Here is a 72,089-nt window from a genome sequence, read left to right on the forward strand (position 1 = left end):
TATCATTTTCACCCCTGGCCTCGGTGTTTTCGCCATGTTGCATATCGAATCCGCTGGGCTGAACCTTTCCTATGATTATATTTAAGACACGATACATGTCAAGACCAAAGCGGATACTATTATTGTTAGACGAATTTTTTACTGTTTTCGGCATCTGATCCAGGTGGCTTCGAGTAGAAGCCAATAGTCTTAAATCATCCATATACAATAGATAATTAAGCTTTGCCACAACAGTAGTATTATTTTTGATGCTAAAACCTGTATCAGTTGAGTTCAGCAGCTGGAATAGGGGATTCATCGCTAGACAAAACCAGAGTGGACTTACCGAATCTCCTTGGAATAAGCCCCGGTTGATTGCAATATTTTTAGTTTCGATATTAGTTTCACCGGTTATTTGGAGGTGAATTTTTGTCTTCCAATTTGACATTATATGTTCCAAAAAGATCACTATGTTATCATTGACATTGGTCCCTACTTCACAACCGACACCAGACGTGCCCTGGTGATCCCCAGGCAGCGATCCTAAACATAAATTATAATTCACCATTTTTATGTGGTTGCATTTTATACCCACTGCCAGGTGTCAGTTTTTGTCACAGCAAGTATCCCTGCTACTCTCTAGGTATCGGTGCTTTGAATACCTAGAAAGCATCCCCCATTCGCAGGGGACCGCGCCTGATAAAAGAACTGACAAAAACTCTCACGGTATTATTATTATAATTATATAATTATATTATCCAGATTTAGCCATACGGCTCATACTCCCTCTAAGGGAAAAGTTCACTCATCACAGATACCTATGGTATCAAAAAGATTGAGCTCTGGTGTGACTCTTTCCGTGTTATCGAGCTCTAGGCGACTTGGTATGCTGGAGTGTCTCCCAAAAGTTTTTGTACACATTTAGACGTCACGAGTAGTACATCTTTTTGGTGGCTTTTTATAGATCTTCGTTTAGACCCAGTTATTTTATGTTCTCTAGGAGGTTTTTGGAAATTACACCAGTAGTAAATAGAATAATAGATACTGTCTGGGTACTTTCCAATCTCCATTGTCTCCTAATTTGTATTTCTAGATCTCTGTACTTGTCGATTTTTTCGTTGTGTTTAACACGCAAATTATTGGTGTTAGATATCGCCACATCAAGTGTTGTTTGCCTAGCAAGTTTATTAACTAGTACGAGATCCGGTCTATTATGTTCCAGCAGCCGTCTCAGCCTGTACCTAAATATAAGTTCTTAAATTAGCAATCTGTTTATCCAATTGCTCAGCTATGTCCATAAGTCCTCTTCTCCTTTAATATCGCGGTAATGTTCTCTCTACTGCACTACGTGGATGGTGATTTTGCGCCTTTGTGAGAAGTGTCTTGACTTACTTTCAGCTGAAGAATCTCAATATCCGTTTTTGACTACTTTATAATACCAAATGAGTAGTGCATCGCGGAACAGGCGTATGTACTTAATGCCTTAAACGAATTTTTACGTTTAAGATATGGCCGATTTAGTTGTCTTTCTCTTTAGTTCAGTTTTAATATGTTTATGGTCAATTTTCCGTACTTGCGTTACTCCGAGATATTTGTACTTATCATTTTCACCCATTGCCTCGAAGGTTTGGCCATCTTGCATATCGAAACCTCCGGACTGAACCTTTCCTCTGACTATATTTAGTATACGGCACTTATCTAGTCCAAAATGCATACTGATATCATTTGAGAAAGTTTCTACAGTTTTTAGCATCTGATCTAGGTGGTTCCGAGTGGAAGCCATTAATTTCAAATCATCCATATACAACAGATGATTAAGCTTCGCCACAATAGTATTGTTATTTTTGATGTTAAATCCGGAAATCTACTTTCAGCAGCTGAGATGGAGGGTTCATCGCTAGGCAGAACCAAAGTGGCCTTAACGAGTCCTCCTGGAAAAGGCCCCGGTTAATAGGGATATCATCAGTTTCGATATTGGTTTTACCAGGTATTTGAAGGTTAATTTTAGTCTTCCACTCTGCCATTATATGCTTCAAGAAGTTGACGAGATTATCATCGACATTATATATTTTCAATATATGTATAAGCTATTCATGCGGCTCTGAATCAAAGGCCTTCTTGTAGTCAATAAAGACATTAAAAAGTTCCTTTTTTGGTGTTTGCCTGGTTGGAAACAACTGAGTCGATAATAATATTACATCCAGGTTTAGCCATACGGCTCACACTCCCTCTAACGGGAAAATTCACTCATCCCAGATACCTACAGTATTAAAAGTATTGAGCTCTGGTGGGACCCTTTCCGTGTTATCAAGCCCTAGGTGACTTGGTATGCTGGTGTATCTCCCAAAAATTTTCGTACACATCTGAACGTCGCGAGTAGTACAGCTTTCTACATGACATTATAAAGATGTTCATTAAGACCTAGCTGTTTTATGTTTCCTAGGAGGTTTTTGGGAATAACATCAGTGGTAGATAAAATAATAGGTACTGTCTGGGTAGTTTCCATTCTCCATTGTCTCCTTATTTGTATTTCTAGATCTCTGTACTTGTCGATCTTTTCGTTGTACTTGACACGCAAATTATTGGTGTTAGGTATCGCCACATCAATTGGCAATAGGAGCATAGTTCTGTCCCAGTATAGCTTGTAGTTGTCATTTTCAAGAATTCTGTCAGGGACTGATAGTAAGGAAGATGGTCGGTTTGGAGAAGTCCCAGTTTGTTAGCTAGTTGAAAAACAACCATGGATACTCCAAAACTTCTTTAGCCAGAAGTTCTGAACTACTTCTGGTCCAGGAGATTTCTAGTTATGAAGCTCTTTGATAGTATTTGAGACTTCTTGAATAGTAAAGGGTTCGTAAGGATTATTATTGTAATGGTGACAGTTGTTCGTTGTGTCCCCAATTCATCCAGAATTTCTGTGAGTCGCTGGCGTTGATAGTTGATTTCCCCAAAACTCGTGAATTTCTTCTTGGGTTGGATATGATTTATTTTCATTTTCCACAGTGGAATTAATTTTCCTATAAAACTTCTCTAAGAGTGTAATAAACAGAGAGTTTTTGTTTTAATGTGTCCAGGCATTGTTGAGTTGTGTTGTTTACTGGATCATCTCGTGAGTCCATTAGAGTGTTAAACAATATTTCTTCAGGTCTTTTGATGATTTTTCTACTTTTTACTCCTCATATGAATTCCGTTATTGACCTGCTGTGTATTATCAGGTTGAGTTTCTTGTATGAGAAGCTCAAGAATCTGCTCATTAGCAATTTCATTAGGGACTTGATCTACAACTTGCTCTTGGTTATGAATCTGCCGTTGGATTTCGCGTCTGATTATGTCGCGTCTAGTCTCTGGGATAAGATTGTTTCTTATAATTACCCGGTATTGATCTGCTACTCTTTGTTCAGATATTTGGATTTTTGGGTACTCCTTGCAAAATTTGGTATACAGTTGTTGTCGATAGCCGATCGTTTCTTGAGTCGATCATAAGTTGTTCTTTGCAACCCATGGATCCCTTAGCACATCCTTTCTGTTGAGGCTGTATGTTATTGTTTAGATCATAGTGTTGGTAGATACGCCGGGCTACACAGGATGTGACCAATTTGTACAAAGTTGGAAACAAGTAATTGGGCGGTACTTGGCTAAGTCTTGGGTGTTATTTTGCCTTCGTTATTAGATAAGTGGTTCCTTGAGTAAGAAATGATAGTATTTCCTGTAAATTATAAATAATATGATTAATTAATACTGTTAAAAAATCATGCATATTCCAAAACTTCATTGACCAGAGCTCCGTCTGGTTTAGGAGATTTAAAGTTATAAAGCTCTTTGATAATGTTTGAGACTTCTTCAGTGGTGAAAGGTTCATAATGAGTATTCTTGTAGTGTTGGCAGCTGTTCGTCGTGTCTTTAATCCATCCAGCATTGTTGTTATGAGTAGCTGGTGTCGAAAATTGGTTTCCCCAAAAAATCATGAATTTCTTCTTGGCTTGGGTAGGATTTATGTACATTTTCTACAGTGGAATTCTACATTTTCTACAGCTGAGAAATTAACTCCGAAGGCGGAAGAGCTAAATTAGTCAACGGCATTAAGATGTGGAAAGTCACGGGATCACTACCACATTAAAGATTTGCATGGATATCCTTGGTAAAAGTCATCATGGACCCACTAGTCGATAATTTACTTAATGATCATGGAGCTTGGAATCCAAGATCCGGTAGAGGAGCAAAATCAGATTAAGAAGACAGGGCCTCTCAGGTCGTCATCAAGGTAAATCTCTGTCAAACAAATAAGAATAACTCTATAGCCTTGAAAATTTGTACATGGAATATAAGAAGTTTATACCAATCTGGAAAACTAGATAACACTGTTTTGGAAATATGCAGAATGAAGATTAACATACTGAAGCTTAGTGATATACAATTGCCTAAATCAGGAAAATGTAACACCAGAAATAGAACAATGTATTATTCCGGTAACAACAACTTCAATCACAGGCAGGGAGTTGGCATAATAGTTCATAAGAATTCCCAAAAAGCTGTTTGTTACTTTGTTCCCTACTCTAATCGAGTATTAATGCTGTCTCTCAACTCTCCTTTATGACGTTAAATAAATAAATCCAAGTATATGCACCCACTGCAGACAAGGACGAAGACACCATAGAGAACTTCTATGAACAAATTGGCAATGTCTTAAAGCTTACTAAAAGACATGATATAATTATTATTTTGACAGATTTAAACGCTAAAGTGGGTCGAGGAGAAGTGGAGGATTGTGTGAGGTGATATAGACTCGGGGAGATGAATAAACGTGGAGATGGGCTGGTTGATTTCTATATAAATGAGAAACTCATAATTGCAAATACCTTGTTCAAACTTCCTAAAGGTAGATTATATAAATGGAGGTCACCAGCTGACAATAACAACAAATTAGTCAGAAATCAAATTAACAGAAGATATAGAAATTCTATAATATCATCCAAAACTTATCCAGAAGAAACGTATTCTCTTATTACAATCCGGTTGTTTTGTCGATAAGAGTGAATCTTTAGAATGTAAGGCACCCTAACTCCAAGAAAATCATGGATACAAGGCGGCTTAAACAAAGTAACACATATGCGGAAACGAAATTTAAAATAAACGAAAACTTAGGGAAAGTTAAAGAACATAATGCAGAAACTATTGACCAAAAATGGGTGAAAATTCAACGTGCTCTTGTGTCAGTTGGAGAAGAAACCCTCAAACCACCCTCAAAAAAACAAAACCTTGGATGACAGTATAAATTCTTGAATTTATAGAAAGACGAAGAAAATATTAAACAAAAGACCTGAATAAATAAAAAGAAATTAAGAAAAACATCAGACAGAAAATTCGAGAGGCAAAAGAGATGTGGCTCTGCGATAGATGCAAGGAACTAGAAGATCTGGACAAAACGTATGATAGCTTTAATTTACACAAAAAAATCAAAAAAATGACAGATTCTAGAAAAAGCACACGAACAAATATCCTTAAAAATAAAAAGTAGATATTATTACTTATATGGAGGAAATATGGTTTCACTGGACCCATTACATCCAAAAGATATTTATTGATGAAAGAAAAGAACTATCAGTAAAAACCACAGAGGATACCGGACCACCAATATTACGGAAAGAAGTCATCTACGCCATCAAAAACACAAAATAGGGCAAAGCTACCGAACCAGATGATGTGCCCATCGAATTATTAAAACTCATTAATGAAGATGTTATTGATGTAATAATTGAACTCTTTAATCTAATATATCAGTCTTCCACAATCCTCAGACAATGGCTGCAAAGGACCTTTGTGGCAACATCCAAAAAGTCAAGTGCAATATCCTGCTCAGATCACAGAAAAATAGCTTTATTGAGTCACACACTTAAAACATTTTTGAAAATAATACATAGCAGAATTGTTAAAACAACTCTTGAATATGAAACTATTGACGCACAATTTGGCTTTAGCAATGGTATGGGCACAAGAGATGCTTTGTTCGGCTTGAATGGGCTGGCCTAGAGATGCATGGATATGAATCAGAACATGTACTTGTTGTTTGTAGATGTTTGTAGAGTTTGTTTTCATGTTTTGTAGATTTTGAAAAGGCATTTGATAAGCTTAAACATAAAAAGCTTGTATAAATATTAAAAAGCAAAAATATTGACAGTCGTGATATGAAAATTATATCTAATCTATATTGGAATCAAACTACCAAGGTAATAGTTGACAACCAGAACACACGAGATATCAAAATACAGAGAGGAGTCCGCCAGGGTTGCATGCTGTCACCACCATTCTTCAATGTCTACAATGAAGCGGTATTTAAAGAAGCTCTCTCAGATTCAATAGAAGGTATATCATCAATGGAGAAGCTTTTAATAATTTGCGTTTTGCAGACGATACAGAAATAATGACGGATAACAACAATTATTTTCAGAACCTAATGCAACGACTTATTAAATGCTGTCGTGAATACGGACTAAGAATGAATTTGAAAAAAAACTAAATGCATGATCATGACTAAATCAGCAAATGCAAACATCCAATTGATTGTTGAGGATACTGTAATTGAGAGTGTGGATGCCTACAAATACTTAAAAACATGGATAACATCAAATGTAGACCAAACCAAAGAAATTAAGGCACGTATTGAAATAGCACGTGCGTCATTAGTTAAACTTAAAAAGTTTCTTTGTTGTCGGGATATAAGATTAGGACTACGCCTAAAAATTGTTCTGTGCTACGTATTCACTACTCTCCTATGGCTATGGAAGCATGGACATTAAAATAAGTACATCTAAAAAAGTTAGCCGCCTTTGAATTTTGGTGTTACAGAAAAATCCTACGAATATCATGGACTCAAAAAATATCAAACGCAGAAGTTACTAGAAGAATAGGAAATAAAGCTGAAATAATAGTGACTATCAAAAGAAAGAAACTTGACTACTTAGGCCATGCTATGAGAGGGCAAAGATACTCATTATTGCAGCTTATTTGGTAAGACAAAATTTGAGGAAAGCGAAATGTGGGAAGACTAAGAATATCGTGGCTTAAGAAAGGGAATGGTTTGAATGCAGTAGTGCAGAACTATTTAAAGCGGCAATCAACAGGGTCCGCATAGCCATGCTGATTTCCAACCTTCGATAGAATATGGAACTTAAAAAAGACGAAGAAGAAGAAGACAGTGGAATTCAGTTTTCTATAGAAAGCCTTCTCTAAAGACTAAAAAAGGTTAATTGTCGCATTTCCAGTTGTTACTAACATTGTATCTCCTTAGGCGACCTGAATAAACAAAGAGTTTTTATTTTGTTTAGACAGTGTTAATCGTGTTATTTTTCTGATTTTTCTTTTCCATACTGCTCTATCTTATGCTAAATGTCTGATATCGTTCCACTGTATTCGTTGTTCTTCTACTTCTTGTCCAAATTGCTGAACGCGGTCGGTCAACATTGTCTTTTCTCTGTGCACTGCCTTTCATTTATAGTTTTTTCTACTGATTTCACTTTGTTATAAATTTGCTATTACCGTCTTTTAAATTTTTCTTTTTATGTTGCTTGTTAGTACCGACGACTCATTTCTTAAAAGTAGTGGGACTGGTGGTCATTTTCTCATCTAGATATTGTATGGTTTTAAGTTTATCCAATGCTTTTGTAATTTTGTTCATCACTATTGGTTCTAGTTCCTTATCAATATCGTAACTTTGTTTGTCTTATAGTTCTTCTTGAATTCTGTTTTTCGTGTTGTTTTTATCTACATATCATTTCTTTTTCTATAGTCATGACGTGACCTCCTTTGTGTTGAATGTTTTTCAGTCTTGTTGGTTTCTTTTTTTAAAGCTATTTCAGTGTGACCTAAAAGAGATTTTGAGAATTGAGATATTGTGAGTTTGTATTAATCGTGTTCGAATTTCAGCCATCTCTTTTACGTTTTTAATTTTAATAGATTGGGCCATTCATGATATCAAAGTTTTTGTGGCAAAAGATTACAATGTTCTGTATACAGGAAAAATCACTTCAAAAAAAATAATAAATATCGCTATCTTCTTGTTTCCGTTTTGCACAAGAATTTATAAATGCAGATCAGTATTTACTTCACCATAATTTATTGACACAACCTGTATATTTTATTGATGATTCTCTTCATTGAATATTTAATTTAGGTGTGGTTTTAATATTAAAAAACCTAAACTTTAATCTAGCAAAATCATGTCTAATAAAAAAGCCATGTTAATAAATTAATCAGTAAATTCTTTAAGATGCTAATGTGAATCTGGGCAATAAATTATTTGATAAATTTAGAAAATCTCGACTTGTTTTGATAGCTACCTACTTAATAATAAGTGGATTTGTGGATTGCGACTCTATCTTTTTGACATTCTTGGATTCTCCTTCCCATTTGATAACGTGACTATTTTTTATATATTTCTGCCTACAAATTTCGTATTTTTTTTTTACTTATCTGTATTTGCTTTTTAAGTCGATAGGCAAATAAAGTAAATATATCATTTATGTATAATGAATTATACTGCTCGAAGCTTCATAACATACATTTTTAAATAAATATATTTATTGCTTCTTCAGATGCCTAGAAATGTTAACTATACAACTTAATTCTGATGGAAGGAAATAAAAGTAAGCTGAGAAATCCTGAATTCACGGTACACCTCGAATTGGTGTTTTGAAGATAATATTTCTGTCCTTGTTAGTTGTTTTTTCTTATTTTATGCTCCTGGCAAACAAATGCAGATACGATTTCTATTCAGAACTGAAGTTTCGTACCACGATAGAATTTTTTTCACATTAGTCGACACAGACCGAGTGATAGAATAATGTCAGTGAGATTTGTATTTGATCAAGAAATGTTGAATATTGTATATGTGCATTAAAGCAATTCGTGAAATGCTTTAAAACTAGAAATTAACTTTTTGGAAAAAAGAAAGTCAACTTCTCACATACAAAATCACTACAAAAGGACTACAAGATAACACCCTGTAACACTGTAAGCCAAAAACAAAGTGATTGTGCTGAACAGTAAAGTAAAAAGCAGAGCGAAACCAAAATATCGAAGAGGACAACATAAAGTCAAATGATGAATGTCAACAAATGAGAGCAAAGGTATTGTTAGGAATTTATTAATTGTTATGTCTTTAATTTATAATGTCTTTACTAATTTATTATATTGTTCCTACTTTAATTTATTAAAAGGCACGATAGTTTATATAAGTTTATTTATCACTAAATATACAATAATTTATTAGTAGGCGAGCGTAACAATAATAATATCGCGAGCGCGAATCTTCTTTATTAACTGTCCCTTCCAAATAAAGTTCCGTTATTATATACCAGTGCCGTTATCTCGAATAGTCTAAAACCTTCGATGGCGAAACGGTAAAGGCAAACTGGATTTCCCTCATATCGGTTCTGGAAGGTCGCTCAGGTAAATCGAGGCCTCTCGTAAACTCTACAACATATTAGATTAAAAACATGTTTTAAAGGTTAAAACTATGACTCATATTTTTACGTAACATTGCCCCCCTCTCAAAAGATGGTTCCTCCTGGAACCTTGTTGGGACTAGAACTGGAACGGTATGCTGGTATCGGCAACTGGACCCTCTTTTACAACTTCCAGTTGTATAAAAATGACAAGGGACGGTTTTCTCTCCGCACCAGTAACTATGCGGATTGCAACAGACTAACACCTGGACTTCGGTGTCTTTAAAGATCTCCTCCACCATATTTCGGATAACCCTCCAATCTAATTGGCGGCACTCCAACTTTGGCATGGCTAACTTTTGCACGTCGGACTCTAGTACGTGCCCTCTCAATTGAAGTAAGGCTTCCCATACATCTCGGTAGGTAGGTTGGTCACGGGCAGTGTCTTTTGTTACCAGGTAGAAAAGGTAACGTGATGCATCTTGGAGTTTCAAGGTTTTACCGGGAGCTGGCACTTGGCATTGAAGTTCTGCAACTCGACCAAACTTCCTTCGAAAGACGGATGCCAACCCTGGTGCGTCTTTGATACTGGCCGGGATGGTAAGGGCCAGCGAGTAGTCATCGGGGAGCTCGAGTAGATCTTGCTTTTCTTCAGTGGTAACACCATGTCTCGCTTTACCGGTACCTCCATAGGCACCCATGAATTCCTCAAACGTGAGGTCAGACACATCGTGGATTTGGTTTACTTCCACTTCTTCATCTACGTTGTGGTCACCTTCGAAAGACGCCAACCGGTTATGGTGTACTATCATCGGCTTTCCCCTCGGAATCTTGCTTATTCGGTAGATGACATCGTTGATCTTCTCCATAATGAGGTATGGACCTTCCCAAAACTGCTGCAATTTGGGAGAACAACCTTTTCGCTTCTTGGGATTATACAGCCATACTTTGTCGTTCTTCTTAAAGCAACCCTTTTCGGCTTGTGTATCGTACCGTTTCTTCATTCTGTCGCTAGCGATCTGAAGGTGGGAACGGACCAACTCATGTACATCGTCCATTCTTCTTCGTAATTCGATCACATAATCTTCACCTGCTACATCTTCTCCAGGTTTACATCCAAACTCGAGATCACAAGGTAGTCGCATTTCGCGTCCGAATAGGACTTTGGCTGGTGTCTGGCCTGTTGATTCGTTAACAGCAGATCTGTAGGCCATGGTGAAGAACGGAAGGTATTGGTCCCAGTCTCGCTGATGATCGGACACCATCTTTGTCAAATACTTGCCAACTGTCCTATTCATTCGTTCTACCATACCATCCGATTGCGGATGATACGCGGTAGTTCTTGTTTTCTTCATGCCTAGTCTATCACATATTCCTTGGAATAGATCGCTTTCGAAGTTCCTGCCTTGGTCACTATGTATCTCCAAAGGCACTCCAAATCGGCTGATATATTCTTGGATCAACTTATCTGCAACGGTGGCGGCCTTCTGGTCGGGAAGTGCGTAAATCTCGACCCACTTAGTAAAGTAATCCATTACTACCAGCATGTACTTGCCTCCATTTTCACTTTCTGGAAATGGCCCAGCGATGTCCAAAGCTATTCTTTCAAACGGGCTTCCAACATTATATTGTCTCATAGGAGCTCTCCTTTTTCGGTGAGGCCCGTTACTCGTAGCACAAATAGTACATTTCTTACACCAGTCTTTTACGTCGTCGGAACTGTTCATCCAATAAAACCGTTCCCGAATTCGCTGAAGGGTTTTTCTTACACCAAAATGCCCTCCCGATGGACTGTCGTGTAACTGACGAAGTACTTCGGCTATTCTGCTCTTTGGGATCACCAACTGTCTTCTCTTCTCTGAACCGTCATCATTTTCCAGGACTCGTTTGAGCAAGCCATCTTCGATAATAAATGAGTCCCACTGGGCCCAATACGTCTTAACTACTGAGCATAGGTTTGATATTTCCTGCCAAGGTGGTCGACGGTTTTCCTCTTTCCATTTTCGGATTTTCTGTATAACTGGATCTCTCTCTTGTTCTTCCCTGATTTTAGTAGGCGTCCAGTCGTCGTTGACAATCGTCGTTCTTAGCACTGCTGCTTCCTTGGATTCCGTTTTGTTGCAGTGGGAACACTCTGCTGGGCATGGCCTTCTGGAAAGAGAATCAGCGTTTCTGTGGCTAACTCCGGCCCGGTGCTCAATCTTAAAATCGTATTCTTGGAGTCGTTCGATCCACCTGGCTATCTGACCCTCTGGATTCTTGAACTGCATCAACCACTTAAGGGCGGCATGGTCGGTTCGGATTAGAAACTTTCTGCCATAGAGGTATTGATAGAAGTGCTCTACTGATTTAACTACTGCTAGAAGTTCTCTTCTCGTGACGCAATAATTCCGCTCAGGTTTTGAAAGAACTTTACTAAAATATCCGAGGACTCGTTCCTGTCCTCCTTGAATCTGAGACAGCACTCCTCCAATTCCCACATTACTTGCATCCGTATCTAAGATGAACTCTCCTTCTGGCAGTGGATACCCTAAAATTGGTGCTGTTATTAAATGCTTTTTCAACGTTTCAAAGGCATTTTGGCAGTCTATATCCCAGCGGTATTCTCTTGCTTCCTCTGTAAGTCGCGTTAAGGGCTTAGCGATATCTGCAAACTTCTTAATAAACCTCCGGTAGTAAGTACATAGTCCAAGAAAACTTCTCACTTGATGTTTGTCAGTTGGTTTTGGCCATTCCTTAATGGAATCGATTTTTCCCTTATCCACGGCCACTCCTTCTTTACTGACTATATGACCCAGATAATTGACTTTACCTTGAAATAGCTGGCACTTCTTGGGGTTTAGCATCAATTGGGCAGCTTTAAGTCGATTAAAAACGTTTTCTAAATTCCTCAAATGATCTTCGAATGTCTCCCCCAAGACGATTATGTCATCTAAATAAACCAGGCATGTTTTCCAAGATAACCCTCTCAACACATTTTCCATAAGCCTCTCAAATGTCGCAGGAGCATTACAGAGTCCAAATGGCATAACGTTGAATTGCCACAATCCAGATCCTGTGGTGAAGGCTGTCTTTTCTTTATCTACTGGGTCCATTTCTACCTGCCAGTATCCAGACTTCAAATCCAAAGTAGAAAACAATTTACTTCCAGCCAATGTGTCCAATGTGTCATCGATCCGAGGCAGAGGATAACTATCTTTCTTGGTAACGTTGTTCAACAAACGGTAATCCACACAGAACCTCGTCGTTCCGTCTTTCTTCTTAACCAGGACCACCGGAGAGACCCATGGACTCGTAGAAGGTTCTATCACCCCGTCTTTCTTCATTTCCTGAACAATCGTTTCAGCTTCCTCTCTCTTCGCCTGTGGTAATCGTCGAGCTGTTTGACGAATTGGCTTAGCATTACCAGTATCAATTTTATGCTTAACAACGGTAGTTCTTCCCGTCTTTCCTCCTTTCGGTACGAAAATATCACGATACTGCCGAAGAAATTCCCTTAATTTCCTTTTCTCCATCTGATTTAGAGACTGTCCTGCAACTGCAACCATTTGGTCGAATTTGTCGTTGGAATTATCAGATGTTGTCGCCTGACGAATTATGGATGTCACAGGTACACAAGTTCCTACTTTTGTCTCTTTCTTTATGGTCACTGGGTAGTCGTTGACATTGATAAGTCTCACAGGAATTTCTTTAGCCGAAATCACCAATTCCTTTCCAATTATGATTCCACGGCTAACCTCATCGTCGTGGTTCCAAGGCTCCATCATAACAGGTCTCCCTTCGTCTACAATTCCCTGTAGTCGCGCTACTATGATCGTTTCGCTTCTCGCAGGCACGACTGTATCTTCTGTAATGGCTGCTTGCACAGTGTTGTCATTATGTGGATGGAGAAATACCTCCTCGTTGCCAACTTTGATTACCTTATTCTTAAAATCCAATTGGAATCCATGCATATTCATTACGTCCATTCCTAATATAACATCCTCTTCGATGTCAGCAACTATAACAGTATGGACAAACTTTTCTGCCCCAATTCCCAATTGTACCTGGATTTCTCCATGAATGTTGGCATTTTCACCTGTAGCGGTCCGAAGTCGTAACCTCGTTGGTAACAGTTTCTTTCGGCTGTTTATAACTGTCGGGCGTATAATGGTTCTGGTCGCTCCGGTATCCACCAACAACGTATGCTTTTTACCATTTATGTCTCCATCTACATATACACTATCTTCACGACATTTCAAAGAAGCTATTAGTATGAGAGGGTCTTTGGAAAAGTTCTGGGTCGAAGCTGCCCCCCTAAGGCTGACCCGTTCTAGTTTTCCTGATGGTGAGTTTCTTGATTTGCGTCGTACCTAGGGTGCTTACAGGAGCTTCGTACGTGTCCTATTTCGCCACAATTCCAGCATCTGATGGTCTTCGTTTTCTTGTATGTCATGCTTTTTATCATATTAACGAGCTGGTCAAGTTTATCTTCATCTTCTTCCTCTTTTACAGTCCTAACTTTACTGTAACCGCCAGAGGCCTGCGTAGCTGACTCATATTCGAGGGCGGCGGATAAGACATCAACCAGCGTCTTGTGACGAGCTAATCGTAGTGTTCTCTGCATTTCATGATCACGAAGACCATCAATAAACGTTTGAACGGCCAACTTTTCCATCATGTCTTCGGGAGCTGTTGGATAAGCATATCGTACTAATCTGGCAATATCTACTTCATATTCTTGAAGAGCCTCATCTTTCTTCTGTCTACGATTTTTAAGCTGCGACTGATATACATGCTCCAAATGTTCGTGGCCATATCGCATATTTAACCTCTTCTTCAGTTGTTCGAAATCATCGGTCTCCTCTACGGCTATGGTCTGAAGCACATCTAAGGCATCTCCTCGAAGAGCGATAGTCAGGTTTACAGCCTTTTCTTTTTCAGACCATCCATTCGCTCTTGCAGCTGATTCGAACTGTTTCATGTAGTTGTTCCATGACGATTTTCCGTCGAAAGTTGGGACTTTGACATGCACAGAACTTCCACTTCCTTCAAATTTCGGCCGTGTTTCCAACTTACATTTCGTCTCGTCTTCTTTTATCTCTGCTGTAATTGGATTGTTTCCTCTCTCTGCTGTCCCTGTTTCCTCCAGCTTCTTTTCCATCTCTTTCATCTTTTCTTCGAAGGCCGACATATCGGCAGCAACTTGGTTTTTTAACGAAGATATTCTATCGTCGAGGGCAGACATCTCAGAAGTGACTTTAGAGATTTCCGAAGAGATGTTAGCAGAAACTTTGCTTTCCAGGGACGAAATCTCGTTAGAAACTTTGTTTTCTAATGACGCGATGTCACCAGAAACTTTGGCTACATCAGAAGAAACTTTCGAAATATCGTCAGAAACTTTGTTCTCTAATGATGCGATGTCACCAGAAACTTTCGAAATCGACGAGAGGACAGCATCTTCAAATATATAAGTCTCTGGATCTAGTCCTTCTTCTAGCAAAGCGTTCTTTAGTCGTTGGACTAACTCAGCCTTTTTTCCGGTAGAAGCTAATTCTCTGTCTTCAAGATGTCTTCTTAAATTAGTCACTGTCAGCTCATAAATCGTAGCCATTTTCACAATTTATTTTATATCCCACTTCTGACACCACTGTTAGGAATTTATTAATTGTTATGTCTTTAATTTATAATGTCTTTACTAATTTATTATATTGTTCCTACTTTAATTTATTAAAAGGCACGATAGTTTATATAAGTTTATTTATCACTAAATATACAATAATTTATTAGTAGGCGAGCGTAACAATAATAATATCGCGAGCGCGAATCTTCTTTATTAACTGTCCCTTCCAAATAAAGTTCCGTTATTATATACCAGTGCCGTTATCTCGAATAGTCTAAAACCTTCGATGGCGAAACGGTAAAGGCAAACTGGATTTCCCTCATATCGGTTCTGGAAGGTCGCTCAGGTAAATCGAGGCCTCTCGTAAACTCTACAACATATTAGATTAAAAACACGTTTTAAAGGTTAAAACTATGACTCATATTTTTACGTAACAGTATATTCAGGGCAAAAATGAAAAAAGTCTTAATATTTACAGTTTGTTAAACGAAGTTCAATAAAAGTGAAGAAGTAGCTAAAATATACAAATGGTGACAAGAAAGTAGATCGGATACCTATCTTCAAAACTATAAGGTTGCCAGGATGCCAAGAGGGATGAAAAGAAGCTATAAAAAACAACCAAACATATAGCAAAGAAAGCAAAATATTTTAATCAGATTCAATGTCCTTCTCCTCATTCCGTGAGTCTTTGTCAAGGCGTGGTGTATTTTCGAAGCAATGGGGAAAATAAGGACATTGACCAATCTGAGCGTAGTATTGTAATTTTCGGTCTTTCCATATTTTAATTAATTTAGCTGTTACGGTCATTGCTAGTCTACGCTTCATTTCTGAGGATCAATCGCCAATGTTGGTTATCAGAGAGCTTAATTATACAAATCTGTCTACCACTTTACCCAATCTGTAATTACTGCATACGGTCAGTAATCCTTTTTATGGATAGGGCTAAAGGTTGATATATCCATATGATGAAATGTTGATATTATACCTATCCAGTATTATATGTACGCCAATCTCGCCCATTGCTTTTAGAGTCTCCGCTGGTATGTCATCGATCCCTGGGTTTTTTTGTTTCTTAGTTGGTTGAGAACCTTCTCTACTTTGGCCAGTAAAATAATTGATTTTGCTTCTCTGAGGTATTAAAGAGCTACCCGTCTTTTGACGACAGCATTTATTAAGTTATTGCATTACGTTCTGTAAATCATTGTTGTTATCCGTCATTATTCCTGTATCGTCTGCAAAACGCAAATTATTCAAAACTTCTTCATTGATAGATATACCTTCTATTGAATCTGAGAGCGCTTCTTTAAATACCGCTTCACTGTAGACATTGAAGAGTAGAGGTGACAGCACGCGACCCTGGCGGACTCCTCTCTGTATTTTGATATCTCGTGTGTTCTGGTTGTCAACTCTTACTTTGGCAGTTTGATTTCAATATAGATTAGATATAATTTTCATATCACGACTGTCAATATTTTTGCTTTTTAATATTTATACAAGCTTTGTATGTTTAACTCTATCAAATGCCTTTCAAAATCTACAAAACATAAGTACATGTTCTGATTCATATCCATGCATCTCTAGGCCAGCACATTCAAGCCGAACAAAGCATATCTTGTGCCCATACTATTTCTACAGCCAAATTGTGTGTCACTAATTTCATATTCAAGAGTTTTAACAATTCTTCTAACAAATTAACAATTATATTTTCAAAAATCTTTTAAGTGTGTGACTCATTAAAGCTGTTGTTCTCTGTGATCTGATCAGAATATTGTACTTGACTTTTTGGGCATTGCCTCAAAGGTCCATTGCAGCCATTGTCTGGGGATTGTGGAAGTCTGATATATTAGATTAAAGAGTTCAGTTATTACATCAATAACATCTTCATCAATGAGTTTTAATAATTCGATGGTCCGGTAGCTTTGCCTTCTTTTGTGTTTTTGATGGCGTAGATGACTTCTTCTCGCCCATTGCTTTTATAGTCTTCGCTGGTATGTCATCGATCCCTGGGTTCTTTGTTTCTTGGTTGTTTGAGAGCCTTCTCTACTTCGCCTAGTAAAATAATTAATTTTGCTTCTCTGAGGTATTAAATAGTTACCCGTCTTTTGACGTCAGTTACCGGGTACGGAACTGCCACTAGATCAACACTCTATCAGAAGCGATTGGCCTTCATTCAATACTCTAGGGCCAGTGGAGTTGTTATCAGATAGATACTCTGACGTAACTCCGGAGGATTGGCCTCCAGTCAATACCCAGAGACCCGGTCTACTAGATCAGCACTCTAGCGGAACTCGACTCTCTCTTGTGGCATACGCTGGTTTATATCATCGTAGGCCTTCCATCTCCTCTAGCGCGAGTCAATGGAGGAGGAACTTTGCAATGCTCTCTAATATGGGTTTTTACTTCTCCATTATGGTTGTGAATTGCTTAAAGTTGTATCTTGACCTCTCGGGCCAAATACATAACTTTTTTAAATAGTTCATGGTGGTTTTCATGTTGCTCCAACTCTTGACACACTTTATATGGTTGTTTTTATCTCTGGTGCAAAAACATGTTATTCTCCTGCTCAGTTCCGCTATTTCTTGAGTATTGCTGTATGTTTTTATGTTATGTTAGGGCATAATTTTTTTGTTTTTCACTAATTCTAAGCTTTCCCCTAACATCCAATGTTAGTTCTTCTGGGCTTTTTTTATGCTGAATTTATCCAGCCCTTTATTACATTTCACGTTTTATTTACGTGTTTTATTATTAGTGGTTTTTCTTTGTTTATTAGTTTCATTTGGAATTTCTCTGTATTGTTTACCATTAGCAATTTTGTCTCATGTATTTTTCTAGTTGTGTTTAGTTTGAGCTTGCATTTTCTTTTAAGCAGGGTATGATCTAATCCACTGTATGCATCAGGCATAGATTTTACATTTAATACTAAGGTTTTCCATCTTTTCTGCATGAGTATTAGTCGATTTGATTTTTGTTTTTTTTTTATTTGGACTAGTCTGTATTGAGAGACTTCTTGGGTGGTGTTTATAAAGTTATCACCAGATTGTTTTCACTGGCAAACTATAGAAGACGTTCTTCTCCGTTGTTTCTAATGCCAAACTAAATGACACGACAATATATCTTAAATGTGGTTTATTTTCAGTTTTTCCTACCTTGGCGTTAAAGTCTCCAATAATATATACTGGCTCTTTTTGTGGGTGTTTTTACAAGATGTTGTAAATGTCGTCATTTGTCTTCATTTGGGGCACCTATTGTGGTCACATATACCTAAATGATAGAGAAATTTTCTGGTTATACTTCTTATGTTATTTTTATAAGTATATCGTTTAGTATTTCATATTTCCTGATATATTTCGATATTCTATTATTTATAAGTATGGGTACTCCATTAAATCCTATGTTTTCAGACCCTGATATATAGTTAAAGTGGTTTTTTGTTTTAAAATGTCCTTGATATCTTCAGTGTGTTTCTGCTATATGTTTATAATTTGCCTTATTGGCTCTTTTTCTACTATATGAAGTTTTCCAATTTGGAAAAGACCTCTGACGTTCCATGTTCCTATATGCATCGATTTTATACTTTAAAGCTTCTGTATAAAGGTTTTTCTTCCAGTTGACAATTTACCGCGAGTGGCCTGGTTACTCGCGCGCTCTCGCCCGGTAACCCATTTCACACCGTCTGTTCCGGAATCAGGACAGCGCCAGTCCTGATGACCGCTGGATTCCATGTCATCCCAACTTTTTGGCAACAAGGTTGCCAAATGTGTTTGGCACTAACTTAACACCAATATGAGTACGAATAATGTTACTACAAGTAAAAGCCAACCCGATCAATATAAATATCATCTAAGTCTATGCTCCCACTGCAGAAAAAGAAAAAGAAGAAGAAGCAATTAAGTTTTATCAAGAAACCAACAGAATCATACAGAAAACTTCACGACAGAAAGTTCTTATCATTATGGGTGATTTTAATACTAAGCTTGGAACTGGAGATAAGACACAGTACATCGGTGCCTATGAACTTAAAGTCAGAAATCAGAAAGAAGACCTCTTGGCAAAATTCGCAGAAAATTCAGAACTAGTTTTCACAAACACATTCTTCGTATTACCACCTATGAAGCTGTATAAGTGGAAATTATTTCAAGGCAGACTTGGAGAATCATTAGAAATTAAATAGATTACATTTTAGTAAATAAAAGATTCCTATATATGCCAGATACGTAGCTGAACGGTTCATATTCAGAACTAAAACAAATCAGGGTACTGGACAAGTGGAAGACCAATGATGGAGGAAAAAACAAGAAGAAAATTTGCTAAGCTAGAAGACCATCCAAACCGGATCCTGTGAGAGCTATTAAAGTATGATGTTTACCATAGATAGAAACATAGAAGACCGAAATAGCAAACATTAGCAAACATATAATAAAGTCTAGAAAATCGTAGCTCTATCCAAATAAGAAAACGCGCACAATTTTAGCATGGCACTGTATTTACTAATGTTGATTAAAAACGAAAGCCACAAAAAATACTAACAAAACTCAAAAAACGGGCAAGAGCAGCCCATATCCTCGAGCGCCGAGTAACCGAACTAGGCGTAGCCCAGAGCGGGGACTCGGGGTCCGAGCAAGCAATACAGATCGATGATAAGTCACTAAACATAGCGGGAATAGAGCGCCTTACGCTGGTTTGCATTGTTCGGGGTAGGATTTTGAGTGGGATGCCTTGTACCCAGGACTCCCACATGACAAGCACTTTGACGATAAAAGAGCCTCTATAGCGCAGCAGAGCTCTATCGGGGGAAAAGTGGATGGTCTGGAGCATTGGAGCAGAGTAAAGTGATTTTTGTTTACGAGAGGTAATACTTCTCGCTTCAATCAATTGTACCACTCTAATGTCATAATTAAGGAGTTTTCAAGTCTCTCAGGCTGGGTTAAACTATTGCTTGCTTGCTTGTGATTCCGAAATAGCATTACATCTGTCAAGACTTATCCTAAATCAGACTTGGAGACAAACCACGTTCCACTGGTGGGAGTATTCCGAGTCAAACTGAAAAGAATGCACAAAAGAAAATCACAATCATATGATCGTCGAATGCTAAAAGACCTTAATTTGAAAATGATGGTCCAACTCACGTTAAATGAGTAAACGACTGCAATTAATTAGAAACGAATCAAATGAGGAACAAACGATTAAACAGATTACAGAAATAGTTCAATAGTTCAAAACGTAAAAGATGAGCACTTAAAGGTAGATACATTATACGGCACCATAATAAATGAAGAACGGATCAACAATCAGGAGATAAGAGTGCGCATTGGAAAAGTGTGCTATACCTTTAACCGGATGGGGGCCTTTTTAAAGAGCCACAACCTTTCTCTTGGTGTAAAAGTAAGAATGCTACGTCTTTTTTTGTCCTTTATTAAGGTGTTGACGCTTGGACTTTGAACGAAGATATGTGCAGAAGATTGGAAGCATTTGTGATATGGCTTTATCGGAATACTTAAGTTCCCATGGACTTACCGAGCCACAAATGAGGAGGTCCTCAGAAGATCCTATAGGGAACTCTAATACTATTTGAAAGAGAACTCATTTCTGTTTTCACTAAAATTATAAAATATAGGGTATTTCATTTAGAATTATTCACTATTCACTTAATATAGTTTGAAGTTTAAAGTAATAGCCTATAATTTGTGAACACCCTGTATTTAGAATTTAGAATTTAATTTCGATGTAAATATCTAAAAGAACGTTTTCCATTGTTTTTGTACAAGTTTTTAAGCCATTATGTTAGTAAATATAAATAGATGAGCTATGAACTCTGAAAATGAATAACTCAAAAAATATAAAGTTTTGACCTATAGTACTTTCTATAAATGTTATCTATATTTTACACAGAATATAAAAATGCAATAAAATATAGGATTATTTTATTTAAAATAACAAAGTAGCTCCTTACTACCGGCATAAATGCCTGTCAAAATATTTTTTTTAAGTTCGCTATAACTTGTAATCCCTATAAACCAATTTTCATAAATGTCGAGAAATAGTTTCCAATATATAGATAGTAGAACAATACATTTTTGTTTTCACTATTTTCCAAAGAAAACGGAACAACCTAATATTAAAGCTAGAAGTGAACATCCAACAATTTGATATAAAAGGCAATGCAGAAAAAAGAATCCTACGATGTTATTGTCGACCTAATTACGCAAATAATAAAAAAGGGGACTTACAGGAGGATATTAAATGGCAGAAAAACAACTTAAAATAAACTGCTATGCAGACAATGCAAGACTACTTGCTCAAAGTGAAGAGGATTTACAACGAATGCTGCACCAATTTGATATAACCGCCAGAAAATTTAAAGTTTGTCTGAAGGCAATTTTCCATTTACTTAATTCGTCGGAATAATTTCCCGTTCTAACAATATCCCATTCATTTCGTACGAGTCTTTACAGACTCAGATCCAAAGATCGCTGAAGCACTATCCAGTGGTGTTAGGCTTAACAGGCAGATAATCATTGTGAGATACCTAAATCAAGCAATGTTATCCAGTTACGCATAAAATACTATTCGAGGTACTGCCAAGGCGGACATCATAACACTGAATGCCCGCAAAAAGCCAGTATCTGTCCCAACTGCGGACAACATAAATCCTATGAATGTCCAAAGGCAAATGCACCTACCTGTCCCAACTGCCGTAGCAAACATCCTGCATATTCTCACAAATGTCTCACCAGAAAACGCATCCCAACCACACAAATACAGACCCAATCCGTAACTACTCCAAGACAAAATCCATCCCACTAACTCACCTCAGACATGAAGTCGATCATACACTTCATGTCTACGATTTACATAAACGTCTTTTAATTTATTACCTTTACTAGTCTTTATGTAATTTCTGAGTTATCAACATTGTAAATTGGTGTTGAATATATGAATCTTTTTAAATAGTACCATACAAAAATAGAGCATACGTTTAAATCTTCATATATCGTTGGAGATTGGACTTCAGTGTTGCTTTAGAATGAACTAAGTATCTCATTGGCCGACAGTGAGTGTGCCTTTAAAAAAATACTACCCACCAATCTGTATGATATTGACTATTCTCAGCTTTAGATATAGTTGCTACTGCTTTACATATTATTGTTGCTACTGCTTTACATATAGCTACTGTTCGATGTTAGAAATGCATTAAATACGCTGCAGTGGAACGAGGTAATAAAGGCAATGGAGGGGAGAGAATGTCTTGGTTACCTGATGACTGTGGTGGCAGAGAATTTGTCCGAGATAAGAATTATGGTGATAACTCACGGGTTCTGAACGCAGGCGACGTCGTGAAGAAATGGATGACACAGCACGGGCAAACACAGCAACTTAAGGGATCATTTTGAAGGCGAAAAGGAACAGACAAAGTGTGAAACTACAATGTGCGGAGGTATGTCTAACGCCCAAGAAACACGTAAAGTACCTAGGAGTGGGGTTCTATCAGAACGGAAAATGGGGGTGCACGTGCAAGTGAACCGGAAGGCTGCGAATAGTGCGGCTGCGTTGGGGAGGGTGATGCTTAACTGGAGGGACCCAAATCCGAAACGAGGAGTGCCTTACATGGTGCTGTGCACTCGATCGTCCTCTGCGCTGCACCAGTTTGGAGTGGAGCGGTAGAGATACCGGCCTACAGGAGGCTCATAACACGAGTGGACAGAACAAGTCTGCTATGTGCCTTTAACCATGCTAAGTAGGCATGCGCCTACAGGACTGTGTCTGCTACAACCTTGTAGACGATCACTGGATATCTTCCGCTGCATGTGTTGGTATTGGAAAGAACAGAGCTTTATGGGAGAAAAAACCTATAGCTTATTGTGGCCGAGAGAAGGCAGAAAAGGGAAAGGTCAATTGAAAGATGGCAAGAAGAATCGAATAACACGGAGGATGTAGCACAGTGGACAAATATGATTATCCGGAATCTAAGAGATTGGGTGGGCTGCGGTTACAGGCGAATGGATTATTTCCTAACGTAGGTGCTCACGAGGACACGGGTGTTTTAGGGAATACTTCTCTAGGTTCGGAAAGGCTGACATGAATGAATTCCTGTACTGCGGACACCCGGGCACTGTGACACATACGATGATAGAGTGCACTAGATGAATATAAGAAAGGAATATAATAGAAAGAGAGACAGGTGTGAATTTAGAGAGTGATAGTGAGAGAAAGGATTAAGAGAACGATTGAAAATAAAGCAGGTTGGACAACTATATCCGTGCAGTGATCAAGAAGAAAGAGGAAGGGGGACACCTGGACTAACGACAAAGGTACAAGAAAAGGATGCTGTAAGTTAAGGGGACAGCTTCGTTGCTGACAGCCTTACAGCGGTCATTTCACTTTCGGAGTGCTGGATGACAGAGGAGGGTCTGTTTTAGCAGCTTGGCAGTCGGCGAAGAACTATCGCCGGGATTACGAAGAATGAACCTGTACTAAGGTCAGTCAGGCAGCGTCCTGGGCTGAGATATCTTAAAAAAAAACTTACATATAGGCCACTCACACACTTAAATTTATTTAAAATAGTGGCCTTCCGTACCTCTGAAAAACTTTACGGGGTTTGTCTATTTAAATAATATAATTTGCTCATTATTTAGCCTAACACTAATTAAAATTTATTTACTTGTTATTTATTTTTATGTCTGTATAAAAGTAATATAACACAACAAAAATATGAAAATTATAAGAGACAAAGAACAAAGACAATAATGGAAAGATGGAGGGAATATTTTCAGCTGATACTGAATGGAAATCAAGCGAATACAATGGAGAAGGAAAGCCACAACAGGAGAGTATCCATGAGAAACACGGAAAATCCAGAAACTATAGAAAAAGCAGAACTGGAAGAAGCAATAAGAAAGATAAAGATTGGAAAAGCAGCAGGAAGCGATGAAGTAGCACCAGAAATGATGAAATATATAGGAGTAAAAGCAAAAGAAAAATTGTTATACATATATAACCTAATATGGAAGAGAAAAGTAATACCCAGAGAATGGACAAATGCAGTAATTATACCTATATACAAGAAAGGAAACACAAGAGACTGTAGGAACTATAGAGGTATATCACTACTATGTGTAGCAGCAAAAGTATACGAAACCATAATAGAAAGGAAAATTAGAAAAGAAATAGAACATAAATTAGAGGATGTACAAAGTGGATTCAGGAAAGGACACAACACACAAGACCATATATTCACCATGCAACAAGTAATAGAAAAAGCCTTAAAGAAAAATAAAGAAATATATCTGAGCTTTATAGACATGGAAAAAGCATTCGACTCAGTCAAAAGAAAAGATATATGGGAAAGCCTAAAGAAGAAACAAGTAAGTGAAGAACTGATAGAAGCAACAAAGAGTATATACATGAAAACAACAAATACAGTAAGAATGTTAAATATACAGTCAGAACCATTCGAAACAACGGAAACAACGGAAACAACGAACCAAGGAGTTAGACAAGGGGGAAGCCTCAGCCCAGTACTATTCATAAATGTAATAGATGAGATAGTGAAAGAATGTAAGAAAACATTCAAGAAATACTGCATCGGTTAGAACAGAATGCAAATGATAAATGCTGAGATGTGTATATTTGCAGAAGACATAGTATTAATTGCGGAAACTGCAGAAAAACTGAAATACAACTTAGAGAAATGGAACCTAGAAGCAAGCAAATACAACTTAAACGTAAACAAAGAGAAGACTCAAATAATGAAAATATCAAGGAAACAAGGGACGGAAGATCAAATAGAAGTAATGATAGACCAACAAAAAATAATACAGACAAATTCATACAAATACTTAGGAACAGTAATCAACAACAAAGGAGACATCGAGGATGATCTTAACAACAGATTGGAAAACACAGGAAAACTATTCCAAGCACTAAATAGAGGATTCCTTAATAACAAAGAAATATCAACAAAGACCAAGATGACAATATACAAAACAATATATAGACCTACAGTGACATATGGAGCAGAAAATTGGGTATTAAACAAAAGACATCAGAGCAGAATTCAGGCAGCAGAGATGAAATACCTCAGAAGAACGATAGGAGTAAAAAGAACTGATAGAATCAGAAATGAAGAAATAAGAGAAAGACTCAATATCAAACCAATACTCGAGTCAATCAAAGAGAAAAAATTGGCATGGTTCGGACATCTAACCCGGATGGACAATAATAGACAAGTTAAAAGAGTGTGGGACGCCAAACCAATAGGGAAGAACAGAAGAGGAAGACCCATTAAAGAATGGAATAGTGACATCTCGCAGATACTGCAGAGTAAGGATAAGACTTGGCAGGAAGCAGGAAGGAATGGAGAAAGTTCGTTAAGAGCTAGGACACCTCAGAAGACTGTCAAATATTGAAATGTAATGAATTGTATTTTAAACGGCCCAACACCGAAAGGTACAAATGGGTCTACTGATTAAGTAAAGTAAGTAAAAGTATAAAAGTAATATTTGAAAATTTTGTTTTTTGCTGTATTAAATATTAATGGCATTTACTTAATTTTCTAAAAAAAAATGTCAAAATAATGCTCCATTCAGCAAACAATTGGTGATGGCTAAACTACCATCTAGCCTTATAAATTAACCCTCTCATGCATTAAGTCCACTCCAGTGGACAGATTTTTTTAACTCCAAAAAATATATTTTAATTCTATGAAACTTGTGCAAAATGCATGAAATCCGTTTCAGTGGACTCTAATCAAGTAACTACTACCGCCATCTACAAAATTTATTTTGAAAGTCAAAGTTATAAATCATAACTATAAATAATTTATAGTTATAAATCATAACTATAAATCATAAATAGGTCATAAATCACCTGACCGCGATTGCCACCTGTGAATTGCCTAAAATAAGTGCCCGTAGTTTCTATGGAAAAGCAAAAAAACGTAAGAAAATATTTTTCTTATAGAATTATATATTTTACACAATTGGCCTTTGTTATAATTTCAAAATAATTGAACAACTCATTGAAAATATCACCTTGAAGTTACGTCCACTAGAGTGGACATCATGCAATATGTAACTTAGAATTCCACTCTTGTGGTATGTTTTATGAGTATAATTTTCAGGTGATAATGACATGAGGATGGACCTTATTGCAGATGCTATACCTGTTAATGGATTTGAATCAATTTTGAGGTTTTTACATTTCGTAAATAATGATAATGTAAATCAAAATAACATGGACAAATTGCGAAAAATCCCACCATTTTTGGATAAAATTCTGAAAAACTTCTTAGGTGCCACAGATCCAGATAAATACCAATCAGTTGATGAGCAAATTATTCCACTAAAAGGAAAATTAGGTATAAAGCAATACTTACCAAAAAAAACCTAAAAAGTGGGGAGTCAAAGTTTGGGTAAGAGCTGGAATTAGTGGATATATGTATCGTTTTGAGGTTTACCAAGGAGCTTTGTGAGACAGAAGTCAAATTAGTAAACTTGAAGCCTGTGCTGATGTAGTTTTGCGTCCAACTGACGACTTAGAGAGAATCAATCATAAAGTATTTTTTGATAATTTATTTTGCTCACTTCCCCTTACTTGAAGAACTGCATAAAAGAGGTATATGGGCGACAGGAACTCTCCGATTGAATCGACTACAAAATTGTAATTATGTTATAAAAACAGATAAACAAATGAAACAAGAGGGTAGGGGAACTTCATCCGTTGCAAGTACTGAAGGTGGCAATATAATTGTTTTTAAATGACTAGACAACAAGCCTATTTACATTGTTTCTAATTGTGCTGGAATAGAACCTCAGAATAAAACAAAACGCTGGTGTAAATCTACTATGACTACTATTGAAGTGAACAGACCATTTTCTGTTCAGTTTTATAACAAACACATGGGAGGAGTAAACCTGATGGACCATTTGTTGGCCCTGTATCCTCTAAGGAAAAGAAACAAACGCTGATACATAAGAGTTTTTATGCATTTTGAGGATGTTCTTGTTGTAAATGCATCGATTTTGTACAAGAAAAACGGAAATCCAAAAAAGATCTGCTTGAATTTAAAGCAAGTATTGCCAAGTATTAATAAATTTGGGAACTCAGAAAGAAAATAAACGAGGTAGACCTTTTTTTGAAGAAGAAGAAACCGAATGATCATGCACCCCCTGAAATTGGACAAAGTAATTGGGGGCACTGACCACAACTATTTGATATACCAAATGGACAGATTCGAACGTAGTTATCAGGTCCGAATCGTTTTATAATGCCCCTTTGTCTGCTTCTTGTCGATCGACGATGATAAATATAATAAAAGGTTAAAGTTGTGGAGAAAAAATGTTGATTTTATTGACAGCTACTACAAATTACACTATATAATGATGTTAAGGTAACTCTCTCTAATAGACTGCTCACATGAGCTCAAATCCCCAATTTATAATCTCACAAATAATTCATACCTCAGCACAGAGGTCATTGCTTCTATCATACGTACAAACTTTGAACTATTAGCTTACATTACAATTTAATCTAGGCCATCATTGCAACACTTAGGAAGTTCAATTAGAAAAAATATATTATTCGACAATTCATTAACAGGTGAATGGACTTTAATTATTAAAATATTACTCGATATCATTTTCACAATGTTTGAATTATACACGGTGAAACTATAAAATGTTAAGAAGTTAACAATAATGTGAGATTACAAATTAAGGGATTAATTTGTGATTGAACATATTGGCCACTATATAAAGAAACAGACGACCAATAGAAAATATTTAAACACATGTAAAATATAAAATAATAATATAACAATAATCATAACACTAATTCACTCAGTTTTTGAATTATTAGCTCACCCGAGCAGTGCTACCTATAACTTGATTAATTAGAATTTATGTTTCAGCTAAACTATCTAATTCAAATCTAATCTCATTAAGTGAAACTGATCTAGGAAGTGCTTTCTCTAAAGTTTTACCTAAATTTGGTTGTGATACCGTATGTCTTCGAGGCGTTGGATGAGGTTGGATGCAAAAACCTTGATGCCTTTGTTTTCTGGCTCTCTTGGAGTTTCGAATATATCTGACTAACTTCCTTTATTTTCATATGTTACTTAAAATTAGTGTAATTTATTGTAATCTACTGCAAGTAGATTCCTTGGGACCAACACCGAGCGCACAACACCACCTCTTCTTTTTCTAGGTTTGTGTCTCTTTGAAATTTCTTCTCTAATTGCAACAGTCTCGCATATGATTGCTGTTTTGAGTCCCCTAATAGGCTTGTGTTAGAATTGAAGGATATTTTAACTTCAAATCTTCCTTCGTTATCCCTTTTTACGGTTCTTTTATAATATGTTTCACACTCTTTTTCTTCTACTGAAAGAGTATTGCTTTGATCTACTTCTTCTAACTCTAGTTTGTGGCCTTCTGTTTTCAGAATTTCTTCTGTTATCATACTGGCACCCACTAAAATTGATTCTATTTTGTGGCTTTCTGTTTTCAGAAATCCTTCTGTTATCATATTGGCACACACTAAAATTTATTCTATTTTGTGGCCTTCTGTTTTCAGAAATCCTTCTGTTATCATACTGGCACCAACTAGAATTTTGTCTATTTTGTGGCCTTCTGTTTTCAGAATTCCTTCTGTTATCATACTGACCTTCTGACATCTGTAGTAATGAATGGTACTGTCCACTACATTCTGCACATCTATAAGAGGAATAACATGATACTTCCCTTTTGTGTATTAGGCATCTACTGCACCATTGCTTTTCCTTTCCTTAATTTTCGTAAATTATTTAAAAACTGTATTAATTCCTGACCTAGTTTTTCTTGTCTATGCATTTCGGTTATGTAAGTATATAAGTTTGACCTAAATTTACCTTTTAAAGTCTCAGCAAGATTACCTTACACATCAACGCAACGAACTTGTTAACAAATGTAATATTATCACTTGTAACCCGAGAAATAGATTCTATATATATATATATATATATATATATATATATATATATATATATATATATATATATATAAAGCAAATACTACAAATACTATATATTTGGAATTGAAGGAACATGTATATAAAAATAACAATTATTTGTCAAGTATTTCACTATATTATGAAAATCAAATGTTTTAAGAATTTTAAATTATAAGAATCAAAATTATCGAATATAATTAAAATTAAAATAATCAAGATATGAGATTTGAATTAGCTGTATACAAACTATTACTATTTTAAGTAAAAAAGTATGCAGAATAAAATATTTGAATTAAGTATCATTTAGTTTGAATCTTAAGTTTCTTTAATAATCTTTTTAATTTATAAAAAAAATGCACTGCTCTAAATGATAATAAATATTCAAAAACTTACAGTTTTATCCCGACGTTCACTTGTATGTTCCTGCTTTCTTCTTAGAACTGCAACTGGAACTGGCGAGCTGGATCTCTGGATGCTGCTAGATTTTTCTGCTGGAAACTGGACCTCCAAACTGCTGGAACAGTAGACTTAAGAACTGCTATTCAGGTTCTCTGGTGATCAAAGGCTCTCGTAAGGCTCCTATCCCTAATTTCGGTGCTTTCTGGTCTTTTTATTACTTTTATCTTTTCTCCACACTTCGAATTCGATCGTCGATCTTGCACGGAACTTGGAAACAGCTATTCAGGTCCCTAAGGGTCGTCTCCTTCGAAGCTCCAATCCAATAAACGCCCTTTTGATGTTGTTTTGACGAAGGACCAAAATGGAAAGATTCGAACGTAGTTATGAGGTCCGAATCGTTTTATAATGCCCCTTTGTCCGCTTCTTGTCGATCGACGATGATAAATATAATAAAAAGTTGTGGAGTAAAAATGTTGATTTTATTGACAGCTACTAGTAATTACACTATATGATGATGTTAAGGTAACTATCTATACTAGACTGTGCTCAGATGAGCTCAAATCCCCAATTTATAATCTCACAAATAATTCATACCTCAGCACAGAGGTTATTACTTCTATCATACTAACAAACTTTGAGCTATCAGCTTAAATTACAATTTAATCTAGGCCATCATTGCAACACTTAGGAAGTTCAATTGGAAAAATATATTATTCGACAATTAATTAACAGGTGAATAAACTTTAATTATTAAAATATTACTCGATATCATTTTCACAATGTTTGAATTATACACGGTGAAACTATAAAATGTTAAGAAGTTAAGAATAATGTGAGATTACAAATTAAGGGATTAATTTGTAATTGAACACCAAATGTTCGAAGAGGTCACGAATTAGAATTTTCCAATGTTAGTTTTTAATATTTCCCAATAAAATAATTTTTCTAAGAAAAAAAAAATTCCTTAAAATTATGCATGAGAGGGTTAAGCGATTTCAGAGCCTACCCTAAATACGATTTTTTAATGGCTCTATAGTATCTACGTAAGACATAAATAGCAATTGTAATACTTACATCTAGTACTTACCGAAATACATGGCTAATACTCAAAAACGCATCTGAGGTAAGGTTACGTACATATTGTCTTCTCAACCTAGTTTTTACCTACCTGGCTGACAAAATAACCCATAAAAAGTTGTGTTAACATTGTGTATGCCTCCGCCGTGTACCAGCCCAGTAACTTATTCAAATATTCAAGAAAACAGGTTCCATAAGAAATGAAAACCAAATTAAGGATTCTTTTAATTTTATTCGGACTAAATATTTACATCATTTACAGAAAAATACACATATTTACATCTATATTTGGCATTTAAAGGACGACATCACAATACTTATGTACAAATAATATTAACAATATGTTGCAAAGGAGATAAATATACAGTGGTCGCGTCGTCTTATAATTCTTTGATTTTTGAAAAAAATCCGGAAAATGGTGACGTTTCAGTTAAAATTTCATTTAGATATTCTTTTGTCGAAAAATACGCCATGTCAATAATTGTGAATGCAACCATCAGATATCAAATTTCATCAATATGTACAAAGTATGTCAAGGAATTAAAACTACGTTTTATTACGTAACTACATTTTTAGAATTAAAAAAAATTGCAAATTTTTGTCAAATGACCGTAACCGAACATCTTTTTCTGTATTTATTACAAATATGATAACTCTACCATTCCGATAGAAAAGAGGTTATTATTAACTCTTCAATGTTCATTAGATTTTTAATGTATTTTGTTTTTTGAAAATTTGCTTATCATTTTTTATTCGAATAAAAATTATGTTCGGTATCGGTAATTTGAAAAAAAAATTGCATTTTTTTGTAATTTCTTTTTGTATCTTCTTTTTATGAAATTTTATAAAAAACATTGACTTTTCATAATATATTTACTTTGTATGGTTGTTGGTCATTTAAAATTTTCTGGGATATGTTTAACCACCAAAGTAGAGAGGTCTTTGTGGCGTACTCATGTTGGAGAACTATCTTATTTGGCATGCCACTAGTTTGTGTCTACAACCAATCATTTTCAATATCCCAATAATTATTGTGTTTCAGTGCGTCTCGTTTTGATATAACATTTAACTATTTTTGACAACATAGTCTTAAATTATTAGCATTTACTTTGTTCTGGTCACACTGTAACGTGAAACGTTCTAATAAACCTTATTATTAGATAGTGGCAGGTCGAAGACATAATGGCAGCTCTCTTACCCATATTTCCCAGTATGAATTGGACACGAGTACGTAGACGCCATCTACACTACACTGTATGTCTACTGTATATATCTATGTTCCAGCCTTAGAATTTCCTTTCTAAAACTTTTAAACAAAACCAACAAACATTATGCTGACCTTCTATATGCGTAACTCCCCACAATTTACCAAACAAATTATATAACTTTCTAAAAACTTGTGGTATTTCGAATGTGGTTATATTTATAGTTAGTATATTTTGTTCTTAATAAGTGGGGTTAAGTTAGTAAGTGGTCTCAATATTAAGATATTCCTTATAAATATTAAACGTTATGTTACCTGATTATATTAAATTAAAGTAGCAGTAACCTCCTGATTAATTAATTAAAGGGACGTGCTACAATTATTTAACAACGTGTGTCAGGGAAATAAGTGTAATATATTATATACTATTATCAAAGATTTTTTGTAATACTGATTTTTTTTATTTCCAAATATTATTTAAGTCAAGATAATAACATGACACGACGATAAATATATTAAAAAAGATGCTTTATTCTGACAGAAAGTTTGGTATATATCTACTATACTGTTGTTTTAAAGTGAGAGGTAAATTTTAGTATTCTCGTTTATGTTTACGTTTAAAAATATAACAAAAATTTAACAATATTTTTAATTACTTTTATTACTTGAGCACGCTGCACTTCCGCTGTAGAATGAACTGGTTAAAAAACAGTGAGTATTTATTAATCACCCGGTATATGCCGTTATAATGATCACACATATGAATTAAGGTATACAAAATTTCTTAAAATGCGCGTTTCACCATATTTAAACATAAATCTAAACACCTGGTTTTAGGATTCTTTCCAAAAAGTCAACTAGTTATAAAAAAATGAATACATTTCTTTCATTTGCTCCATACCGTATGTTACATTACTAAAACTAAAGGTATATATCACATGTTTTGTCAGTTAAAAATACAGTTGTATCACCAATAAATCGTGGATTATCAGATAATCCATAAAAATTAGCAAAACTAATAAATTTGAATATTTTACCTACAGCATCGGCTCTATTGGTAAAATATTATACTTTCCTTAAATATTTAATTTATTTCTGTTTTTATATAGTAACATTTTAAATTCGAGGTTAGCTACGTTAAAAATAAAAATGTAAGTTCATAAAATATGCATTTTTAGTAAATATTCTATATCGGTCCTTGTTCTTTTTGTGCAAACCCATTGAATGAATAACTTTCTTTAGAAAATATAGTAAGAAAAAAAGAAATTTTTTAGTATTCAGAAACTCGAAAAATATATACACAAATTCGAAGATCGATTCGAAAATCGGTCGAATGACACGTGACACACCATTGCGAATCAATGACGGATTTCGGTTTCTTTTCAAGACAGCTGGACACTACGTTCTTTCCAAACTAGACTCCCATACAAGAGTCATACAATGGATGTTAACTACACGCCTAAGCAATCTAGAATACTCCGATGATATCTGCCTCTTAGGGAAAAGGTTCCAAGATGTGGTAACAGTTTCCACTGAAGTCAATGAAATAGGTTTGAAAATCAATATTATTAAAATCAAATCCATGAGAATGAATGCCAGAAATAACATTACTATGTACTATTAACAACTCGCAGATTGAAAATGTGAACAATTTTACATACTTTGGAAGTGTCATAACAGAAAGCAGAAGCACCGAAGACGATATATGTATATATTCGTAAATGGAAAGCTCAATAAGCATCCAGCATGCTCCGCCACATTTATAGGTCTTGCGAGTATATCACAAAGACAAAGATACGAACATTCCAGTTAAAGGTCAGGTTTAAGTCAGGTCTCTACGGATGTTAATCCTGGAAAGTCACAAACACCCTTATAGATAAGCTGCAGGTCTTTGTTGACAAATTCCAACAAAGAATTGTTCGTATGTTTTGGCATAACACCATCAGAAACAAATAGCTGCTATATCTGACTAAACAGATGGGGATAGAGAATGAGATAAAGTTTATAAAGTGGGGTTGGATCCACCACACATTTCGTAAAAATAACTCATAAATTGCAAAAACTGTTCTACAGTGGAATCTTCAAGGATAAAAAAGAGGACGCCCAGCATAAACTTAGATAAGATCAATTATAAACGAGATGAGAGGTCAAGGAAAGTCTTGGAACGAAGTGAAAACCTTAGCGCAAAATAGGACTCAATGGCGTCTTTTCACAGAGGCTCTATGCTCTACTTGGGAGTTCGCGAAGCTTTTATATATACCACATTTAACCATTGTCAAAAAAATTCCCAAAACTGTTGTCAAAGCGGTAATAGGTTTTATTTTCCTATTTAAATGGTTTCATATCTGAAAAGATCCGTGCGAAACACAATAAGTAACTTTATGATGGGTGCAAAGACATAAAGGATCTTTTGATGACAAAACATTTTTTTGAAGCCCTCTGTTGTAAATATCGCTCGTCGTACAGCCAGTTGGCTTATTGTACATATTTCATTAATTCGGGATACTCATTCCAGAATTTTGGAACTCTGAACCACCTTATACAGGACCAGATGATGGCTACCATATGTTTTTGGTAACATGATTGATAATAGTCTTTCTAAAGAAAGAACTAGTACTCCTTGTACTACAACTTAGTGCAGCTTATTAGAAAAATATTTCAGACCAACGACAAACAAAAAGGTTCTGCTGCCTACGCAAAATACTTTTGAAGCTTCAGAATATTGAATTAAGGCAATCACAAATGTTATCACTGTACACCGCTCACAGATATTATATCTCGAAAATTTGCAAAGGTGACAGAGCAGCATGGACAGATAACAGAATCTGATCAGATAACAATTATAGCTCCGAACCCGATAATAGAAAGTCTAGATATTTTGAACTAAAACATAGGTGTAGTGTATACACCAAAGATCTCTCAGTTCAAAATGTGATGAAAGGTCTACAAGGCCAAGCGATAGTATTTGCATTCATTTTACGATGCTTTACGACACGATCAAATATATTTAGTACTTGATTACTCAGACATACAGACAGAGTAAAGAGTTTGCATACATTCTGCTACGAATTATAATACATAAAAGTTCTTGAAAATGCTAAGCGATGTTAGAAAGGACAAACTAGTAAACATTTTATGACTTCTATGTTAAAAGAAAGGGAGCTGCAACGAAATAGTAAATAGTTTGCAAGAATATGAGAATGTCTCATGATGTATCGCAACAACAAAATTATAAAACAATTAAAAATTTAATTGATTCGAATAAAGAGAAAATAGAATAATTGAAAGTTATCGCCAATCTTTATTATGTTTATGTGTATAATTTTTGAGATATTATTATTGAATTTTCACATTTTTTTCCGTCTTTGTCGCTTGCGTTGACCTTGGTACAATTCTTACACACATATTATATGTGTGTTGAAAAATCCTATACAAATGCACATATTGACCTTTTATATACTACTCGTGAATTTGATCGAAGTTCAGCGAGTACGAGAGTGTAGACAGGTACTTCATGCAACTTCGCTTCGCCTCGTTCTACTTCCGTTCTGTGTCGGTTTTTCGCGTCAGAGTCAAAAACTCCTTTGGAATTTCTCGAGAAGAACGTCGGTTCTGTGACTATAATTAAAGGAACCAAAACTTCTAGATTTAATATATCTATTTAATAACATTGAGGCATTTCCCACTGATATTTAGACTTCAACAATCTTAAACTAAATACTAAAATAGGAACAAAAAGTCTTAAGACATCCTTTAGTTAAGGAACCATTGGGAGCAGTGTTCATCAATGATCAATATTAAATTGATATGAAAAAGGTTTGGAACATTAACTGAAATATGCAAGAGCCTAGCCATATTGTATAGATAAGTGGGAAACACATTTTTTTTATTGAAACCTTTTATGAAGTCAGTAACAGTAAGATACCAAAACCAATATAAGCCGTTTACAAATAAACGATTGCAGTACTGAGAATATTTAAGAATACTTACAAAGAACAAGATAACCTTACTTTATTACCTTATGGAATTCCGGGAAACGACATGCCGTAGGAATGTCAAATACAGAATAATCTCTCCATGCTTCTTGCTGATTTGCCTTCCTAGATAGAAGAACATTTTAACCTTTAAAACAAACTAAAAATTGGAGTTGGTTTTCGGTAAAATAATATTATTTCTATGGTACATCAATACACCAATTTTAGTGTAAGGTACTTCTATTATATAACAAACATCACATTTTATGAATTATTAGTAATAATTAAATTAATAATAGTGATTTACATAAAAATAACGCTTAAGTATTTGTTCATTGTGAATGTTCTTGTTTATAGTTCTGCAAGATAATAAAAATTTCTTATAAGAGTTTCAGCAGTTATATTCACAAATAATGGCAAATTGATTGAAGTATTGAGTAAATCATTTTTAACATTATGTTAAAAAAAGAATATTCTTTAAAAACAAAATATAACTTAAAACATATATTTTAAGATAATCCAACATATTGTGATAGAGCCGTTAGCTGTAGATAAAGTACTCCCTTATTTCTCTCACATTTTAAAAATAAATAAATAAATTAAAACAAGCAAACGTTCAAAAACGCAGTACCAATTGAAATTATAAAAATATTTATATGGCAAACGATATATAGTACTGATTCCTTGAATGATATTCCAATAAATTAGAGACGTCAAGGTACCTCTCCGATAGTACCCGCATCGGACGGTGGTACTCAGTACCGTACCGGGGAGGCAGGTACCCGCTTGTGTTGTTATTACGTCTTTGTCTGACCAGATCAATAAATTTCAAATAGTCAAGGTGGATTCGACTGAATCATTCCACAAAACAATACATACCTACATGGTGGCATAGTTCTTAAATCTATTGTAATCCTATCTAAAGGTATTGGTATTAATTCATAATTTTCTGAATATTTTAATGTTTGATATAATCATGTTTAGCATTGAATTTGAAATATTTTTTATATTTCTTTTCTACCCACAGAACCTAAAACCATAAAATTAAGCTGCTTATTGCTATAGAATAAAATAGAATCTAACAAAGATATCAATATGGCGAATTATATTTATTGATTTCATAAGTCCCTTTTTGCTACTCCTTTTATTCGTTTTCTGTACAATACCCATTCAGTTAAAATTTCAACTTATATATCCCATCTTTTTTATTATTTCATTCATGATTATATTAAATTACAGTGGATTTAGGAGTCCCATATATCGACTCCACAAATTCTCAAAAACAAGTTATGAGTATCTATTATTGAATCAAACACTTTCGTTGTCTATTGAGAATCAGATCAAACATTTTCCCATGGACAGTTCCAAACATCAACTTACATACTATCTTTCATCTGATTCGAACATTTTTGATACAACAATCAATCAACCAATGTATGCATACGTAATTTTTCGGAGTGTTTAATTGATTGTACTACATCGAATTGTGCAACGGACCTCAGATTGTGTTGCTAGATTTAATTGTAGCTTTCTATTTGATCGGTGACGTAGAAACAATGTGTGAACCAAAGTGCGAATGAATTTTGGATAGTTTTGTTTGGTTAACTAAAATAAGAACACGACAACAAAATGTAAACTTTTAATAGAAATCTTTTAATTTATAGAAAAAGCTTTGAACGAGAATTGTAGTAGCCGTTGATCACTAGAAAAATTCCGCGCAAATGTGTCTAATAAAAATAGACTTTTTATCATTATTTAGCTCTTTAGTGAGTTTCTCTATAAAATTAGCTTGTACTCAAACAAAAACAATATGTAATCTTCGGCAGAAATATAATGAATCATTATCTGTTTATATCAAATTACCTTTTTCTAGGGTAATACGGGTTAACTCTTTTTCTTTACGCCGAGGTGCCTACACAAATTTGTCAGTTAAAATTCGTCTTGGTTTCGATCCCTCGTAATTGATTTCTTGCTCGTTTAATTCTCTTCCCGTACTGTCATCTTCCATGAAACAGTAACTTCTTGAAGACATTAAAGCAAAAGGTTCTTTATTAAAATAAATTTAGTTTGCTAAAAATTTCGATCGGTCATAGTTTTCATTTCTATGAAGCTTTCGTAATGGAAAAATCAACAATAAAAAGAATTTTTAAATACGATTTTCTTGTCTGTTGACCTTTGAGGTCTCTTGAAGGTTGTCGATCGGGTTTCTATCCAATCAACCTATCGATATCTCTATAACCATTTTTATTATGTTATGGCTTTTGTTTTTAAAATATTTTAACTAAATATTTGTTTGTTGTATTGGATTCTTGATATTTTGAACATTTATTAATCTTCAAGCTTAATAATATTTTCTAAAACTATAGAATATCTTATAAAATTATTTTTTAAATAATAATAAATTTTGTTTTTGTCTGTGAGACTATTCAAGTCTATTGGATATTGCTTGCGGCTTTCTTTTCAATATCTGTCTTGATTCCTTAAGAGATTTTATTAAAACTGTTTTTATATATTTTTGTTTTTTTTTTTTTTTCAATGATTTCAGTGATTTCAGCTGGCTTAATCAACAAGATATATGCCGTAAAATTATATAGAATTTGCAGAACAGTCGCTTTATCGGTGGAATATTTGTTTTATGTGAATAAGATTATCAACTCTAGTTTTATTATCTCTATTTATTACTTCCGAGTATCTGCAATCCGAAAATAATAATTAAAAAGCAGTAACTTAGATATCGTTTTACTCGTTAATAGCAATAAAAGTATTTAATGTATTATTGATTTCGGCTATCCAATCGGCAAATGAGTACCTATTTAATAGACAAGGCGAAAAGCTCGAGTTCACTCTTAAAAATATTCCCATGATAATTTTTTGCATAATTACTTTTATTAGATACCGCAAAATAAGGTTCAAGTGGCCGCCCAGGCGAAAAGCAATTTTTTTTTATTTTATTTTTAAACAAATTGTAACAATCAAGTTTTTCGGCCCGGGCAATTTTTTAAATTTTTGTATCATTCTGAACAAAATAGATTTCTTGTAATTTTTTTGTAAACTTGATCGTTTTAGAGTTATAAACAATTGAAGACTGAAAAAAGTGCAAATTTACTATTTTCAAGGCCCAAAAACAAGAGTAAAAAATATTATTTTTGAATTCACCAAGGACCTAAATTCAAGTTCAAACCTTGTTCTATCATTTCCCGATTAGTATTTTGGGCTTATCTCATTTTAAAACATTGTTTTTTAATCTTAATGAAGCGCTTGTGATAGGTCGGGTGCTCTAGATGCGTCGTGTATAAGAGAGGAACAAGAAGAGGAAGAACATTATTAACTCGAAAACCAGCAAATTTATAGAAAACTTACAAAAATATTATCCGGGTCGAAAAAATTTATTGTTACAATTTGTTTAAAAAAAATTGTTTACAAAAAACTTTTCGCCTGGGCAACCTATTGAACCTGATTTTGAGGTATCTCAGGAAAGTGAATATGTAAAATTTCCGAACAAACCCGAAGTTTTCGCCTTGTCTAAAAGTAAACTGAAGATCAGATACCTCTAATTATTAGTAGCAAAATCTCGGGCCCAATAAATCATAAATAGACAAAAAATGTTTTATAGTTAGGATAAATGCGGCATTTATAAAGTAAAGATATTTGTTATCTTTTGGCAATAAAATGTATTATTATATATTCTAAAAAGTATACTAACTCGAAACGAAAAAGTAATGTTATAGATAGGTGTACAACGTCATTTACCCCAAAACGTTTTGAGACAGAAATTTTTAAAAGAAATAAGTTTATTGACTAAACCGAACTTGAGGCAAGCCCAAATTGGGCAGGATATATTCATGTCAACTCAAAAAATAAGTAAACTTCTACTTAAAATTTAAAATTTTTAAATGATATTTAATATAGTTGTGTTAACTAAACATATAAAAGATAATTAGTGGTACCAGGAGAGTTGATAAAATACCTATGTGGAAGACTTTTATGTCCTTTTAGCTTAATACTTGTTAGGAACGGCCTAAAAATCATAAATATCTCGATCAAAATCAAATAATTTTAGCGAGAAATATACATATACACAAAAAATCATTCAGATCGAAATGTGGATAGATATAAGACCAAATCACCCCTTCGAAATCTACAAAGAGATATATTATATTCATGTCAAATGACGGCAAAAAGAAGAAATTTAAAATTGAGATTAAAAAAAAGAACAAGATAAATTATTAAGTAAACTTAATTTTTTTCCGTAAATGTCTAAATTTGTACTTTGTTTAAATTACTACACTAAAGCTGTTAGAGCAATAGATCATATGACATATCATTGAGGTATTAATCGTAAGTATTTGCTTATTATTTTATAAAACAACATTCATTGCATAGAAATAAATTAGGAATAATTTATAATCAGAGAAAACGTGGGCATTCTTGACGTCTCTAAAGTCTTAAATCTCACATATCTTCTAATTTTGTCGTAAATAAAAGTATTTCGATTTTTGCAAAAAATACAAGAAATTAATAAAAATGATGATTTGATTATGATTACATATTAATCAAATGGTTGATCTTAATTTCATGAATTTCATTTTTATGAAACATTTCTTGCAAAGTCGTAAAATGTTTATTTACCTATAGAAAAAAATTAATAACAAAAATATTAATGACTTTCTTATCATTTATAACTTTTCATTTACTCACCAAAAGCTCAATCTTATTTTAAACTTTACCAAAACATTTTGTGGAACCCTTCTTTCTTATATTTTGGGAAATAAAGAATGCAAGTGTTAGATGGATTCTATTAACATTTTTCCTTCTTCGAATACTCAGTCATAACTATGCTGGAAATTCTTTTTGACACGTTTAACATAAAAATAAATTAGGATGTACACGAACTACGAGTACAAGATTGATATAATTTTTCTAGTAGAAACTACAAACTACGTGAAAATGATCAAGAAAAATGATGACTAGTGAAAAACTGGACCTACCGCTTTGTATAAATCAAGTCAAAGTTGTTCCTACAACGAAGAGAGTGTGTAGATTTTATTTCTCTATAGTTTATAATAAGAGAAACAATATCGTGAACAGAAGAAGAGGTGTACAACAAAGACGTAGTCAAACAACGTCGTGAGAGAATAAACAATTGAAGACTGAAAAAAGTGCAAATTTACTATTTTCAAGGCCCAAAAACAAGAGTAAAAAATATTATTTTTGAATTCACCAAGGACCTAAATTCAAGTTCAAACCTTGTTCTATCATTTCCCGATTAGTATTTTGGGCTTATCTCATTTTAAAACATTGTTTTTTAATCTTAATGAAGCGCTTGTGATAGGTCGGGTGCTCTAGATGCGTCGTGTATAAGAGAGGAACAAGAAGAGGAAGAACATTATTAACTCGAAAACCAGCAAATTTATAGAAAACTTACAAAAATATTATCCGGGTCGAAAAAATTTATTGTTACAATTTGTTTAAAAAAAATTGTTTACAAAAAACTTTTCGCCTGGGCAACCTATTGAACCTGATTTTGAGGTATCTCAGGAAAGTGAATATGTAAAATTTCCGAACAAACCCGAAGTTTTCGCCTTGTCTAAAAGTAAACTGAAGATCAGATACCTCTAATTATTAGTAGCAAAATCTCGGGCCCAATAAATCATAAATAGACAAAAAATGTTTTATAGTTAGGATAAATGCGGCATTTATAAAGTAAAGATATTTGTTATCTTTTGGCAATAAAATGTATTATTATATATTCTAAAAAGTATACTAACTCGAAACGAAAAAGTAATGTTATAGATAGGTGTACAACGTCATTTACCCCAAAACGTTTTGAGACAGAAATTTTTAAAAGAAATAAGTTTATTGACTAAACCGAACTTGAGGCAAGCCCAAATTGGGCAGGATATATTCATGTCAACTCAAAAAATAAGTAAACTTCTACTTAAAATTTAAAATTTTTAAATGATATTTAATATAGTTGTGTTAACTAAACATATAAAAGATAATTAGTGGTACCAGGAGAGTTGATAAAATACCTATGTGGAAGACTTTTATGTCCTTTTAGCTTAATACTTGTTAGGAACGGCCTAAAAATCATAAATATCTCGATCAAAATCAAATAATTTTAGCGAGAAATATACATATACACAAAAAATCATTCAGATCGAAATGTGGATAGATATAAGACCAAATCACCCCTTCGAAATCTACAAAGAGATATATTATATTCATGTCAAATGACGGCAAAAAGAAGAAATTTAAAATTGAGATTAAAAAAAAGAACAAGATAAATTATTAAGTAAACTTAATTTTTTTCCGTAAATGTCTAAATTTGTACTTTGTTTAAATTACTACACTAAAGCTGTTAGAGCAATAGATCATATGACATATCATTGAGGTATTAATCGTAAGTATTTGCTTATTATTTTATAAAACAACATTCATTGCATAGAAATAAATTAGGAATAATTTATAATCAGAGAAAACGTGGGCATTCTTGACGTCTCTAAAGTCTTAAATCTCACATATCTTCTAATTTTGTCGTAAATAAAAGTATTTCGATTTTTGCAAAAAATACAAGAAATTAATAAAAATGATGATTTGATTATGATTACATATTAATCAAATGGTTGATCTTAATTTCATGAATTTCATTTTTATGAAACATTTCTTGCAAAGTCGTAAAATGTTTATTTACCTATAGAAAAAAATTAATAACAAAAATATTAATGACTTTCTTATCATTTATAACTTTTCATTTACTCACCAAAAGCTCAATCTTATTTTAAACTTTACCAAAACATTTTGTGGAACCCTTCTTTCTTATATTTTGGGAAATAAAGAATGCAAGTGTTAGATGGATTCTATTAACATTTTTCCTTCTTCGAATACTCAGTCATAACTATGCTGGAAATTCTTTTTGACACGTTTAACATAAAAATAAATTAGGATGTACACGAACTACGAGTACAAGATTGATATAATTTTTCTAGTAGAAACTACAAACTACGTGAAAATGATCAAGAAAAATGATGACTAGTGAAAAACTGGACCTACCGCTTTGTATAAATCAAGTCAAAGTTGTTCCTACAACGAAGAGAGTGTGTAGATTTTATTTCTCTATAGTTTATAATAAGAGAAACAATATCGTGAACAGAAGAAGAGGTGTACAACAAAGACGTAGTCAAACAACGTCGTGAGAGAAGAAAACTGACTTGAAGTATCAAATCAGAAAGGCTTAACATTTCTATACGAACACGAAAATAATAATAAATACAGATAAATATTAACTTGTTTGAAATATAATAAAATATTGAAAGAAGTACTATTTTTGTTTACCTAAATTTGGAGGGATTTTCTTATTATTTCCTGTTTCAAATGTTTATTCGACAAATTATACAGCAAATAGGTCTATAAACTCACCTAGGTATAGGTCTATAAAATCAACTAGGCATATTTAGAGAACGAGAACAGACAATAATCCATAAAACTAATGAAGTGGTAATTGTCTCGTATTCTAGACATATTATATAGAGTAAAATTTAGAAGTTCTTAAAAACCATAAATGACAGAAAACCTCAGAGTATATAACATAAAAAACAATGTATTTAACAATCTTCGACAAACTGCTGGCATACCTAATTTGTGAAAAATTTCGAAAGTGGTGACACTAAGACGAGACATTTTTAGAACGGTTTTAACAAACTGACACAATTAGTACTAGAATCCCATAAACCAAATAGGAACAATAACTTTTGTCTGTCTTTCTTTAAAGTTTTAAATAATAAGAAAAGAAATTACTGAAAAAAAAATCACAATGTCCCAAAAATATATCAGTTAAGTATTTTATGTATCTAAAACTTCCAAATGTTGCTGAGAAGGGCTTTTCATCACTTTTTATTATAATCTACTATTTATGATAAATATAAGTTTTATTGACAGGTATTTTGGAAGTTTCAGATAAATAGTAGAAAAAAATTCAATAAAACCTACAATTTCCGCGTGGACTAGCTCTTGGCAAATACTGACTCACATTTGGAAATTTGGTTGTACACTCTGTCGATTCTGTCATTCAGAATTTTCACACTCTTGTCTGGTATCGTTGGCAAAATATCCTTCACCGATTCACTGTTCGATTTTTCAAACATATCACGCAACAAGTGTCCAATGTTACCCTTATTCTTTAACTTCTTGATGATATCAACAGTCTGTCGCCTAAACAAGCACAAATTCTCTAAAAGGATGGAGTGGTATATCTCGTATTTTTTAAGTAATCTGTAGCCATGTAAAAGACCTGATTCATTGTCCAAAAACACCAATAAATCACTGTCAGATTTTCTAGCGAGGTTATGCGCAGGCGCTTCCATTATGTTGGCATTCCATTGATAATTGTAAAGATTATTGACTATCCTGTCCAAATTAGCAGTCAAGTAATCGAATATTATCAAATCGGACCACTGTGCCAGCTCCACAAGGTTCTTAGTCAAGTCGATATCGTCCAAAACTTCATTTTTCGTCATATTTAACACATCATATATGTTTAAGTGTCTTTCAACTGGTTTAAATACGTTAGGGATGTTGGCTGAGTTGAGGTTTGTTATGAACTGAGTCATAACTATCGGTCTGTTTGAATTCCATTGTGCAGAAGCTATTTCACTTCGAAGATTTTGCCATAGAGGAGTCTTTAGATCAACCACACTAACAGTACTAGGGGCAAGATTGGGTAAATTTAGTATTTTAGCTAGATAGAAACTAAACAGTTCACCTTGTATCTGATCTGTATTTTGTCTGTAGCGCACACAACCTTTTAAACCGTCTTGGAATGTAACTAAACGGTTTTGCATCCTTCCACAACCATTTTCCATTTTGATAGCAACTGCATTTTTGACATAATCTTCCCAAAGTTCGTGTTTCTTGTCCTTGTAGCCTTCAGGTATCGCTCTTTCCACTCGTTTACCCCAATATATTCCGTTTTCGACAAAGTCTTCTTTGGTTTTGGTTTCCTTGAAGTTGTCGACGAAAGTAACTGAAGAAAACCGATTTTTCGTGTGATTTTTGTAGCCATAACTGTTATTTAAGAATATAGTCCGAATCACTGAAGAATTCGCAATCGTGGGCTTCGAAATTGCAGTTTCAGTCTGATTGGTATTCGGGTTTTTAAAGTACATAAGTGGAATAAGAATACCAATAGTAAGTCCAACACTAAACGCAAAAATAGCACTTAACAAACAGAGGTTCTTGTACACTGAAGAATAGTAAAATTTGGGCTGTAGTGGCTTAAGATCACTATCCCACTGCGAGGAATTCTTACCAGCGAAATACCCCATCGCATCACTACTACCGGAACACCACGTAAAATCACCGAATTTAAATACCGTATATCGAACTCTCGTTTCGTCAGCAAGACTCGCAAACGTCTTGACCACTCAACAAACTTTTATAGACTGATCTCGCAACGAGTCACTTCTTGGTCTTAACAATACTGAAGAGAAGAGTAGTGGGAAGAATTACTGACATATTTTAGTAGACGGAGAGGGTAGAACGTCGGTTCCGAGCGCGATGGTTTAGAGCGAGACAGAAAGGCAGCTGGGATGAGAAGGCTGCGAGAGGCACAGTGACGTACATTCGGCGGATTTGTCGGAACTTTTCATATTTTTTGCATTACTTGGAATCCCGCGATCTTTCAGTTCCTTTAGAATTTTTTTCGACATATTTATTATGTGAACAATCGAGGGTAGACCAAAAACTTAGTTATCTAGAACTTTAGTTACAAAATGATTTGTATTTATTTTACATTTTCGTAAATTAAGTATAATTCTTTCACTAAATCTTTCACTTTCACTAAATAACTCTTTCTAAATCAGGCATATAGAAATACAGACTAAATTGGACTTCATTATATAAACTTTTTTTAAAGAAAAAACGCCAATATATATGTAGACTGAAAAAAATCTTATTGACAAGTCACTTGCTGCTACTACTTTCAGTGGTAGTTTTAGCTTACTCACTTGTTTTTAGATAAATGTATTTTTATTTAATGGCGTTATTAAAATTGTTTGCTATAATTCAGTATTTATTTTTTAACTTTCGATTCTAAAACTAACCATTAAAATACTTTGGACATGTTATGAGAGCAGACACAAAAACCATGAAAAGACTTATCCAATGAAAGGTAGAAGACTGAAGATCACGAGTAAGATCCCTAACAAGATGGATCGACCAAATTACAAGAATATGCAAAAGACCTATTCATAAGTTAAAAAAAATGACCAAAGACAGAGATCTTTGGGACTGAAGAGAGATTTTAAAACTAAAATTTTTCACATGGTTATTTTATTAAATTTTGTCAATTTGGCTGAGCAAATATTCTATTTTCTTTTTTGGTTGTCTAGATCTTGCTTTTTGTTCTAGATCTTGTATGTCAGTGTTGGGACAGCAACAATTGTTTTATAAAATTTAATCTGCGTAACTTTTGTTGTTTTATTGTTTAGGTATCTGTTGATAACAGCGTATCTACTATTATACTCAATTTGTTTAATTTTTGTATAACATCTTTACTGTAATCATATGTCATAATATTTTCTCTGTTCTATTGGACAATTATTAATTTCATTTTTGATCTTATTGTAGTTGTGCCGATAAAAGTTTTTTCTGTTTTGATTAAAGATGATTTATTTTCGTAGTTCTCACAAATATAGTACATTTTGATGTATTTCTTAAAAAATTGAATACGGTTTTTTTATCATGGTATATAATTTCCTTTTTATGTTTTATTTCCTATTTAACAATTATGTTAAATGTTACTTTCTTGTTTATTTTTATCGAACTATCCCACTTTTTATCGTAACCTACAAGGTATTTATGTTTAATAATATCAAATACATTTTGGAAGACTGTAAAACAAAAAACAAGGTTATTCAACTAAATTCTTGTCACTTTTAATACATATTAAATAAGTGTAGGAGACGTAATTCTAAAATGAGGCCACCGGACGTACAAATCTCCAATTACAAGCTATCTAACCCTGGTTTCTTATTTTAGTTTTTTGACCTACAGAGCTTGATTCAGTTCTTAAATACCAAGTTCATCTAATACTTTTACATCTTTAACTGGTCTTTTGTATAGTTTTTTTTTGCCTGTGGTTATTTATTTGTATTTGTATATGTGCTATAGTATTTCTAAAAAGAATGTAACATACATCTTTCAATAATATTCTTATTCTCACCTCAGAAATTAAACAATTTTGCCATTTACTTTCTGTAGAAGTATTGGCTAAATCCCATCTGGACTCGGTGATTACTATTGCCAATTTGATTGTGTCTTGGTTTACCACTTATTTTACCATACGCCTGTTTTATCCTAAATTCAGACGTTAATGTCTGATTGATTATTTGTCAAAAATTGACTTTAGTTCATGACGACATATTAGTTTTATTATCAATATCCGTTTTTATCTTCATCACCTCCTTTCCTCAAAGACTTCCTTGTGAGACCCTGGACGATAAGTGTTTTGGGTATTGCTGTGTTTTGTGGTTAGATTACATTAGGAATTTAAGGAAATGAATGTAATTTTTCGTTCATAAAGACTTATTTTCATTAAAGAATCGGTCCAACTGCTTTTTAAGGAGTAAGTATCGAAAGGAGTAAGGCCGAAATTTTAAAAATATTTTTATATTTTTTTAAATGCGTTTGAAATATTTTAGAGAATATATACACACACATATATATATATATATATATATATAATATATATATATATATATATATATATATATATATATATATATATATATAAGTAGTTTTCAGGTCAAGTATTATGTAATACTATTCCAGTCTTCTTTGATAGTTTGTTACACTTTTGTGTTTAAATCTTTCCAATTAACTATTCTAGACTTCAAAACTTGCATTCTATTTTTAATTCACCATAAACTCTTAGAAATATTTTACGTATCTCTATTAGAAATACATGTATTTCGCAGAGTATTTCGCAAAAGAAAATTAAGCAAAAGAATGTGTAGCCTCACTAATACACCAAAGATACCAAAATCACATCAAAGAATGTCAATAGGTATTACAAAGGATTGTGACAGCAAAGATAAGAATGGAAAAGTAAGACCTAAACATCATCGGAGTATACGGCACGGAAAATAGCAAGTCTTAAACAACAAGGGACACATTTTATGACGAAATAAAAGAAGTATTAAATCAAGTCGGAGTGAAGATGATAAAATACTGGATGATTTAAACGTTCGAATAGGCAACGAAGTAATACCCGCAATTAAGCAAAAACATAACGAGAATATTAAAAACGAAAATAGAGATCTGATATTAAACTTCTGCACAAATAACGAACTTAAAATAAATAACACATTTTTAGACCAACACAAATAAACATTTATTTACACCTATGGACAAAGATCTAAAATAGATTATGTTTTAATTAACAGAGATATACATCCATCAAACCTAATCGATGTAAGATGCCTCAACTTAGTAGATGTAGGTAGCGACCGTAGCCTAGTATTATTCATTATAATATTATATATTATACAAGAATCCTCATGAAATACTTCGCACCCAAGAAATCGGCAACAGCACACAAAAATCAGAGTCAAATACAAAATACAGACAAAAATATTACAGAAGATTATTGAGTACGAAATATTTGAAACAGATAACATCGAGGAAAGCTGGGAGAAATTTAAAAATAATATAATAAACGCAGCAAAACATATCACGTTGAAACATGAAAGTAACGAACACCAACATATCAAAAAGAAAATTTCATGGTTTATAGATAAAGTAAAAATAAAATTCGAAGAAAAGAAAAAAGCCCTTTTACAATATAAAACACAACAACGTAACATTTATCGTAACGAAAGTACAAGAGAAATCATTAGAATACAACAAAGTGGCAAGTTTATGTTTTGTGGACCTTAAGAAGACATTTGGTAGGGTCAAATTAAAGGACGTTACTTATTGTACCCAAGAAAAATACCTCTAAGAATAATCAAAAAGTCGAAAATATCTATAAATGTAGACTAACTATGTAACTAACTGTCACAATTGAAGCTGAAGATAGGATAAGACAGGGAGATTTCCTGAGTCCTCTATTATTCAACCCGATGATGGATGAAATAATAATAAAAAAAGGAAGAACTAAAAAAGGAAACTAAATGGGAGAAAAACAATTTAAAACAATCTAATTACTATTTAAATAGGAATAAGCCACTATTATATAATACATATAATACATATACTACATACATATAATACATATAATACATATAATACATATAATACATATAATACATGTATATTAATTTAAATAGTAATTACTTTAAAATGCCACGAGAAACTAGCTTCAGCACAATATTAAAATATTCTTCTATACAGATGATGCAATACTAATATCTCAAAGTGAAGACGATATATACGTATGCTGCACCAATTTAATATAAGCTCCAGAAAATTGAATATATTAATTTCCCCAGAAAAGACAAAATTTATGGTTATAAGAACAATCTACTAAGATGAAAATTAGAGCTGGAGGGTCAGATAATATAACAAGTAATGGAGTTTAAATATCTAGTCATCACACTATCTAGCTACGGAAAGCCCGAAACAGAAGTAGAAGATTAAATGGGTAGAGCAACCAGTGCCACAGGTTATTTTTCTGTTTGATACTTTAAATCCTAAGTACTTAAATTGGTCTGTTCTTTGATTTATATTCTTTCGTCTATCTTTAGTTTGCCGTGTATTGCTGTTTTCTTTTGTTTGAGATTTATTTTTATTTAAGTTTATCACCATTCCATTTATTCTTCTTCTTTTTATGTAGACATAACTCTGTTTTACAATGTACCTCCACTAAGTTGTTCTATCATTTTCTTGGTCATCCTACTGATCGTCTTTCTATTGGGGAACCGTCTCTTGCCGTCTTTACTACTATACTTGTTGCCATTAGGCTTATATGCTCATTCCATTCTACTCTTCTATTTCTTACCCAGTCCTTGATATTCTACACCTTGCATGTATATATATATATATATATATATATATATATATATATATATATATATATATATATATATACATATATATATATATATATATATATATATATATATATATATATATATATATATACTTCTAGCTCTGTTCCATGGTGTTTTACGATCAATTTTTTTAAGTGTTTTAATCTCTACTGCTTCTAACATCCTTTTTGTCCTGTCTCTGTTAAGTCGTGTTTCTGCCGCTTATGCGTCTGATGACTGTTTTCTAAATTCTGCCTTTCATTTCTTTCCCGATATTTTTTTTTCTCCATATTTTTATATCAAGGAAACCTGCGGCTTTGTTTGCTCTATTTACTTGATTTTTCACTTCTGTTTTGAACTTTCAGTAGGTAGATAATGCTAAAGATATTTAAACTCCATCACTTGTTCTAGTATCGGACCTTCTAGCTTCAATTTACATCTTAGTAAATTTGCCATGCATTTGTAAAAAACCATGCATTTTGTCTTTTTTGAGAAAATTAACATGATTCATTTTCTGGCGGTTATATTAAATTGGTGCAGCATACGTTGTAAATCATCTTACTTTGAGAGTGTAGCATTGCAGCGTTTGTCTAGCATCCATTTCTTGAGTACACCTTTTTATTTTCTGATTATCTGAATCGGATACCGTTCGTTGCTACCTATAATTTAGTTCTAGGTATTAAATGGTATGTTTCTTGAGACCTATAAATGCTACTGGTGAATCATTGGCCATTATTTTTTCGATAAGTTGTTTTAATGTAGAAATAGAAGTGATCCAACTTGGTCTTTTCCAATATTTTACCTCATATATGGTTTAATCTTGATATTTTTTATTTCCTTATTTTTATATAGATGCAATATATACTTTAGTCGGTTTGGTCAATAAATTTTCTAAACTACAGCTGTCCCTCGCATATTTTATGCATCATGTGGACTAATTTCTTAAAATCCAATTTTAATCAGTTCGTTTATTAGTCCTCTTGGACCATCTGGTTTTTGTTTTTTTTTTTAGTGTTTTTATTGCTTCTTAACTTCTAGTAGTGTTATTTCTACACAGTCATCTGTTCTTTTTTTTTCTCATTTTTTGGGTCATAAAAATACGATTTTTCGATAGCAGTTGTTTTTAGTATTTTCGTCAAACTTATTTTTCGATTTGACTAATCGGTATTTATTTTTCCTTATTTTTTAGGACCAAATTCAACTGTCACTAAAGCCGTGATACTGAATTTGAGGTTTCTTCAATATTTGTGTCTATCTTTGCACAGTTTTTCTCTCTAGTTCATTATCTTATTTCTGTTTATATATTTTTATTCTTGTAGAACTCTAAACCTTTTTGGTGTATGTATTTTATATGAGCTCCTTACTTTCTTTTAACTATTTGTCTTTACTTAATCTGCTATGTTGGAAAGTTTATCTGTTATCATTTTCCCGAAGAGCTTCTTAGGCAGCCTTTCTCATGTAGATTTTGAAATGTTTATACATTGTATGTTTCCTTGGTTTGTACCATTGTATGTAATTCCAAAATATTTTATGCGGAAAGGCAAACCAGACAAAAGGATCTAATATGAAACTGATAAAAGGATCTCGATCATCATAAGAAGAAATACGTGTAATTGTGTGATATCACATCTATTAATATTTGGACCATATATTTTAATTATTTTACCATCTAATATCTATCTGGTCTATAACATTAATATTGTGCTACGCCACTGTTTAGAAATTGTAGGCTTCGCAATAAAGATAGCATTTGCTTCTTTGATATACAAAAGTGACATCTTATAAAGGGTTCGTTGAATGAATGTAAAGTGTAGTTTTGGGATGGACGTGGATGACTTACGGCTGGATTAATGTGGCATAATCGGGGGTTATTTTAAAGTTGCATCCCATGAATTATTTATCGTTTGTACAATCAAAAGATCCTAATTCTAAAGGATTATCTACTACATGTAAATTTATGTGAAGCATTTCAACATAGCGGAGAGCTTTTGGGACATAGAGAAAAGCAGAATCTAAAAATAGGCAGAATAACACCGAAGTAGGTAGTACATATCAACCCGGAAGAAATAAACACACAGTAGTAACATGGGTCAAAATTCTAAGAAAAAAGAAGCGATTCCTTTTCCTCAATTAAAAGTAGCAAACACTTAAATAAAGGCTACAAATAGAAAAACGGCACAAATAATAGGTACATTTTTATTCTAAGTAAGATATATATATATATATATATATATATATATATATATATAAATATATATCTTATATTTATATATATATATATATATTTATATATATATATATATATATATATATATATATATATATATATATATATATATATATATAAGAAATACTGGATACTAGTGACTGTCGATATAAACAAACAACACAGTTTATTAGGGTTGCAGTCAGAAAATTGGCCGGGATGTAATGAAACACACTTTTGACTTTTTGTCTAGCTTTCGGAATGGTTTTATCCCTTTTTCAAGACACTGTAATAGGAAAAAAATTGTTTTTCTTATTACAGTATCTTGAAAAAGGAATAAAACTAAAATAAATAATAAAAAAATAAACTATAACTAAAATACTAAAAAAAAATAAAAAAAAAACATAAAAAGGAATAAAGGAAATCATTTTAGATTTCATTAGAAAATTACAGTCAAAATATTTTTATTTAACTGCAACTAATTTCTTGTTTAAACTTCAATAAGAAAAGTAAATAACTTTTGGACGCTTACTGAACTTTGCTCATTAAAATAATATAAATATAAATTTTGGTAGTAACGCTAACGAGAAATAGACAAAAAGTTCTTAATAGATAGTTAGTTCTTGAAAGTCAGTTAACCAGTCAACGCGTTTTATCACACCTCCGCTTTAAAATCAATGTAAGTGGAAATAATACTTAAATAAATAATAGTCAAATTCTCAGAGTGTTTAAATTAGTGCTACAAATCTCTTCCCGACCCATTACAGTAATAACAGCTTGCAAAGGAGGAGATATTCGTTGATTTAGGTTTTGTATCACATTCTGCGGAAGATTGTTCCACCCCGGCACCAATATCTCGCGAAGCTCTCTTAAATTTCTGGGGCCAACACATGACTCCATAAACGTCTCTTCATTTCATCCCAAACATGTTCTATCGGATGATATCTGGACTGCGAGCAGGCCAAACAAATCGTGTGATTCGAATTTTGTTAAGGTACACAGTAACTATCTCAGTAGTGTGCATTATCGTGCATAAACGTTGCGTTATCTTTAAGAATAACCATAATAAGTAAAACATGGTCTTCCAGAAATAGTTTTAGGTACTTATGCGCATTCAATGTCCCATTTTCGATAAAGTCTAACTCCGTGCAAGCATCAAACGATATACCTTCCCATGCCATAACTGAACCTTCATCAAATGGACGTCTCTCAGCAACACATGCTTAAGCATATCTCTCGCCTGGACGTCTCCACACTCTTACATGTTTGTCTAAGCTTGAAAGACATAATTTCGATTCATCTGAAAACAATAAAGAACTTCAATACTGTATTTTCCAAGCAAAGTGTTCTTGTTTTTGTGCAAAATTTAATCTAACAATTCGGTGTTCACGGGAATGAACCGGTGTAGTTACTCTAGTTCGAGAAGATAAACGAGCAGCAAGTCACCATCTAACTGTCCATTTACTTACATTATAATTTCTCTCGTCTTGCATATATGTAATAGATATATAGATAATAAGATATAAACCAGGCATGTTTTCCATGTTAGACCTCTTAAAAATTAATCTTTCAAATGTAGCAGGGGCATTACATAAACCAAACGGCATAACTGTGAACTGCCAAAGCCCTATCGAGAATGCGGTTTTTTCCTGATCAGCTGCAACTACCATTTTAATCAGTCACTTTAGAGAAACATTCAGTCGATCGGACTTACAACACAATACATTAACGACGATAACGATAGACTTCATTTAAGAATGTGTTCTGCATTGGCATACTTACCTTTGGAGCAAATAGAAGACGGGTGGCTAATTATTCAATCTCCGGATTCTCCGGAAGATAAAAATCTGACAAAATTTTATGATTACTTCGTGAACGAATGGCTAGAAAATCCAGTTATTAGCATGGATATGTGGAACTGCCATTGCCTCCGACACCGAACAAATAATGCCGTGGAAGGATGGAACAACCGCTTAAACAGAATGTTAAAGAAACCTCATCCAAACAAATACATTCTCATACAAAATTTAAGAAAAGAGGTTAGAATATTTCGATTTTATATTAAATAGAATGGACTTAAACCTAGAAAATAAGAAACGAAAGAAAATGTATATTCAACTGAATAATAGGATAAAGAGTACAACAGAACTATTGCAGCGCTCTTGTGATATAAAATCATTTTTGGTGTCCGTGGGAAATATTCAAAAATTTCACTAAAAAAAACATTAAAATAAAAAAATGACAAAAAAACAAAGATAAAAAAACAGAAAAAATAGATAAAAAAAGCTAAAAAAAAAAGATAAAAAAAAACAAAAAATAATTAGACATGCCTATGATTTATCATAGCCAGTCCTAAGCCTGGATAAAATGTGAAGGATTTTTTTAAATGTTTGTAGTTAACTAATACACATTAAATATAAAAAGATGTGACAGCATCTTAGGGAAGGAACTCCAATTTTTAAATTTATAATACTTTTTAACATTTGACACAAACAGTAAGGTAGCCAATTTATATAGAAAAAAATCAACAATTCGTTAATATTTTATTTTTGCAATTTACTATTTTAATGGGAAATAAGCAACAATTTATGTCGAAAATTAAATCTATTGACGTTTCGACTTCCAAATCGGATGCCGTTGTCAAAATACAAAATATTAATAAAAATAAAACAAAGTTTGTTTATGTTGTTTGCTAAAAAAATTCTTCTAATAATTTAATTTAATCTGACTCATTCATATTGGCAATTAAGACATATATTACATATTTTAAAGTAGACAAGAATTGTTCCTGTGTTGTATGCGCTTCTACCAAACAAAAAAATGAAAACGTATAGATGGCTGTTTATAATACTGACAAAAACCTAGGCAGATGGAAACAACAACAGTGACGCTTGATTTTGAAGATGCTATTATTCAAGCTCTCAAAACTGTTTTCCCAGATGTTAGACTGCATGGATGCAACTACCATTTTAATCAGTCAATAAATTTAATTTTCAACATAAATTATGGCTTATTTCCCGTTAACATAGTAAATTGCTTATTATGTCACAAAGAAATAGCTTAGGAACAATATTTTATTTATGTGACACTCTTCTTCTTCAAGTGCCATCTCCGCGGCGGAGGTCGGCAATCACCATAGCTATTCGGACTTTTGAGACAGCTGCTCTGAAAAGTTCATTTGATGTACATCCGTACCACTCTCTCAGGTTGCGCAACCATGACATTCTACGCCTCCCTATGCTTCTCTTTCCTTGGATCTTTCCCTGCATAATCAGTTGGAGCACGGTGTATTTCTCTCCACGTGTAATATGTCCAAGATTTTTCAATTTCCTTGTTTTAATTATATTTAAAATTTTTATTTCATTTAGGTTTATTAAATCACATTTTTTTAATCAGTGCACATAATCCCACTAAACTCTCAAAAGAAGCAAGTTTTTTTATATCAAAATACTTTTTGCCGTAATAAAATTATTAGTAAACATTTTCTCCTCTTATCAACGTCTGTGGTAAATATTATTTAAATCGTATAAAAATTTGGTTATAGAATGATTATTCATGTGATAGTAGTAGAAAAAGGTAAAAATATTATTTGTTTATTAGGCAATCACCGCATATGCAACGATAAAATCAACATATTTTTGTATGACCGCAAATGCAACGATAATACCGTGATCGCAAATGCTACGACCGCATCTGCAACGACACCAGAAAGAGTATCCAAAGTATCGGCTATTCTGGGCAAAGGATAACTATCTTTTTTAGTTACCGCATTGAGCTGTCGGTAGTCAATACAAATACGCGTTGAACCATCTTTCTTCTTTACTAGCACTACTGGTGATGTCCATGGACTGTTTGATGGTTCAATTACCCCTCGTTTGTTCATATATTTGATGATGTCTTCGGCTTCATCTCTTTTCTCAAATGGAAGTCGTCTAATTTATTGTATGATTGGCTGAGCATCTTCGGTATTCATTTTATGCTTTACTATGCTTGTTTTGCTAGCTAGATGCTATTTTGGGCTTAATCTCCTTTTTAAATCTACAGTTATATCAAGAAATACAAAAGTAAAACTCTACAAAACAATAATACGCCCAGTCCTAACATATGGTTCAGAAACCTGGACTTTAACAAAAAGTAATGAAAACATGTTAGGATGTTTCGAAAGAAAAATACTAAGGCGCATCTATGGAGCGGTAAATGAAAATGGTGTCTGGAGAAGACGATACAACTTCGAACTCTATAGGATATACCAGGAACCAGATATCGTAAAACACATAAAGATAGGACGTCTAAGGTGGGTAGGCCATGTTATGCGGATGGAGCAAACCGACCCAGCTAGAAAAACGCTCCTTGATAGACCTATTGGTCAAAGAAGAAGAGGAAGACCCAGAACAAGATTCCTAGATAACATCGATGAAGACATGAGAAATATGGAAATACGTGCTTGGCGGAGGAAGGCGATGGATAGGGACGACTGGAGAAAAATTCTTGGGGAGGCTAGGACCCACACAGGGTTGTAAAGCCAAAATGATGATGATGATGCTTGTTTTGCCCTTATCCTTCTTATCCATGGCAAAAACATCTTGAAATTCTATCAGCATAGACTTCACTTTTTTTAGTTCGTTCTTCATCAAGATCTTGGCACGTTTTAATCACTATCCCAACAAGCTCCTTTGGATACTTAGATTTCGATGAATTCTCATTATTATTCATAGAACAAATCGAAGCCATGGGAACACAATGTCCGATCAAAGTTCTTTTACTTAACTTAATAGCAGTTCCCTTTAAATTCATAACTCTTACAGGAACAACATATCGAATTCTCACCAAAGCTTTTGCCGTTAGGAACTTGGCATTGTTCACATCTTCGATCATCTTTAAACTTCCCTGTCGGCAGTAACCATCAGGTCTGGTCATCAAAATTTTCTCACTATTACCGGGTATTGTTACGTCACAAGTAGTTATTAAGCTGATAACATCCTCTTTATCTTCATGAAACGGCAAGTCTTCACCATTGATCTCGAGAACTCCATTTTTAACATTCAATACGGCCTAAACTTTACAATAATTTATTATAACAACTTTATGATAATTTTGTTTGCACAGTATTTTGGTAATCGTGAAATCGATAGTGTGTTTAGTTTAAATGGCATGTTATACAAGGGCACAAGATGGTTTAGAAATCCTAATGTCGCTTTTGTGGGACGTTAGTCAACCTTGAAGAGAGCGGTCAATGTTGGTCTGGTCGATGTAGCAGGAGTTGCACTCTGCACAGGGTATATGATAGACCACATTAGTTTGTTCTAAAGGGGCCAATGGAGATTTTATCTTCGAAAATAACTTTCTTAAGGATCTGGTGTTTTTAAGGCTATTTTAACACGTACGTTTTTGAAAAGTTTGATAAGCTTGCTTGTGATTTGTGAGAAGTACGAGAGCGAAGCATATTTTGTGGTTTGTTCAGGGGTTAGAGGGGAATTATTCATCTGTATTTTATTAGAAAATGACGCTAATGTTAGCCCGTTGGGTGTTTCAGTAATGGACTACCCATAGCTTTTGGAATATAGAAATTTATTGATGATGGATGGCGGGGTAGGTCCTAGGGGAAAAGTGGTTTCCATAGATTCTAATAAAGAGAACTTAAGGACTTTATTTTGAATGTGAAGAATTTGAAATTCCTCATTAAAAGAATTATTATAGTCTAGAAGGTGAAATGCGTACGTAGAATCAGTTTTTTCTATTATTGAAAGTCATTTATGTTCTGCTATACGTTTACTAGAGCTATACTTATGATGGGCAATTTTCTAAGCCCATTGCTATCACATATTTTTATGGATTATCTAGAACCAATTATTTTAAAACATCCCTTATTCAAACAGTTTTTGTATTGGTGGAGACATGTAAACGATGTACTGATATATTTTACAGAAACTAATAGACAATTTGACCAAGTCTTATCGTATAGTAATTCACTACACAGTCATTGAATTCATAATAGAAACCGAATATCCGACTTAAAAACAAACATGAGTTAAGAGTCGCCACAATTTTTACTGTCGTTACGGTTAAACTATTTTCATACCTCTGCGCGATCAATTGCGGTGCACGCTGCACGGCTCCGTCCGTAGCCCACGATAAGAAAGCTTTGCTTCCAAAAATATTCTTAGAGCATATAAGAGTGAAATAAAAGTAAAAGACATCTTAAAAGAATTCACTGTACTCTGAAAAACTTATTGTAACTTTAATATCGTCATTCTTGTTTAGAAAGATTATATAAGCGCTACCTTACCTGAACCTCAAACAATACATGTAAACACCATTTTTCGCTTAGGGGACAGTAATCCTATTATAAGAATAATATATTAAGATTATGATTTGCCCGACACTCCTTTGCTAATGTGAGAAAATAAATGTTAAGTCTATTTCTATAAAGACAAGTTTGTTTCTCTACATACCTTTAAACAAATTGATCAACATTCTACTTTGACATATTACAATCCAAGTATGAAATATTTGGGGCCGTAATTTGGTTTTAACAAAAATTTAAGGATTTTCCGTTGACACCAGTCATAAACTAAATATCGTATTTAAAACTCATATTAATATATTTTGATGATTATGTAAATTGGAATATAAAAGTTATTATCTAGTTAGTTCTCGTATAGCTACATTAACAAAGGTCAAATTAATTTCTATTATTTAGAAGTTATTATACAACCTTCCGGATGTATCGACCGGGATAGAATCGAAGCGTTAATACAATTGAATAGAGCTGGACTATTCCAGAATATTCTAGTACATAACCCTTTCGAGCCGGCATCAGGTGAAACGTAGTAGTTTCCCAGTACGGACAAAGTCAACGGTTGCTGATTAATCCGCTTCCCGGTCACAATCAGTAATTATGGTGGTAATTACATATATTCATTTTTATTTATTTTTCTGTTCGTATTGGCGTTATTAGAAAAAGAAACAAGTTAGTTACAAATTATTTTTATTTGAATTAAAAATTCGTAAAGAAGCAAAATAACATAAAAATGTGCATAAAAAATGTGCACAAAAAAAACATTAATTCTAATTTTGAAACAAATTCAACAATACAGAACTCAAAATTTTAGAATTATATGATATCGTTCAAAACAACTTACTACACACAAAGGCACATTACACTTTTGACACAAGTACCTTGTGTCTCTTCTAATTTTGCGTTTGGCACAAACGATCGTTTTGATAAAGGTCGTCTGTTTTCTCGTAACGGATACAGCGTAGGAAAATGTCTTTCTACCAACCGTAATGGATGCTCATCAGCATTCGGTCTGTTACTTCGTGACAGTCGAGGAGTGCTTTGTTTATATTTTTGTAAAATTTGTTTCACCAAATCCCTCTGGAAATCCAATAGAGGAATGCTTTTCCCAGTTTTGACTTTGTAAATAGCATGTGAATTTAGTACAACCAGGTCAAGTATATGAAAAAAGACCTTTTTGTACCATATCACGTTTTTCCTTACGGATTCAGTAGAACTTAGGAGCATGTCTGTTCTGTCGACTCTACCCATATTCATATTGTACACGATAATACATTCAGGTTTTTCAACTTCTTGGTTTCTGCTATTTTTGGTTTTAGATATATTAGCTTCATGCATGGTTGTCACATTTAAACGTCTCTTTTATCTTTTTATTTGAGTGCCAAAGATTTGTCAGTAGAAAAGTATTGTATAGACCTTTTTCCAGATTATTTTTAAATTTGGCCTATATTTTCGATTTTGCTTTACAGTTCCGCAACAATTAGTCTTTTTTTAGAACAAAGCTTCAGCCAGTAATGGACTGCTCTACCAGTTGTCCATGTAAATTTTGTGGCATTATTCCAATATGGCTCGGTCAGTGTTATAACGATGTTTCCAGATATACCAAGATTTTCAGAATACTGAGTTATATCTGTATCCGCTCTGGTATATATTATGAAATCTAATATATAACCGGTTTCACAATCAACGGCAACAAAAAACTTAATTCCAAAACGATGCCTTTTTTTTTGGAAGATATTGGCGAAACGAGATACGTCCTTTGAATAATATAAGGCTTTCATCTATGGAAATATTTTCAAATTGATAGTTCAAGTGATCACAAGTATCACAAGATAGTGATCAAGTTTTTCTTGAAAACATCCTAAAATAGTCACTTATGCTTCTAATTTTCACAAGACGGTCATTTAAGTTACAGTTATTGTTATTAGAATAGTGGATATTTCTCAATAGCTGAAAATATCTATCTCGAGGTATACGCTGTTGAAATGTTGGTGTTTCTAGTAAAGAATCTTATAATAGTAAATAATCACGCAGTCTCTGCTTTTTTAGTTGTGACATGAGCAAAAATACGGCAATAAAAACATACATCTCATCAATATCTGTGTTTTGCCAGTTTTTTCATGTGAGAAGGGCCAGGCATTCCAGAATTGGCATTATCACCGAATATATTGGTTTGTTCAACGTCTTTTTCCATTATCTCTTGTGTAAAAAAGGCTTCAAACACTTGTAGGACAGATGGAGCGTTCGACAATGCTTCAATACAACCTCCAGATGCATCGTTTGAAAAATTATGTATTGTAGGAGCAATATTTTTTTCTTGCCACTCGAAGGATCGATTCTTTTGTTTTGTTTTTCGTCTTTTGGGTTGTGAAATACCAGGAACAACGAGTTCGGTGTCACTTTCTGAAGTGTCATGGTTTTTCTCACTATCACTGCACGTCGGTTCGCAAATATTTTCCCACCCGTAGCTCTTCTCTGATTCAGCATCAAAGTTTTCGTTCTGAATTACTGTTAAAGCAAGTTCTAATAATTCTTTCTTCAGATAAACCCTTTTTACGAAACATATTGTGAAAAAATGTGCAATACAATGCGTATGCCTACGAAGTTATGACTTCACTGACGCAAAATCAACAAGTATCGAGCTAGTAAGTATCGATGCTTGCAATTCTCACTATTGATATTTTGCTGGTGCTCTGTTACGCGAATGATCACAGTCAAGTTATCCATGCGCTGATTAATACGTTTTCGTATCGAAGTGCATCCTCTGTCCTTGCGGACTTATATGTCTCCCGGGTATGGGACTCGTTATGATTTCGCGGATATATCAGTTTCCCGTTACGAAAGAAATAATAACTTGTATATATAAGTAGCGCTTATATTAGCTAAGTCAGTTGATAAGATATTATCGTGCTGTAAACTTATAAATAAATATATTTATATAAATTAGAACCGCTCGTTTCATTTAAAACGGTACAAAGTGAAGGATTGGAGCGTTGCTTAATGGAATTAATTTTATCTGACAATAAAACAGTAAAAACTTTTGTTTTTCACTTCCATAAAAACTATATAGTTTTTTATCACTGCTGCAGTTCGGCAGAGTGCCTCTTCCAAGTGATATATTTTTGGTATGCGTTTACCTTTAAATCTTCAACTGAATAAGTTGAGAAAGGGAGAACTGTTTGTTTCAAGTCGGTCATTCAGAATCTTATCTGCATTTTCAGTTTGTTAATTTCCATAGATTCTAATAAAGATAGCTTAATGCCTTTATTTTGAATGTGAAGAATTTGAATGGGTAATTAAAATAATGATTATGGTCTAGAAGGTGAAGTGCGTAAGTAGAATCTGTTTTCCAATAATGAAAGCCCTTTTGTGTTCTGCTATACGTTTGGTAAAGTTCTACTAGTTTGACCGATGTAAGTTTTGGAAAGTCTCAAATTTAAGTCTGTATATACTACTGTGTAAGTGCTTTTTCTTTTGGCTTGTGTTGTTTTTACTATATTTGCAGGGCCGCCGCTACCATGTGTGCCAAGTGTGCATCGCACACGGGCGACCAACAATAGGGGCGGCCAAAAGCAGTCCACTGATGATAATACTTTTTTAAAACGAAATAAATTCAAATAATTAAATAGTAATGATTCAAATAATTCTGTGAACTCTAATATTCCAAACAATAATATTATTCAGTACGTGATAATACTTAAATACGTTTCATTTATCATGTATAATTCTTTTTTTCATCCTAATCTAAAAAAAATGTCAGAAAATATTATGTATTGTATGAACTGCTGCCCTTTTGCAGGTACAGTCATAAGGCAGTTTCGGGAATACTTTTTAATTCAAAAGCGGCTGGCGGCTTTCGGACTTCAGTTATTTGATATTTCACACGTAGATACTTTACAAGAATTTAGGCAAGTGGTTGTAAAGGTTCTGTTATAATATTGTTCCTATGGTTATGTTTATAGATGGGTTATTATGTCTTAGTTCAGTCTTAGTTAAGAATTCTATGAATTTAGACACGCGTTTGATAAACGATTTTTGTTTGTAAAATATAGTAGTGTACCCGTTTCTTTTGCACAGTAGGTACTGAATTTGGAAGTAACGTCGAGATCAGAGCAATTTTATTCGTATACGCGTTACGGCTACATATTATTTGAAGAAACATTATTTGGACAACTTATTTGCAGTGTTTTTGGATTTATTTTGTTAAATTCGCCCGGCTTCGTTCTTAAGTGATAATTCAAAATGTCCGAAAGAAAAAGAAAACGACTTTCAGGTTTTTAATATAGAAAGATAAAAGAGGCAAAAACTGAGGAGAAAAAAAACTCAGCGGTGCACTGGAACCATTTTTGATGAAAAACATACATGAAAATATAAAAGACTCGGATATAAATTAGGACCTTCAACTTCAAGCGAAGTCCAAACCATAGAAAAAAGTACCAAACAATTGAATATTCCTGCGGATAGAGACGGAGGATTTGATTACAATAATAGCGATAGTGCGAGTGCTGATGCTGAAACGCCTGAACCTGAAACCACCAACCAAGACAGAACAATTAATGTTCCAGTTAATCTGGATTGCAGTGTAGGAAGCTCCAGCATTTACTTAGTTTCAGATGATCCAAGTGAAGTTCAATTTGTTGTTGAAAATTTTCCTCAGCAAATTACAAAAATTAACTTCCCCAGAGACACAAATAATAGGAAATTTTCAGAAACTTATTATTATCGCACATTACTTAATCAAGACCAAATTGATCGCCCGTGGTTACTTTACTCATTATCACTAAATATTGTTTTTTGTGCACCTTGTAAACTGTTTTGTTGTGATGACAGCAGCCGACAATTACTTAGTGGAATTAATGGGGTAAGTGACTGGCAACATTTAGCTATTATTTTAAAAAGACATGAATCCGGTGCAGCTCATATAAAATATTCTCAAAAACTGTTTGAACTATCTACAACATTAAAAAAGGATTAACAGTTGACTCTGCTCATCAAAAATTATATGAAATGGAGAAAAAACATTGGGGCGCACGTAGAACAAATAACAATTGTAGTAAGATATGTTTCTGCTTTCTGCAATGTTATCTATAGAACATGAAGTGTGTGTGACATTGGACATTAAAGATATTGTCAAAAAGTTTTCCGAGACGAAAGCACGAAAAGTGCGTTTTTAGTTTTTTTATGTGTTTATGTTTCTATTCACGGTTTATTTTAATTAAATGGACGTTTAAATTAGGATATTAGAATTTACATAATCTGGACGTTGGATCATGGTTATTAAATTAGGATAATGGACGTTTAAATTAGGATATTAGGATAAGATATTAGGATTTTAGGATATACATTAGGATAATATATGGACGTTGGATCATGGAGATTAGTCTAAATGTTCAAGTAAGTATTTATCTATTTACAAATTATTATTGTTATTATGCATCTGCTGCACATTTCTTTAAATAATAGGATGTATGTCTAAAGTGTTGGAAGGGGGGGGGGCAAATATTAAGTTGCACACGGGCGGCCAATACCTTAGCGGCGGCCCTGTATATTTGCGTAAGTTGTTGTTTGTTGTGAAAGCTGATGTTCTTTTTTTTATGTATTTGCTATTTTTGTTAATATCAAATACAATACAATATTCTCTTTTAGCGGTATTTGTTCTCCTTGGCACATGCCATCGGGAGGGTTGGCAAACAAATAGTATTCTCTAATTTACAAAAAATTACACTAAGGCTCATTCTATCTAACAAGGTCATTAAAATTAATAAAAAATAAATTAAATACATATTCATATAAATGTTATAGTAATAAACTAAATGTGTATATCCTACTGAGTAGATTTCGTACTAGACTAAACAATAATAACAATGTATAACAGTAAGGTATAGCTTGCATTTAAAATGATTGAATTTGTCGCTTAGAGGGAGTGAAAGCTGTTTATATAATAATATTAATACAATAATAATAACAAGATAATCAAGATAGACAAGACAGATTAAAAGATAATAGCTATACCCAAACAAATTATTAATGCTAATTTTAATATTTTCATCCTATTGAACTAACACCATACTAATAAATTTAGTAATTAAATAGGTTCAGTAACTCATACCTATACGGCCATGCCTTCCTACAATAACTTGCTAACTCAGCCTGTCCCTGTCTCATCATAATAACTACTTCCACTCTACTAAGTTCATTTCTACCCAACCACTTTAACCTAATCTGTTTCAACACCGAACATTTTGCCAAAAAAATGTATCACATCTTTCCTTTCCTTCGTGTTACACATTAAGCAACACCTTCTTTCATCTTTTCTGCCAGGTCGATCATTCAAATATAGAACTCCACATCGAATGTCCCCAAAATTTTCCATTTCCAGTAGATAATGCATGTTTACTTCTTCTTTCTGCAGTTCTTTGTAGTGTCTACAAAAATTTGATTCGAGTGCCCTATTCTCAGCCTGTCGCTGTATCTCCTCCTTCTTTTTTTCTATTATATTCTCAATCATACTACGCCAGCTATCTCTCCATCAATACCAAATGTTTCTCCCACGCTCATCCAATCTTTCCACCAGCCACACCTTGCTCTCATCATTTTTTTTTTCAAAAGAAATTTTGGAAACCTATCATTCGAATATCCTAGTATTTTTTGACATATTTTTGATGTAAATTCATCGTATATAGGCCGAGTCTAGCAATACCTGTCTCCAAATCTAACATAAAGTAAGGACAATACCTTGAACAAGAAAACATTTTTTTTATATAAAATCTTCTGATTATTTTCACCTCATCGTACTTAAAAAGACCTCATACCTGAGACCCATAAGTCAGAATTGATCTTAGTACCGACTCATACTCTGTTACTTTAACCAAAAAGGGTATATCACTTAGACACTAAACTACTCCAAGCCGTGTGAATCTTCACTTTTGCCAAACTCGGGCGCTTTTTTAGATGAGTTTTGAACGACAACTTGGGTGTTACTATCATTCCCAAATAATTATAGTTATTTACTACTTCTAATTCTCGATAATTCAGTTTCCAAGATTCCCTGATCACACCATCTCCTCTTCTGAATACAAGAATTTTGGATTTATCTAAATTTATTTTTATTTTCCACATCCTGCAGTATTTTTCCAGTTCACTAATCATCCCCTGTAGCACCTTCGTATTGATTGCCATTAAAACCAAATCATCTGCATATAATAATAGTCATATAATCAAACCATTTATCTCCAAACCGACTACCTTCATGTAGGTCATTCAAGAACAGCGCAAATAGTAATTTTTGTTAATATCTTGTCTGTATATGTAATCGAGCAGAAGGTACTGGGTCTTTTCTCTGGTGCTGGATGGATGGATATTTGGTTTTTGACTTAAAATTTTGTTTATATTTTGTTCGTTGTACTCATTGTTTACTGCTAATTGCTTGATGATAATATTCAATTCTACCTTGCAGTTGGTTTTTCACATGGAAATTTCTATTAATCTATATAACATGACATGGTAGGCTTGCCAAATTATATTATGTAGGATGGGATGATGAATTGTGTATAGTCGTGTCAGTATGGTAAGCTGTATGAAATATGAAGAACTCATGTTTGTTTTAAGTCTGATAATTTTTAAATCTAGAAAATTTATGGATTGATTCTGGTCTTTTTCTATTGTAAATTCAATATGACTATGTAGGAAATTAATAGGTATACGATACGAATTGGTCAAGTTGCCTGTTAGTTCCAGTAAAGCATACAGACATAGTACACGTCTACGTTTCTCTACCAATATAAAAACTGTTTAATACGGGATATTTTGAAATATTTCTTTCTAGATGATCCATAAAAATATCTATTGTAATAGCAATGGGCTTAGAGGATTACCCACTATAGGTATTGTACTGTAATTTGTATATATTTGATTATTAAATTCAAAGTATGTTAGCAAGGATTATACAAATGTCAAGAAGATGTAAAATTTCAGATCAAGTGACTAGATTAGTAATATTATGGTCTAAAAAGTTTCTTTACTAGAACAAAAGTTTAGGAGGAATACCAGGAAAAAGATTTTTGGTCAAAAGAAATTAATCTGGAATGGTAATTGAAAATTTATTAACTAGTTTTATTGTGTTTTTTTACGGCGAATTTAGGTGAAAGTTTAGTGTGTTCTAAAATAATCTCTAATTTTTTTAAATTTTATATGAGGAGCTGTATAAAAAGAAACTATTAGTACAGATCTTATGGGGTGATCAGGTTTGTGTAATTTAATAAAATAGTATAATTTAGGGGGTTGTGGGTTCATAATATTGAGGTATTTTTTTTAATGTTTATTGAATTTATTATTTACTTTGAATTTTCTAACGCTAATTTAATTTGTTTTTGATACTTTTCCGTCCTGTACACGCATACCAAAAATATATGAATTAAGAAAGCTACGCTGCCGAAACAGCTGGGATAATAATAAATTTTACGGAAGTGCTAAAAACTAAAGTTTTAGCGTTTTATACCTATTATTTTTACTGTAAAGTGCATGCTTTCATTTTGAAATATATATATTATTAAAAATGAATCTCCGAAATTTTTATACGGGCATTACTTTAGAACGACTTCGCCAAATTAGTTAAATCTTTTTTCGTTGTGTTTGTTATTATCAGGAGAAGGTTTGTGTAAAAGATACTTTTCAAAAAATTGTACGGAAAGACTTCAAAAGTTTTTCTTTCATTTTATATCGCAATACAAATAAAAGATGGTGCCATATACTATGACTAACAACTTCTAGTTCGATCACAAGTCAAGCAGTATTGGTTGCGGTTAATACTTTGATGGGTTACTACTTGGGAACACCGCATGTTGTTGCCATTTGAAACCTTCCTTCTCCGAAACAGCTAGACCGACATGTATGAAATTTTACATATGTATTTACAAGTCTGACAATAGGTGGTTATTTATTTTCCATACCCCTAACGAGTAAGTGTGGTTCACCCCAAACATTTAATATTTTGATTTTTATGTTTTTATGATGTGGCATTAACGACGACGACCACCGACTAGATGGACGGATGATATCAAGCGCCTCACCACAAACTGAATGCAAAAAGCTCAAGAGAGAAATGGGTGGAAAATTTTAGGGAGGCCTACGTTCAGCAGTGTACAAATATAGGCTAATTGATGATGATAAAATACATACAGCCCTTAATTTTCACCCCTCTATTACCAACCCCCTTTTTATTAGCCAGATTAGTGTTACAGAGTTACTTGCGATACTTCTCCAAAATAGCTGAACCGATTTTTATGAAATTTTACATGTGTATTCTGTAATTCTGATAATAGGTTATTTGTTTTTCATACCCTTAAGAGGTATGTAAGTACCCCAAACATTTTTTAAACAGTTTTTTATTTTTATTTTTTTTATGATGTGGTTAAACATACAATTCCTTTATTTTTTACCCTTCTATCAGCAACCTCTATTGTTTAATAGCCTTATTAGTGTCGCAGAGTTAGTTCCCATACTCCTCCGACACGGCGGTTTACTGATTTTTTTGAAATTTTTTATGTGTATTAAGTAGGTCTAAAAATTGATTGTAATATATTTTTCATATCCCTAAGTGATAAGGGCGGGGTCCACCCCAAACATTTTTTTTTGTTTTTAAACAAAATTTTTTATTTTTATTTTTTTATGATGCGCCATTAAAATACATACATCCTTTGATTTCCAACCTAATATTACTAACCCCTATTTTCAATTGCCATATTAGCGTCAAAAGTAATACTTCTTCGAAACGACTTGACCGATTTTTATGAAATTTTTATGTATATTCGGAAAGTCTGATAATCGGCCGTAATCTATTTTGCATATATGTCAGGAGTAAGAGTGGTTTACATCAAACATTTTTTTTTATTTTGTTTACACAATGTTCTATTTTTATTTTTTTATGATGCGGTATTAAGAAATACAAAACCCCTTAATTTTCAGCCTTCTATTACTAACCCCTATTTTTTAATAGCCATATTAGTGCCACAGAGTTACTTGCTATATATATTCCTAAACCGTATCACCGATTTTTATGAAATTGTATATTGATTATTTTAAAATAATAAAAAAAAGATAAGCCTATCGCTGGACGCCTTGCAGACATCGGCACTATTGTATATGTCGTAGTTTCTTAGAGAATAAGCTTTTTAGCTAAGAAACCGGCTACTCAATCTAAGAAACGCTTCTTTTTCGAAGGTTTTAAAGCTAATATCTTTAGTAGACTGGCCTCAATAATTGATACGCCTCTTTTTAATAAAGCTGAAACCGGATCCGGTTTTATAGACATTTTTGAAAGATATTTGTACAAAAATCCGAATTCGTTTGTCACTTTTTCCTTATTATTAATATTTTGAAGTCATTAGAGGTATATTGAAATATAATTTTAAATCTTACTTAAAATTTATTAATTTAAAATTATTTAAAATTAAAATATTAATACTAACTTGTATTTAAGCTTTTATGTTGTTTTTTTATTTTCAGTAGCAAAAAAATTGATCTTATCATAGGTTGATCAAAAGAACTTCATATGAGTCTGTACGTGGTAAACACTGGGATATCTTTCACGTCCTTACCAGATAAAGTAATTAACAATTTGGTTGGGGAGGACGATTTGCAACGGACACTTAAGATTTACAACATGCAATTGGATTTATTATCTTCAAATGAAGTCATTATTACTGAGCAACCTCTCAACTCGCAATCTACGTGAAAGTGATTTGCAATCTACGAAACGTGAAGTTAAAGTAAATCAATTCCTAAATGATTTACCTCTTGCAAATCCATTCCGTCAAGATCTAAATAATTGTCAAAAGGGAGAAACTAATTCGTGTAATAGAAATCCATTGCTTAAAGAACGGGACTCTAATACATTATTACGTTATCGTTCGAATATATTTCTGTAACAACTAGACAATCAAGTTGTGACAAAGTATTTGCACAACTGAAGAAAATATTTTACCAGGAACTGTGAGCAACGATGTGAAGCAAAATGTATTATCACATCAAACTACGAAGGCGGCTTTTACTTTACAACACTATGTATACTACTTTACAACATGAAGTAAATTCTACTACATAAGTCAACAAGTAAGGTATATCTTCACCTGCACAGTATTAATTCCAGTAGCTTTTATTTCTAAGGAATGTGAAGAAGTTATTACAGCACAATTAAATAGCAATGTTAAAGAGAATGGACCTTTATCTATGAAATACAAAGTAACTGTTGTTTTCACATCGATTCAGTGTGGAGGAGAAGACGGCGACATCAATGAAATTAACCAAAATACTAACGAACTATTAGCAATACGCAACTATTTCTGGGCATCAAACAGGCCATGGGATCTTCAACACTGATTAACAAGTATTTTACGGTATTTGTACTAACTACATTAAAGATAAATCTCATACTTGCAATAAATGCGAAATGTTTAGAAGTGCAAAATGAAATATATGTTACTGATGACAAAAAATAGAAGCTGCCAACATGTTTAAAGATTCTGACGATCAATTTTTGGCACTCTCTTCAGATAAAACAGTAACAGTCACAATAGGTAAAGTTAAGCGCAGTGCTTTAGATCACCATAATATATTTGGTGTCATAATGGTGGTGAAACGTGATTTATACCAAAATTAAAACAGTTCATGGTATTATAATCCAGTGGTTAAGTACACTGTAGGTGTGTAGGTTTAAATTATCTTGACCAGATTTACACTACGGATTTTAATGTTTGCCCTATTTGTCGAAAATTAGATGCAGAGCGAACAGAAAATTTTATTTTTTATTTTACTCCCGGTAAGCCATGAGTACTTGCTGGACCAATTATCCAAAAATAATCTCTTACTCTCCTTACACGCCGCACTACTATTTATAAGCCAGAACATTTTAGGCAAAAGACGCCCCTTATTTTTAATAATAATTTGTTCTTCGTATGAAAAAGATTAAAACCCATTTTGCAAAAAAAAAATTAAATATCAGATTTATCAGTACTTACAGTTTCTCCCATAGCTTGCATTTTTTAGGTTAATATACCTGAATTTGTTTACATTTTAATTTTAAAGAAGAAATTACTTCAAATATATAAAAAAAACCCTTTAACTATTTACGGCAGCGATTACTTATCACAGTATTACTTTGAAAAATCAAAACAAATTAGTACAAAAGGAATTAATTAATACGATACCATGAAAGTCAGTCAGTGCACTATCACTACTTACTACTTATCCCTAAATAAAATTTCATCCCGCGCTCGCAAGGCACGTGACACTTTGCGGATTCAAATTTGCCGTACCTGCCTTTAAACTGCGCACGGTGAGAAATGTATGTTTGGTTGCTTATCGACTAATATTTCGTTGATTTTTACATGTAAATCGTCAGCCTGGGGCCGGCTTGCCGAAACGGGTTTCATAAGAATTCACACAGTCGGATGGATGGCTCGGATTCGTCAAATTCTGTTAAAAACCATAAATAAAATTTAGTATGTGTAATCTCACAGTCATTTTTGTTTATTTCACAGAAACAAATGACATCAACTTATAACCTGCGATAATTAATTATTGAAATATTGATTAAATTACATATTACAAAAAATCTATACGAATGTGTGGATCGATACTGCCAACCCTGCCGACTCTGACTGGACGTCACTGTATTTTATTTCAGGCAGATGATCAAAAATTGCCATAGAGAAACTAGAAATGCTATATAGCTGGCCGTTTGTCAATTTCAGCTGCTAAGTTTAATAACCTTATGGAAAAAAAAAGGTCAACAAACTGTCAAACTTGAAGCACGGTTTTTTGAAGAAAATCTTAACAATTTGTCGATTTTGTCCATCGAAAGTAGGAGAGAGGTTCTGTCAAACTCATTTGAGGTTGAGGGTTGAGGCTATCTTCGGTTTCCGTGATTGGCTTTTGTGGAGAGAGGTTGTATTATAATAGTTCTGTTCCTATCTTTATAAACTTTAATTTAATTTTTAGTTGTATATAAATAATTTTTATTGTTTAAAATCAATTGAAAAAAAAAAAAGATTTAAAGAGGTTTAATAATGGGGGATAGCACAGGGGGGGTTGGTCCTCCTAGTGTTGAGATGGTAATAAGTAAGAGAGATGATTCAGATATAGAATGTAATATAAATTTAGACAAAACATTTGTAGGAAATAATGATAATTCGGAGACCACTAATCAACATGAGAGTAAAAAAGACAAAAAACAGTATTCTTATCAGTATACCGACAGTGGCCCATTTGAGGTCTATATGGAATCAAAAAACAATAACGTCACGTACAAAAAATTCATAAAAAGGGTAAAAACCGAATTAGCGTTATTTTTAAGAAATGGGAATGTGCTAATAAATTTGTTTCAAATATAGAGATTAAAAATGATGGATATGAACTCTTTATTCCTGCTAATAAAGTAACTTGTAGGGGTGTAGTAAATAATGTTGATGCAAGTATTTCTGATGTTGAATTAATTAGTTTTTCGGGTACATCCTCAGTAAATATTAAAATTTTGGAGGTAAGACGTTTTAAAAGAAAATCAAAATATGATTCAGGCAAATACATAAATACAGAGACAGTTGCTTTTACCTTTTCAGGAAAACAAATTCCAAAAGAGGTTTCTATATATGGGATTCCCTTTAGGGTAAAGCCATATATGATTCCGGTGGTTCAATGCTATCATTGTTTTCGTTTTGGCCATACAAAAAATCAATGCAGAGGGGATAAAAAATGTAAAAATTGTGCTGATAAAGCACATGAAGGTGAATGTATGATGAAATGTCTCCATTGTAGTAGTAATTTTCATGTAAGTACTTTTAAAGAGTGTCCTGAATATGTCAGACAACAGAATATTAAAGCTGTTATGTCATTAGATAATCTC

General features: G+C 33.4%; 1 protein-coding gene across 1 annotated transcript; it reads right to left on the bottom strand.

Annotated features, from left to right (window-relative positions):
* Positions 1-30,702: 30,702 nt before the first annotated feature.
* Positions 30,703-45,118, bottom strand: fj (four-jointed box kinase). The gene has a single exon (XM_072526047.1). The coding sequence runs from the start codon at positions 44,979-44,981 to the stop codon at positions 43,662-43,664; it is 1,320 nt and encodes a 439-aa protein (XP_072382148.1). The 5' UTR covers positions 44,982-45,118; the 3' UTR covers positions 30,703-43,661.
* Positions 45,119-72,089: the final 26,971 nt, after the last annotated feature.

Source organism: Diabrotica undecimpunctata, chromosome 3 (genome assembly GCF_040954645.1).
Source record: "Diabrotica undecimpunctata isolate CICGRU chromosome 3, icDiaUnde3, whole genome shotgun sequence".
In the NCBI taxonomy this organism is placed as follows: Eukaryota; Metazoa; Arthropoda; class Insecta; order Coleoptera; family Chrysomelidae; genus Diabrotica; species Diabrotica undecimpunctata.

Bases quoted from the DNA above. Each gene is read 5' to 3' on its own strand.
- fj (XM_072526047.1), bottom strand. From the start codon at position 44,981: ATGGGGTATTTCGCTGGTAAGAATTCCTCGCAGTGGGATAGTGATCTT.